This window comes from Lissotriton vulgaris, chromosome 3_1 (assembly GCF_964263255.1).
Source record: "Lissotriton vulgaris chromosome 3_1, aLisVul1.2, whole genome shotgun sequence".
NCBI lineage: Eukaryota > Metazoa > Chordata > Amphibia > Caudata > Salamandridae > Lissotriton > Lissotriton vulgaris.
In genome coordinates this window covers 1,443,225,580-1,443,297,668 of record NC_141689.1, presented here as the reverse complement: position 1 = coordinate 1,443,297,668, position 72,089 = coordinate 1,443,225,580, and positions in this window count along the sequence as shown.

Here is a 72,089-nt window from a genome sequence, read left to right as displayed (position 1 = left end):
TAGACCTCATAGCAGCTTTAATCATTCCTCGCCGGACACACTACTCAACTCTCCACTCTTACTACACCGACCTTCCCTCTGATTCCCTTTCATTATGTTCTGTGAGACTTATTGACTCCCCAAAAATCCCTGCCAAATGCCACCTCCCAACATCCTTCCACTAGGACCTCTCACTGGGGGTTCCCACATCCTCAAGTCAGAGCGTGAATCAGCCAAGGACCATTTCCTTAGTGCTCTCTGCTCCACCTTTCCTCTAAAAGAATCTGCTGTGGCTGGCAAAGGCGTACTCGATTGTATGGGCTTCGAAGGGTGACGGCATCCTCTCGCTGTTCCAACCCCTCCAGAACCAATATTTTTTCCCATTACCAATCGTACCATGCTCCTGTTTTTTGCTTCATCTGGATCGTATATTGACACTATGGGACCAATGGTGAGCGGCACTGTAAGAGCTTCAGGTAATCTCATAACGATATTACCCTTCGCTTCTGTTCCCCTCAGTGGTTGTGTCCCCATTCTCTCTGTTCCCGCTGAAATCCTTCCTTTCATTCCTGCACTAGAGTTTGTCTGTGGCTCCCCAATTTCCTCTGTAAGAGCTCTCATCCCCTCCCCGAACTTGGGTTATATGGACTTAGACGCTCTACCAGTAACATTTCCGATAAACTGTCATCTGTGTCACTATCATCTTCCTCTTCTTGTCTCATGTGGGCATCTTCCACATTTACTAATAAGGGAAACAATCTATCTCCCTCAATGGTGTCTACCCTTCATCTTTTCGCCAATGTGTCCCATCGTGCATCTTGAAACGCCCTGATTGACTTCTTCACCCTTTCCTCACTTCGATCCCTTTTTCTTGCAAGCGCTGCTCTCATCCATGCATCTAATGCTTCGAACTGGGTTGGTCTGGGTAGAGGTCGCAATGTAGTTATCACTGCCTTCAAGTGATACAACACATCAAATCTGAATGAACCATAACGTGGAAAAGCCAAATCTCCCTCCTTTTCAGTAATCTTTTGCCAATTTTGAAGCCGAATTATAGTATGGAGCCCTACGTTTGTAGCCATGTAATGAGCTGGAGTATCCTCGGGTAGTGCTTCTTCCCCCACTCGAGTTACCACTCCTCTATCTCCCCTACAGAGATCTCACAATAACTTAAAATGTTTCATGATGAAATCAACTCTTTTACCCACAATGTTGTTGTTCCACTTCCTGACATCAATCCACCAATACCAGCCCGTCTTTACAACAGCCTACCTATCACAGCGCAGCACACTTCAACGCCACTCTTCCTTATCACTCAGAAGTTCCCCTCCTTCACAATTCATCTCTCACTCTCACACGTCTCACTCATACAGCAGGTAACTGTCTGCCCACCATACGATTAGACAGACACTTAATCGACTGTCCACTAAATGACTGGACAGTTGCTCATAATTGTCTATCTCAATCTGACAATTGTCTGTCTACGAAACGTCCGGACAACTGCCCTGCCTTGACAATCTGCCCACGAGCAGGCAGATGATCACATAAATAATTGATAGGTTCCAATCACTCCATTTTACACACACACAGTAACTCACGACCTGCAATGGTCACTCAAACACACACTCACTCATTCCCTATCTCAGATGGGGTTGTCGATGACAACTCCCACAATCAATGGGCGACAATTATGGCTCTGGGTGTCTTCTACACCACACTCTATCTATCACGGGATCTTAGGCTACTCGTCGAGCCTGACATCAAGAAATCACATGGACCGCACGCACTCACAGTCCGAAACCAAAATCACTCAACTCTTGTTCCAACTCTGCAAGACATCACACAATCAATTCATCACCACAATCTAACAACATCCCTATTCATACTCACTCCTCTGCAAACTGCTGTTTCTGCCGCACTGTCACTCTCCTTCGGTCTCTACCAAGTGCCGTCGTCCTCCTCTCTAGATCCTCTGGATAACCATCTCTTGGGCTCTTTGGGTTTTTAACTAACCTTTGCCTAGCTTCTCCCCTTACTACAGAGGTAACCGTCCTAAACGCTACCAACTGATAAGGTCGGGTTCCACTAAAAAAAATTAACAAGGAACCCTAGGTTGATGTATCTTTCGTACCTGCTGAGAAGTGTAAAGGGGGGAAACAACTCATTTTAGTCAATTAAACAGTCAGCAGTAACTATGGCTCAAAAGATCACAAACTCTGAACTCCTGTTTAAGGGTTTATTACAAAGCCAAAAACAACTGAAAATACAAGCACCTCAAGACGAGGTTGTAAAAATACATGGGAACTAATACAAAACCATATCTATGAATGAGCCTAATCCGATGGATCATAAAGAGAATTAAAAGCTCCAAAAATAAGATGCAAACAAGGACAGCTCCAATATTTGAGTCAGACTTCATTTGTGGCTGAAAAGTAAAAATCATTAAGCTATCCCTACTCTATCCCTGAGGTGACATCCCTACTTAGCATTTCCCAGGCAAAGTCAGTTAAAGGTGTCAGCTCGTGAAGACTTCCTAAGAAGTACCTTCCCTTGTATGGATCAATTAACCAAAGCTAAAGAGCTTTAGTTAATTGATCCATACAAGGGAAGCCCTATTCAATATTTGGTCTATCATTATGTCATCACATTTATTTCCCATCCACTACAGCATGGGGCAATGGGTCAGGCCACTTCAGCCACTGGCTAACTTCACTGTGAGTGGCAGCAATATTCTCTTTCGTAAGGAACACATCCACATTCCACACACAAAGTAGTTTCCTTCCGTGTCAGGGTATACTATGTATGACAATGTGTGCTTTTTGAGACTAGAAAAATATGCTCTGCCTAATGCACATTTTTTTTTTTAGATTGAGGAGGGCCCTTAATCTTCCCCAACAATAATGTATTGCAAAGCAAATTACAAAACAAAACAAGCTTTGACGAAGCCAAAAGGCTGGCAGCCACCACAAGACCTATTGACTCTGCCAATGCTTGCTTTCTTAATGAATTCTTTGTTGTCCGCCTACAGGAGCCTATGCATCAGTTTTCGAGTCCATAGTGGATTTTCCACTGTGGGTTTTTGCTTGTGGATTATTTGCTATGTTTTTGTAGCTGCTGGCTGTTCGTGAACAAAAGGATTGTATGTATTAATTTGGTGGAATGATTCATGATACTGACAGTGTTTTGGTGGGCTGATAATGCATTGTAAGTTGTGTAGTTGAGAGTGTGGTTTATGTTCAGTGATTGCTTATTACAAAGCATGTAAAGTTTTTGGTTATGCAATGTTGATTCTTGGTTTATTTAGTGGTTTACTTACTGTGATTTTTGATGCACTTGTCATATTTGTGATTTGCGTTCAAGAAGATTTGGTTTATTATTGATTCATTAGGTAATCCGATTAATTGAAATCCAAGGTGAGAGGTGTAGTGCAGCGGCCAGAGCGGTTGACTCTGGAGCACAGGGCTCAAAGTTCGAACCCCGGCTCCTGCGCAGCTCAGCTCAGCATCATGTGGCTCTGGGCAATAGCTCACCTAATCTCCGCGACGGCCCCTAGTGCCTTGAAAGATTAAGGGGTGATATGCTTGTTCTTTACAAATATGGATTTTTTATTTATCTTGAGCTATTATTAGTAAACTTGTCTGCAAAAAGGTGTTGTTTGCATGGTGCCACATTTACACACACAGGGATTCCTTTCTGGAGTAACAAGTTTTCTTTCCAGGATTTTGTGCGTCTAACTTGGGTTGGTGTTATTTTACTCCTAGGAGTACAGGAGTAAATACACTGATCAGAGGTCGAGTGCCACAGGACAGGAGTCTACTTTATGGATTGCGTTTGATAAGTGGCTTGGAAGTACTGGCTTTGATTCTATTGATTGTGAGATTCTATTTGTTTAACTCGCTGATATGTTTCTTGTCTAGGTTGAGCAGACAAGATTTATTTTGTTTATTTATGTGCGATGCATTCAGTGAAAAAAGGCTTTGTATTTTTTCCCATTCACAGAAAAAAATTGTACTGTGATTGGTTAGTCAGCCAAGGAATCATTCTAGGGTTAATGAGATGTCACCAAAAAGTTGTGCTGTCTTTGGTTGGTTGCTGGTGAATTTACACTGGCAAAGACCTTGGCATAGGTGTGCTGTGATTGGTTGTTGTTTACTCACTCGTTTTGTCAGAAAACCAGGACCATGACAATCAATAGCAAACGAAATAAGAGCTACCCATGGCATCTGGGCGACAAGCACATTGAACCAGCGGAAGCTTTCAAGTATCTAGGAGTCTACCTAGACAAAGAAGGATTATTCACCCGACAACAAGAAGAGATCAAAAGGAAAGGGATGCTCCTTGCCTTAACCATGAAAGGTCTATCAGCTAAACAACTGGGCCCAACGCTGAGCCCTCTCTTAGCGGTAGCATGGGCCAAAATCCTACCCTCAATTTCCTATGGTAGCGAAGCACAGCGCGGGAGACATATCAATCTTCTGGACAAAACGCTCGTAAAAGCATATAGAATCATGTTCAATCTCCCGACTTATACTTCACTGGCGCAAATTCGACTGGAGTTTGGTCTAATAAAGAAAACCTAGGCCAGCTATGGAGCATACATTAATTGCTGGCATGATATCAATACATCAAACCCTAACACACTAAACCACCTCCTGTGGCAAAATCTACAACAGAGGGAGAATTCGCCTGCAAGACTGTACCTCCAGGAAGCATTGACAAACACAGGCCTGCTGCCCTTATGGGACACACATTGCCATCATTCAGTTTTCAAAAAAACAGTATGGAAGTCGATGAAAATACAGTCACTGGTGGAGGATAAAGCTGCTTTCTCCACCAGAGCGCATGCTTGGATGACTCTGAACTCGTATAAGACTCTAGGCCCCCAACAATATTTTAACTTGGGCTACTCAAAAGCACTGAAACTAAAATTCTTAAAGTTACGTCTCGGAGTGATACCATACATACAGCACTTTCCTCTCCATGGAAAAGGGTGCAGACTCTCACATTATGCAGTCTGTGCAAAAATGGCCAGGGGATATCATTCACACCATCTGCTCCTGCACGGAGATGCTCCAAGAAAGAAGGCACCTGCTAAAAATTCCCTTTAATCAAAGAGGGATTCGGACAAGGAGGCAGGCAGTTTTGTCCTGCTTCGACCCTGCATCACCACAACTGAACACTAGATTGGTCTGATTCCTCAAAGCAGCACGGGCAAACATTTAAAACTGACACTAAAACTGTTGGGCATTGCGGTATTCGGACTATTAATCTAAAAACGGGAGGCACTAAACCATACAGGTGATCGTGTTACTTTTTCATGATTGCCACCACATTGCTAAATCAGTATTTTAACACTGTAAAGGTAAAGAACCTTTTATACTTTTGATAATATGACATTTTTTATGATGGTGGACAAATATTTTATACATGGTTTTATCTTGCGCATAGTGCAATGGTTTTAAGTAACTCTGCAAATAAAGAAATTGTACCAATTGCACTTGTTTTGTCAGGTTTTGGAATATTTGATTGAAAATATTGGGTACTTTGTTGAAAAAGCCAAAAGTTCCTAGCGTCCCTGCTAGGAAGGGACAGAAATTTCCCCCAGAGAACTCACCTACATTTGAAATGTTGACAAATGTTTAGCTCTACACTTGTACATGGATGCATGAATGGCATTATCACACCTCTGGTAACTAGGACCAGGGTGCCGCTTGCTGCCGTCTTTGTTTACTTTGGACTTCTGCCATTTCAGGAAAGCTCCTTGACACTTGAGTTCCCCCAGGACCACCGGGGAGAGACCGAACTTTGGCCGGTTGTGGGTGCGGGACTGCGAGTCCCAGCAGGACCAGCGCTCGAGGCACCAGCGCACCTGCGACTCTTCCCTCCCCGTTCCTCCCCTCTATTTGATTCCACTCAAACGCGCGGACGTGGGACGCGCGCGGGACGGAGCCCGGGGCGAAGCCCGGGCAAAGGGCGGGCCGTTTGAGGCCGTTCGAGGAAGCGAGGGACCGGACGGGCCATCCCCCTAAATCATTAACTTTGAGACATCAATCTGAGTACTGTCCACTTATTGAGCCTGCATCCGTAACCTTTGTAAAAAGTCAGCCTTACTGACTGTTCCCTAGGTAAACAATCAACCTCCCTGTACTGGCCTACTAAGAACAATGGTACTAACTAGAGGAATTAAGAGTAAAGGTAAGGTCACATGGGGCGGGGGTACATTACTTGGAACCATGGATGACTTCATTTCCAAGGCTAACTTATTTATCGATCAGAGTATCACCTTGATAGAAGGCAGGGTGTCCTTGGACCTAGAACATGCTAAGAAATCCTCCATGGGTTACCTAGCGAATGCAAGATCCCCTGCAACAGACAGTAATCTCGGGGAAGGGATCCCCCACGAGGGTAGGCTCAGTCTACCAAATAATGTGGACCTGTTGGTCTCCCAGCTCTCAGACTTCCAGCTATCAGTCGCCCAGATTACTTCAGATTTAGAAAGAACCCCAGAGCTCCCTCCCCAAATCACATCGGATGAAGTAAGGCAAGCAAGAGGGAGGAGGGAGGGTGCAATAAGTAAAAGAAAAAATGACCGGAAAAGCTAAAATACCACCGAGATTAGAGATATGGCTACCACAATAGAGAACGTACCTTCTAGGCCAGAACAGATAGTAGTCACTGCAATCATAAACCATTCAGCACATGACCCTTCTAACCTTATTAGCCCAGAATCCCCCATCCCTCTTTCGTGTAGTAATGATACAACCGTTAGTAAAAATCTGCTGCTTCTAAATAACATCAAAGATATATTGAAATCACTATTTGAGCCAGTAGAAGCAAGATTGGTGCATATAGAAAATCAGTTAACTAATCTTGCAAAATACATAAAGCCGACGCAAGACCCAGGGAAACAAAAAAAGGGGGAAACAAGGCCAACAAACAGATTCTCCCCAATCTCTCAGTCACGCAAAATAATGTATCCATATTGTCAAATCCAACATCCAAACCAATAGCGCCTGAAACGACAAAAAACAGACCAGAAAAACTCCCCACTAACACTGTCATAACTCTCCCACAAAGTAATTCACCGGTAGTATTAGCAGCGACGCCCAAAACATCAGCGCCCAAGACAGCTCCGCCCAAAAAATCGGCGCTAAAGACTACGGCGCCTAAAACGCCGGTAGCCAAAACACCGGGCTGTAAACCCCAAGCACAAAAAAACCTGGCCCCCGTATCAAACAGAGGTGGTCCTAGAGAATCGCCCGAAGCTAGACTCCCTGTTGAGATGCCACCAGAAGCATCTCCCTTCGTGGTAGTAATGACAGGTGTCCCTGAATTGGTGGATCACAATACAGTACCTACATGGTCACTACAAAATAAGGCCCAGCACTGGTTAAATACCAATCGCCCTATCCCACCAACCTGGCCTTCAAGGATTTTGATGGTTCGTAGAACTATCTGGATGGGAAAAGGTAGAAAAACGATTCCGGGAGATTGTATTGTCATTACATTCGAGGACCCCAGAGTAGTAGACTATATTTGCTCTTGAGAGCACTTGAGTGTAAATGGAGGTATAAGTACGAAACCACTTTCCTTCTTTTATCCCGCAAGACAATGCAATGGTTTCTTTAATGACCATAACTTCCCCTCGGACTTTTGAATATGGTAGCATAAGACAAACGGTGGCCCCTCGCCGTCATGATTATGAAAACTCCTGGCATACAGTAGGACCACGCTATAGGAGGGGAGGATGGGATGATCAGGGCCCATATACGCAGAGAATGACCTATAGAGAGCCACCCCGTTGGGATACTTGGTTTAATATCCCGACGAGAAACAGATTCAGTGGCCTCGAAATGGTCGACTGACCACTAGCGGCGATTGAATCAACCAATTCTATTTCACCCCAACAAATAAACTTGCTGTCCCTAGCAAATGATGAAGTGGCGATTAATCCTATGCCGCCCCCTTTATCCATCTTCTTCTGGAATGTGGCGGGTCTCCGCCCTAAAATTGAGGATGGGACGGCTCTACACTTTCTGGAATAGGGGAAAATAATCTGTCTACAGGAGACATGGTCCACAGTGGAACTTCACCTCCTAGGATATAAAACTTACTTTATCCCAGCTCTGATCTACAACGAAGGCAACGAAGGGAGGGATGAACACGTATATTGCAAACACTGTGAACCACCTAAAAGTGACGATAGTTGGGTTTGACCCAAATTTCCAAATACTTTCCCTGGCATTTAAGTACGAGGAGCCCATTCTTCTAATTAACCTTTACAATAACTTAGAAGAGGGACAATTTTTGACCCTCCTCCTTAACATACAGGAGAAAGTAACCCAGTTCCGCCAATCTAGGACAGGAAAAGGGGCAATCCATCTTCTTTGGGGCGGAGACTTTAACTTACACCCATGCCCACATGTTGAGAAAAATCAATGTGGGATTGTGGATGAACAGGACACCCCGTTGATGCACTTTGTGCATACTAAAGTGGGGGCTGCCATGAATAACATGTTATCTGATTTAGGTCTCGAAATAGCCAATAGGTTAAGCATAGACACAAATTCTTTACAACCAACTTATGTCGGTAGGGGATCCCAGACGACAGTTGACTACATCATTCTCTCGATTGGATTGGCATGTAAAGTTAGATCTTTCGAGGTCAAGAATAATACTCTAAGTGATCATTCCGCCTTGAGAATGGATCTCCACTTAAACTAAAATAAATCCCCAATTACAACCATAGAGAAAACACTTGCCTAGAACAAACTGGAGATGGGAAAACAAAACGGATACACACTAAAATGGGAGAAGATAAACCCGGCTGAAATTACCGGAAAACTGGTAAAAGCGGCCTATCCAAACATAATTAAATGCTTGGACCTACAAGAAACGGATGAGGCTGTCCTAAATAATTTTGCCCAAATACTGGAGAAAATTAAGAGCTTTCTTACAGTCAATCCCAAAGGCTTGAACACATCCACTAAAGGATGGTTTAACCATAGCTGCACAGCGGCCCTAACCAATTTAAAGTTGGCTCTAAAAAATGCACCTAGAGATCCGGTCCAGATCCAATTCTGTAGACAACAATATAGTAAGGCACGCAAATTAAGAATACAAGAACTAAACAGAAGCTATGGGATGATCTCCACACTAGTGCCCTTTCCAAAAACAGCGAGGCATTTTGGCGAACAGTTAGATCCCCCTATCTAACAGATGATAACAGTCCCACGATAGAAGTGGATATAGGGGAAGACACATGGGTGTCCCACTTCTCAAATATCTTTAAAAACACAGTAACAACAGGAGGGACAGAAAACATACTCCCAGTGGTTGAGTACCCAATATCCCTGCAGTTTAACATCTCTGAGGTATTAGTTGCACTAGAATCAAGCAAAAATGGGAAAGCTCCGGGCCCAGATGGGGTCCCTGTGGATCTCTTCAAACACAATCTAGATCTCTGGGCCCCTATTCTTACTAGAGTGTGTAGTGCAGCAGCAAAAGTGGGACTGATAGAATCCTGGACCAAATCTATCATGGTCCCCATTTTTAAAAAAGGGATCGCCAGGATGTTTCATGCTATCGCCCCATCTCACTGCTGGACTCCTTGGGCAAAGTCGTAGGCAGGGTAGTCCTCAAGAGACTTCAGCAGTGGGCTGAGGCGAAAGGCATTATCTCCGACCTCCAGTTTGGATTTTGAGAGGGCTTTGGTACGGTTGAGCAGGCCCTCAATCTTAGTCTGTTAATAAGTAAATACACTCAAGCAAAGAAGGACATGGTCTATGTAGACCTGTCCGCTGCATTCGATTGTGTTTCGCATTTGAAACTCCGGACAATTTTGAGATTAATGGGAGTGGATCCTGTTCTTTTAGACTTCCTGAGAGAACTATATTCTAGAGCCTCTGCAAGGGTGCGTTTTGGCACAAGGGGAGAGCTGACGGCGTTGTTTGGTGTGGAGCATGGAGACAGGCAGGGATGTGTTTGGCCCCCTTCCTATTCTCCCTGTATACCAACGGCTTTGAGGAAGAGATGTTGAGGGGGCCCAGGACCTGCCACGGGTAAAAAAGCGCCTGGTTCCCACTCTGCTTTATGCAGACGACGCCGTCATCGTGGCATGCACTCCGCGTGAACTACAGAAGTCCCTGAACAGGTACACTGACTATATGGGCAAGCTGGACCTACATGTGAACATTAAAAAAACGTTCATCATGATAGCAGGCAACGGGAAAAAACAAACGAAGAGCATTTACCTCAAAGGTAAAAAAATTGAGGTAACTGCCCAGTACCCGTACCTAGGCAATATGATTGACAGAAAACTGAACTGGCGGCCTGCAGTTGAGGCAAGGTGTCATCTTTTTAAAAGAGCTACAGCGACCCTGATGAGTTTCTCTCAGAGACTGGGGAGAAGGGCACCAGTAGAGTTATTAAAAATTTGTAGCGCAAAGTGTCAAGCGATTACATTATACGGGGCGGGCCTCTGGGGTCATGTAGATGTAAGTACCCTTCAGGTCGCAGAAAATTCTTTCTTTAGATTCCTCCTAGCAACACCGAGATGCACTTCAATCTACGCATCTCATCTGGAACTTGGTGTCCCTTACCTAGAGGATCTTATAAAGATACAACCACTACTGCTTTGGAGGCGCATCTGGACTTCTGATAAAAACTTACTGACACAGACAATTGTAGCAGAAGCAATGACTCTTGATCAAACTAACAACATAACATGGCTTCGGTACATTAGAAATTTCCTTAAAGATTTAGGCAAGGAGAAGTATTATCTCCAACCCGAAGACATTATCGATCTACCAAAGAGAGCACTGAAACACTTAGCACTGAGTCACTTAGAGTCATTGAGGCTGACCTCAGAGTCCTCGAAACCCTCGGTTCTTCATGCCAATATGATCCAGGCCACATACTTTATTCAGCCTTATCTAACATTACAGATCAGTACCTATGAGAGGATGCTATTGACAAGATTCAGGCTAGACCTCTTCTTCAGACTAGTAGCATTTTATGACCGAAATAGGTGGGATCTAACTTTCCCTCTTTGTCCCTGCGATGAAAAATCAAAACAGACTAATCTACACACAATACTGTTTTGTAAATTCCACCTTCCGCATCGGAAAATATGGCTACTACCCCTGTTAAGGCACTGGGAACTCAGACAATGTCGCCCTGTAATGCTTCGTCTCCAATTGCTAGAATCTGAAACCGTCTGTTTTCATGTCCTGAATTTTTTTAAATATATCATGAAGCATAGGAAAAATCTGTAAAATGTTTTAGATGATGCAATGAAATAACATGCTCCATTATTCTAAATGTATTAGCTTGACCCTGTTTGCATTTTAGCCTGTAATATGCCTATTGTATTTTTAAAATGTTGCTTTTATGGTTTGCCATTGTGTAAAACCGAATAAAGAAATTATATATATATAACTAGGACTTGCAGTTTCAGTTAACAGATTCCTGTAACAGTAGTAAGCTAGATTGTCTGAGACAGAGAATGAACGAGAGGAATCTACTATCTAGACCTACACAGTTTGAGGCATTGAATACATGGTATTGAATGGCTACAGAGAAGGAGAGCAGGAGAATGAAGAAAATGTTTGAGGGTTCACTGAAGTGGTGACTAGAAAACAAGTGGGATAATCAGGAGAGGCTTTGGAGAGAGGATATGTAATAAGGTGTGAGAGCTTTTTCTGCAAAAATTAATGGAAAGCAGACAAAAAGAATTCTAATGAAGGTGACAGAGGAAAACAAAACAAAGAACAAGATTCAGATGAAGAGAATAACTTTGTTAATGATCTTTTGAATTCTAGTCCTCCTCCATACACACAGGACCAAGTAGTTTCTACCCTGGTACCTGCCATGGGTGCATTAGGTGAACCAAGTATGAGTTTGCAGAAATTAACTGCACTTGCAGTGACAAGTGCAAGTACAACACATCACACCAGTGCTTCAACTGAGAGTACATGGACAACTAGGCAAGAATATCCTAGTACTAGTACAGACACTCCTGCTGTCTTTACTGCTCTTAGTGCAGCTTCTATTGCTGTTCACTACTATCTCTATTGCGTGCCTATTATTGTTCGTACCACTCCTGAGCCTACTGTTCTACCTAGAGAGAGGCAGATTAACATTGGTCTCTTAAAGATTGGATTTTGAAATGTTGTACAGAGAAGCATTGATTTAAATAGACTAATGTCATATAACATAGAAAAATGAGATGAGCAGGATGTTTTAATGAAACACATGATAACCTTGAGGAATTGACTGATAAAAATAGAGTTCATATAAACACGACGAGGAATTTACAGTGAAATTATAAAATGGATCTGAGTGAAAGGGAGATAAAAGTTATTGGGTTAGCACCTTTGCAAGCTCACATTAAGGATTTCATTGAGAAAATGAAGGACTGGAGAGGCCTAAATAAGTACATACAAAGAGAATCTGAGAAATAAAGTTATTACTGTTAGTACCAAATCCTGTTGTAATACTGTGGAAGATTCCTGTGGATGCAGAATGATGTACAGCCATTGACTTATGCCAAGTGTTTGTTTCAATTCTCCTGCATGAGGATAGTCAATACTACATGTTGGTTTCAAAATAAAGTCCTTGTTTGGGCTTGAATTCCACTGCGGTTTTACTAAAAGTCCTTTGATTTTTAGTCAGATCTTAAACAAAGATTTGAAGAATTTGCAGTTACTATGTAACCTTAGTCTTGGTCTAATACATTGATGACCTTCTTGTGGCATCAAATACGGTAAACAGACAAAATATCGACTACAAAATATTGAATGGACATAATATCGAGTTCAAAATATAGGCTGGGCAGAATATCGAATGGACAGAACATAGACATCAAAAATATCGTTTTGAAGGTAAGTAATGTAATATCAAAATTTAAAATATAGGTAATCAAAATATCGAAGTACATAATATAGCTTATTAAAAATATCAAAAATGTAATAATATCGAATTTTTTATAGTGTATTTATGTGTTAAAAGTGTTTATTTATGTTATAATGTATTTTAAATAATACATTTAATGTTATTTAAATTTTACGTAATTTAATTCTGTAGCGGGTTGTGGGTTTATAGGGGAATAGGGTGGAAAGTAATTTAATTATAAATAATTAAATATGTAAATTTATTTATTGGTATTTGTTTATAATTAACTGTTAAATAATTTTATTTTGTAATTAATTACATTTTAATTGCCAATTAATTTTATTTAATTGATTACTTGATAATTATGTTAATTTCATTAATGTAATTTTTGTAGCGGGTATTGGGTTTATAGGGGAATAGGGTGGGAAGTAATTTAATTATCAGTAATTAAATATGTAAATGTATTTATCGGTATTTGTTTATAATTAATTGTTAATTAATTTTTATTTAGTGATAATTACATTTGAATTGCCAATTAGTTTTATGTAATTGATTAATTGATAATTATGTTAATTTAATTAATTTTATTTTTGTGGCGGTTTGTGAGTTTATAGGGGAGTAGGGTGGGAAGTAATTTATTTATAATTAATTAAATATGTGCATTTATTTATTGGTATTTGTTGCACTCTTTGGAGTGGGAATAGTAATTTTTTACACCTACGCTATCCAACGCTTTCCCTAATGTTGCACTCTTTGGAGTGGGAATAGTAATTTTAACCCTACGCTATCCAACGCTTTCCCTACTGTTGCACTCTCTGGAGTGGGAATAGTAATTTTTACCCATACGCTATCCAACGCTTTCTACTGTTGCACTATCTGGAGTGGGAATAGTAATTTTTACCCCTATGCTATCCAACCCTTTCCCTACTGTTGCACTCATTGGAGTGGGAATAGTAATTTTTACCCCTACGCTATCCAACGCTTTCCCTACTGTTGCACTCTCTGGAGTGGGAATAGTAATTTTTACCCCTACGCTATCCAACGCTTTCCCTACTGTTGCACTCTTTGGAGTGGGAATATTAATTTTTACCCCTACGCTATCCAACGCTTTCCCTACTGTTGCACTCTGGAGTGGGAATAGTAATTTTTACCCCTACGCTATCCAACGCTTTCCCTACTGTTGCACTCTCTGGAGTGGGAATAGTAATTTTTACCCCTACGCTATCCAATGCTTTCCCTACTGTTGCACTCTCTGGAGTGGGAATAGTAATTTTAACACCTACGCTATCCCAAGCTTTCTCTACTGTTGCACTCTCTGGAGTGAGAATAATAATTTTTACCCCTACGCTATCCAACGCTTTCCCTACTGTTGCACTCTTTGGAGTGGGAATAGTAATTTTTACCCCTACGCTATCCAACACTTTCCCTACTGTTGCACTCTCTGGAGTGGGAATAGTAATTTTTACCCCTACGCTATCCAACGCTTTCCCTACTGTTGCACTCTCTGGAGTGGGAATAGTAATTATTTATTTATTATTATTATTTTTTTAAACCTCTATTGTGCAGATGTAAGCATACACACACTGGCCCACAACCAATCAGGCCGGCCACGACACACCACGAAAGCACATGAGACAATAATAATATTTACCGGCAGTCGCCCAGCACTGCACAAGCAAGCGATCCAACACCAAAAGGCTGAATATGACCGCTGGAAGCAGGACCAAAGGAGGCCAATTCCACAATATAATAGGAAGTATAGCAGGATCAATTACAACCTTCAGCCATCTAAGTTCCCCTGGCGGGCCACATGTCCAACACCAAAACAGAAGGGCATCGACAAAAACGGGCAACAGCCGAGGCCAACAGGAATCAACCCATAGACACCCCAGCCCAGAACAGTCCACGCCGTGGCCCATCACGTACCCGTCGACCACCCACATATGCGCCAGTACACAACAGAGGAACCAGAGCAGCAGCCCAGCCACATTCATCCTCTACACTAACCCAAGGAAACAGAAAAAGAAGGGAAGGACGCGCCCCACAGCGATAAAAGCGCGCAAGACTGAGAGATCCGCCATCGGGGTCAGGGCGTGCAAGAAACGACACATGTGCAACCAATACCATAGAATCAAGCGAGTCATCCCCCATCCCCACCAGCCACCACACCACGGGAGACACGCACAAACACAGCGCCCCGACAAAGGGACACAAAAGAGCCATAGAACCAAAAGAAAAACGAACAATAAAGAAACCCCATCCCACCCGCCCCACCCGCACCCCCGCAGAAGGCCACGGCCTACCCCCCCAGCAGCGCGCCCGCTGCCCCAAACAGAAACCAAAAACATAGGAAATCAGAAAGTAAGAAAAGAAACAAAACAGAGAAAGGGGGAAGAAAGAACCAGTGGGAGAGGAGATCCGCAATCGAGCCACTCGGCCCCCGCCCCCACACACATGAAACCACATTAAAGCGAGATTGACACAGCCCCAAGCACCAGGAACACTCAAAAGAATCGGCCACACCGTCATGGCTGCGGGCAGTCCCCATCTCCATCCGCCAACCAGTAGTCCGCCGGGTCCAGTCCGGCTCACACCCGTTGCCCCCCCCGATGACAGCCACCAGGCACAATAGAATAGTGGGCAGCAAATAGTCCAAGGTGAGATGGGCACAGGATTGGAACAAATAAGGCCAAGGGTGCAGACCAGAGGACCCCAGCACCAAACGGCAGAGCAAGCAGTGGCTGCGGCAGTCTATACTTTCCAATAGCAACATCAGGAGCAGCAAACAGTATGGGTGCAGTCTCGCCGCCCAAGAAAGCGAGGTCTCCCCCGCAAGGCAACAGCGGGGCCGGACCAAAGCAGCACGAATCGGGCATCCACCCCTCTCCCCAGTCACTCGGGCACGACCGGGCCCCAACGTGGGCCCCATGCCCGCACCCGCCACCATCAAAACCACCTGGAGATTCGGGGCCGCAGGCGCACAGTCCTGCAAATGCATGGCGGCAGCACTCCTCGCGGCAGCAGAGGGGGGCGAAGCAGCACACACCCGAAGTCGAGCCGCGTCCATGAGGGACGGCCCAACAAACACGGCGACAGACCTACCATTCTGCACAACGGCGCCGAAGACCATGGCCCCACGCAAAGAACGCAGGGCACCAAGGACATCACCAACCGTAGGCCCACGCTCACAGGACCCCGCCCTCGTGCACCTCAGCGACCCAGGTTCGCCGCTCCGAGCCGACCCGTGACCCAGGGCACCGGCCGCCATCCTGTAAGTTCAGCCGTGACTCTCCGCACCTAAACCTCCGGAGTGGGCTCCCAAGCAAGGCCCACCGCTGGAGTCCCCCCGAGCCTCGGAAATGGCAACCCTGGTGCAGAAAGGAGGGCCACCAAAAACGGGGACCGCCGGCACCACCGTCCCACGGGCACCGCCCGCCGAGTCCGGGCGAAGGGCTTCAAGATGGCCGGACAGGGCAACAAAGGGGGGGCACGCCCCCTGCGCGGTCCACCCCCATCCGCGGTGGGCCGCGCCGAACCACAGGGCCCCCAGGTCACCAGACCGGGCCCGGTCAGTCGCCACCGGCACAACCGCACAACGGCCCCTCCAGCCGACCCCTCTCCTCCACCAGGAGCCGCCGCCGGCACCCCCACCCCGGCCGGCCACCACAGGCAAGTCCCCGGTCTCCACGCCGCGGAGGCCCCGGACCAAGCAAGGGCATAACTCCAGATCCGCAGCGCGCAGGAGCCCCGGGACAAACGGCGAGCGCGAGCACTGCTCCATCCCTCCACCTCTTGCCGAGTGTGTCGCCTCGGAGCAGGACGAAGACCAGGACACGCGGCCAGGCAGGAAGGCCGGCGGAGCCAAGCCAAAGCGCGGCCATCACGGTTGCGAGCTTGGCTCCTCCCCGCGGGAATAGTAATTTTTACCCCTATGCTATCCAACCCTTTCCCTACTGTTGCACTCTCTGGAGTTGGAATAGTAATTTTTACCCCTACGCTATCCAACACCTTATCTACTGTTGCACTCTTTGGAGTGGGAATAGTAATTTTACACTTCCGCTATCCGACGGTAATAATATTGGATATTTTTTTAATTATATTATGTTACTATATATATATGTTTTACCAAATAAGACTGTAAAAAAAATGTTTATAACTTTAATTAATTCTTTAATTATTATAAGTTACTTTTAGTATTTTTAAGTATATTTTAGTAAATAATTTTTAATATAAAATTAATTTAACATTGTTTTTACTAAAGTCGATATTTTTACAAACTTTATTTTAGTAAACGATATGTTTTACTCGATATTTTTGTACTTACCTGTTTGTAGATACAAAGTCGATATTCTGTCTGTCGATATTTTGTCACAGATATTTTAGGATGTCGATATTATGTCCCTCGATATTATGTCAGTGATCCATCAAATACACAAGAAGACTGCATGCTATATACACTGAACTTCTAAATCATTTTACTGGCAATGATCAGAAGGTTTTAACTACAAAAAGGTAGTACTGTAAAAGAGAGGTGATTTATCTTGGTCATCACATTGAAAAAGTGGCAAGGAAAGTCTCAAAAGAAAGCAATTCTGTAATCTTAAAGATGAATCCTCCAAACACTCAGAGGGAGGTGAGGATGTTCTTAGAAATAGTTGGCTACTGTTGGCAGTGGATTCCACTGCCCGAGAAGCATTTGAAAAGGCTAACTCACTGTGATATGAAGGATCTGGTGCAAAATGATGATGAATGCATGAAGGCCTTTAGAGAATTGAGAGAAAATGTGTGTAGAGCATCTTTTCTCCGAATGCCCGATTATTCTACCTTTAATACCATGAGAAGAGTTGTCCTTATCTTCAATCCTGATCCAAAAACATGGAGTAGTGATAAGACCTGCTGCTTATTTTTCGCTGTGTTAGATCTAGTAGATGTATTTCTTCCCGGTTATTTGCAGAGCAATTAGACAAAGTGAAGGGATTATCATGGGGCAGAACCTCATTGTGTTTGCTCCTCATTCAGTACAAATTTTATTGACTCGTTCCAGAACTCTGCACTAGACAAAGAGCCACCTCATGAAGAAGGCTGCCAGCTGAAAAGATTTTGTTCAGACGGTGTAATTCTCTGAACCCTGCAACACTGATACCTGATTCAGACAGCACTGAAGACAATGTTGATGATGTGCCAGAAAATGACTGTGTCAATGTACATAATTATGTAAAAAAATAAGAACAGATATCAAAGATGTTTCTCTTGTAATGGCTGATCTGGCTTTATTTGTAGATGATTCTTGTCTGAGAGACTATCTTGGAAAATTAAGAGCTGCTTATGCAGTTTGTTCCAGTTCTGAAATTATTTAAGCATCATTACTGCCTAACGTAACTTCAGCGCAGGTGGCAGAGTAGATTGCACTAACAAGACTTTTTGTCTTGTGGGGGACCTGAATGCGACAATCTCACAGACAGCCAGAAAGGGGTTGGAGTGGTACATGATTTTGGGACGTTGTCGTCAAAGCGGGGTTTTATGACATCCTCTGATACTCCTATCAGGTATGGTTGCTATATTCTTGGTATTTTGGAAGCAATATAACAACCAAAAGAGATTGCATTCGTCAAGTGCATGTCCAATAAGGCTATAATTGGAAACAGGTGTGCTGATCTATTGGTGAAGTATTGCTCACTTGAGAATGCAACTCTGAGATCAAGTGAGTAAATCCGCAGTGCACAATTCCTAGCAGAATGAATCTAGTGCAGATATTGTTGAAAATGTAAGTTATGTAAACTCTAGTCTGTTAAGGCCAATACTGGTTGCAAAAAAGAACTTTAGTGATGTTTGGATTGCTCCTGAATAAAAATATGTACTTCCTGACTCCATGCTACTTACCATGACGCATTGTTTGCATGGCCAAACACAGGTTGAGAGGGATGCAATGACCAGGACTTTTAAGAAGAACTGGTTCAATACAAACTTCAGATGTATTGTAGAAGACCTGTGCCAGAGATGTCATTTGTCAGAGAAATAATCAGGGAAAGAAAACCAATGTCAGAGGGACCTAATTAGTATACTTCAGCCATATTACATTGAGATGCCTGTTTACAATGGCCTTAATTATGTTCTTGTGATTATCTGCTTATTCTCTAAACAGGTTGAGGACTAGCCAAATTGGTGATGTGACAGAATGACAGTTGCCAAACATTTGCTTAGAGGAATTAATTCCACTTTTTTTCCTGCCACCTTGAATTCTTATAAATCCAGATGGTCATAACATTTGGAATCTAACTTTTTGGACTTTCCAAAACATTCAGTTGAAGAAAGAAAAATCTTGAGTTTATGAATTGAGCAAAGAAATAGAGACAAAAATCTTTGAAATTTTATTTTTGTTTTTGATTACTGTTTTTTAAATAAGAATGAAGAAAATAAAATAAATTATTATTGATTGAACAAAATAGTTTTCTTAAAGACTGATTTTTAATTCTTGAATTTCCAGAGAAATGCCACACAGCAGATGCTGTTAAATTGTTAGCATGATTTCACAAATAGTGATTCTAATAGCCCTGATTGCTCCATTTTGTATGCCTAATTTCTCCAGCTGTCTATGTTTCCACACAAGTTAAATAGACTACAGTACATGATGAAATTGAACATACAACATGACACATAGTGAAAGATTAGTCATTGCTTTTAAGGTTAATATTATCTATGGGAATATTTTGACATTATGGGGTCAAGAATTGATGGTGTGTAGCTTTTACCCCTCTTCTGCAGGTAAATGTGCAACGTATCTGCAGCTACCAATCTCCTGCAGTCTTTCGTGAAATGTTTTTGTAGTAGATTTAAGAAGCAGGAGTTTCTGTTGCCATACTTGTTGGATTTCAACACTTCATTGAAGGATTTTCCTGTTTCTGAAGATACTGGGAATAGGGTAACCTTTGGGAAATATTTTAATACTGTTGCACAAACTTACTAAATTACTAAGCAAACTAACAGGAATATGTGTGTCATTTGCGAATAGAAGACCATGGATTTGTTAACAAATATAATAAGAGGAGAGTGAAGATTCTAAGAGACTGGAAGGATGAATCAGAGAACAGATTAAGGGCCCAATTATGATTTGGTGGATTTGGTGGTCCATTTGACTGCCATAGCCACAGTGGTAGTGTGGGCACTGCTGCACCAATGGTCTGTCTACCCTATTACACATTGGGCGGTCAGACCGCTGTGGGACCACTGAAACTGCGAGGAATCAGAGATCCCTGGCAATGTTGCAGTGGTCTTGAGGCCAGGATATGCTTGGCGGTGCTGCTGTGTTGGAGAGGAAATAAAGGGGACCCTCCAGGGCCCTCTGTTGCCTCAGGCCCTTGGTTTGCATGCAGGGGGCATGTTGTGCCCCCTTGTGTGCATGCACAGCAGTTCCTGCATGACATGTACTGCACCAGTCCATGCAGGAACTGCCTTGGATGCTCCCATTGTGCTGCCTTTTTCATTGGCACCACCATGGGATCACCAAAGAATCACCCACCAGAGACTAAAAAATTTGGAATCTGGGGGGGCAGCCTCAGTACGGCTTTGGTGGTCTTGGAGCGGTGTGGAGGCATGCCAGCTGCACTCCAAGATGGCCAAAGTTGTATTTAGACCCTAAGACTGAATTTCTGTCTAAGATTGGGAATGGAGCATTATATAAAGGGTGAATTGTGTATAGTGTGTATTGAGCCCACAAGATTCAAGTCAATAGAGTTTGTGGGAAAGAGTGTGTAGGGATGAATTCATGTAGTCAGTTGTGATTTCCTGGTTAGTGAAGAAACAATTCTTAGAGGAATTTATTATGTGTGAGGTAAGATTGCTTATTTTCTCTCCCTTGTACTTGGATGGGTTCCTCCTATCAGACTATAGTATTCTCTAGAGTCTATCATGTGAATGACATGAGAAATGCTGTCTCAAACGTAACCAACATTTCTCATGAAGTCGTGGGCCAGTGAGATTGGAAAGGGTTTTGGTAAGGTTGGTGAGTGGATTGGTAGCCTGGTTGGGGGTACGGTTATGAATGTACGGCCTCCTATAAGTTATTATGTTGATTTGTGTAATTGTTATGTTTCTCTTGTTCTATTTTTCTGTATTATTAGGTCTAAATTTTGGGTGTAAAGGAAAAGGAGATTGTATGCGAGGGAAAGGAATAAGACAGAAGTGGTAGATGCCAGAGATCGGGTGTATAATGAACTGAAGCTGATGGAGAAATTAAATCGCAAGAATTAAAAAGTGATTCAGACTGTATTATAGCTAGTTGTGGAGTTTTAGTGATTATAGAACAATCAGAGGGTGGAGTTTGTTGGTAATTTGTACAGTTATAAAGTTGTGCATTGTTAAACAATGTGCAGAATACTGATTTGCATTTGAATTCATATCTGTACACTTATGTAAGGTTATTGACTTTGAAACGATTCTGCTATGGTCTGTTAACAGGCTTTCCTAGCTTATGCTAGCTAGGTCTCAGTTAGGCCTCAAGTCCATATTGTTCAATATGGATGGCTCCCCTTACATGTTCACTTTTATAATTTCTGCTGTACACAGTCAAGCAAAGTCATTTATTTCCAAATTAGCTGTTCTTAAAGACATTTTTGCAACAGAGACTCAGGAATGTTACAACATTGACAATTTCTTCCTCCTGGGCGCTATATTTCGCATTCATTCAACATAGTTCACTGTTGCTTTGTTACTATTTTCTTCTGACATCTCCTGATGACATTAGCTTTGAATGGATTGAATCAATATTCATTTAGTGGGATAGTGCTTAGGTAGTAAGGAAGTATGACACTCTAGTTTACTGCGCTCTGATATGCTGGAAATTGCATTATTTTGCTCATCCCATGATGAATCTGCACTTTCAATGTTAGTCTATGAAAGGATTCCCTCCATATAAAATTGGGGGTGAGTCAGATGACTTTTCAATGGTACTAAGGATACAGTTTGATTTCTTACTGTGTTTGCTGCTCTCACTGTTTTTTCACTCTCATGTCATTCGCGCAGTCACTCTTTGTCTCACTATCACGTAGTGCACAAAGCCCCCTTGGGTTGCCACCGCATTACTTGCCACAAGTGCTGTTCACTAAACTGCTTTTTTGATTGTTTTGCCAATATTGCCCTTCAAATATATGATGCTATATGCACCTTCAAAAACCAAAAATTCTGAGTCGCTCCCTCCTTTATGTCCAGATCCTTTGTAATGTTTTTTACACGCAAATATATCTGCTGTCCAAGTGAATCCGATTGAGATATTGTTGCCTTACACTTATGTACACCCAGATCTCAATCTGGTCTACAGGTATACTCCTGTTGCTTTTTCCCTTGGGCTATCATTAGAGCGCATTACCTCATTTGCATGTGGGCATGGCCCCATCTAAATGAGGGAATCTACCTCTGCACCTGCGACGTATTATGGATGCGACCGCAAAGGCAAAGAAGCTGTCAAAAAGTGCAATGAGAGTGTGCCACAAAATGGGGCGTACTGTCAGTGAACCCCGTGATGGCAGCCCTTTGGAGAAGGTCAAGGGGGCACTATGGACCCCCCAGACAACCCCTTGCAGCCAGGTGCAGTCAGTCACTGCCCTTGCCTGCAAGAGGACCCCTCTCACCTCTTTAAAGTGCAGGCGGGTTGCCCCCTGCATAGTAAAATACAGAGCAGCTATGAAGTAGATGCCCCTTATTTCCCTTTAATGCCCTGCCCCCAGGGCAGCATAAGTTTGAGGTTGCCCTGAGGGCACCGAATTCAAAATAATAGTATACCCTGTTCCTGTTTGCGCATGGTACAGCTGTTTAAATGTGTGCTGTGTCACAAACAGGGAAAGTGCACCATATATGTAATAGGACACCAGAGGTGTGCAATTTATTATTCCCACTCAACTCTTAGCAACAGTAAGGAAAGTTTTGGATTTTGGAGGGGTTAGATTTCCTATTTGCATTCCAGTCCAAGCAGCAGTAGGGTAAGTGTTTCACCTCAAAATGATCACTTATATGAATACAAGTTCTATTAATTTAGTGAAAAGTGCATAAATTAAATTACAGTATAAAGAAATGAATACATAGATTTTAACAAAATATTTAACATATAAATAAAAAAGTAAGGGAAAAAATAACATGTTATAACATCAACTTCCTTAACTACCAAAACATAACAATATTATGAAATCATTTCATGTTTATTCAATTTAATTATTGATATAAATAAATACAATTGAAGTAACAAATATCATTGCACAACATTTCACAAACACTTACCATTAAATAAATGCAACATTTTTAGAAAATAAAAATAAGAAATGTAAAAAAGTATACATGCATAATTAATTACTAATTCATAAAGTAAACATACATATAAATTAATATATAAAAAAATATTATATATTAATTTTCTTCCCCACCTACTCATGTAGAAATAATAACACAGCATTAAAACACTTGTGTACAGCCGTGTCCACTGCTGGTAAGAGTGGTGAGGTGGTGGGGCCAGGTGAGGGGGGATTTCGAGAGACGACTACGAGGGAATAATAATTATTTATTTAATTTTCCCCCATAGTCATCTTTTGGAATCCCCCCTCACCTGGTCACACCGCCTCACCACTCTTACCTGCTATGGCCGTGGCTGCATGTGTAATAACCATAAGAAAACTAAAATACATATAAAAGGAACAAACAGTACAACAATTACACAATAATTATTCAATTAAGTGATTTACATCATTAGTAATCAAATAATACTTAACCCGTTCGGTGGGCAATCCAACATCACATTGGGCATGTGTGGAGGACGACCGGGGGGGGGGGGGGGGCATCCGAAACACGCCCACTCATTAATTCACCCGCACTGTGGCGGAATTCGCCCCGAGGTCAATGGGTTAATTTTATTACAGCAGTCAATTAAGACACATTTCACTTTATTTAACTTCCCAACCTATTCCCCTACAACTAAAATATAACCTAAAAAGTCAGGATCAAATTATTGACATAATTACCTATCAATTAAATAATTAATTAGCAACTAAATACTAAATATCAACGTTTTTTAATTATTTATAACTAAATTAATTTCCCACCCTATGCCCTTACAAACCCAACAACATGCAACTAAACTATACCTTAATATTACTAACCATGAATAATAAAATGGAAATGGTAATATTACATTTAAAATTCTAAATTCAATATGACGTACAATATTTACATTATTAGTATTCAATTAAAAAATTAACAAGACAAAGCAAATTAACATTGAATTAAAAATGTTTCTAATTTAAATGATATTCCATCCTATCCCCCTAAAAACCCAACAACCCCCTACAAAAATATAAATTACCAACAGCATTTTAAAAAAACTACAGCACTTAAAATGATGAATTATATTTCATAAAATTAATAATAGGTATACCAACAATGCTAACACTTAAATTTAATGTATTAACTGAAACACATTAAAATGATTACAAAACAATATTTTTTGCAAGAATATTAATATAAACGATATGAAAAACAACAATATTCTTTAAAACAATATTTTTTACAAAAAACAAATGATGTTCTTGACAACGATCTTGTAAAGCACATTATTTTCGAATCACAGTATTTGTATATGATTTTTGTCATTTCCGACATTTTTTACTCTGGGGAAAATGTACAAGCTCCTTGTGCCTCCAGTGTCTCACTTGTATTTTGGGGGAAAATGACTTCTATGCGGCGCAAGGGGCTTGTAAATAAGCATGAGCGAATTTTGCGGATCTCGCGTTCGCGAATTTTGCGGATTTGCGGATTCGCAATCCGCAAAATCCGCGAATTTCCGCGAATTTGCGGATTTTTTTTTTTTTTGTGTTTGCGCGGGTTTCTGCCAGTTCGCGAGGGTTTTGTACAATGTCGCAAATTGCGAACTTACCTGTCGGGTCGCAAGTTTCGCGAACTTGTTGTTTCTACGTGTCCAGCCTGTTTGGGACACTCTTCTTCATCACTGCCACTCTCTGTCACCACTGCCACTCTCTGACTACTCATGCCACCCTCTGGCCCACCCATGCCACCCTCTGTTTCATCACAGCACCCTCTGGTTGTCCAGTCAGTGTACATTATTGTGGCAACAAGCACACCTTCCCTGCCTCAAGTGACCTGAATTAATTTGGGGCTGATTAATGTGTCACAGAATATTTTTTTAGCTGGCACCTGCTTCCTTAGTGCTTCCTGATTAGTGATCTTTTGAACTTGCTAAGTGCTTTCATTGTTGCAAAATTAGTTACAACACCTGCCCTGCCCCAACTGACAATAATGAATTAGGGGCTGAATAATGGATTTGAACCTCCAGCCTGGCTCCTGCTTGTCTCCCTTAGCTGTAATTCAGGACCTTTGTGGCATATATGTAACTATTCTGAGGTTCAGAGCAGGGTCACATAATAGTTGCAACCTGCAACTGAACTCTGGAGGGGCCCCTCAGGAAGCACTACAGAAAATGGCTACTAATGATGAGCCTGAACTTTTGAACCTGGTAAGTAGTTACTTTCAGTTTTGCTAAGAGCGTATTTCTGCAATTTTGCACTTATTCGCACTTATTCGCGGGGCGCGAACTCACGCGAACAGTGCGAGCAGTGCGAGCCAAATCCGCTGCTCGCGGATTTGCGGATTTTGCGGGAGATTCGCGAATCTCGCGGATTGCGGATTTCCCGAAAATCCGCAAAATCCGCGAGCGGAACGGATTTTCCGCCCACCCCTACTTGTAAATAAGTCACCTTGTATTTTGTCCAAACACTGTCATAGTTATTGTATAGCGTGGAATTAAGGTCTCTGTGCACAGCTTGAAAATTACCTTTTAACTCAGAAGGGGGATCTAGAGAGGAACACAAATGTTCACTCAGATTGGGATCTAGGAGTGCCAGCTTTACAATGTGGTCTTACACTTTTGGGCATGTCATGGAAGTCTCCAAGGAATCCTACATATGCGCTTGTCTCCTGTACCAGTGGACAATGACCACTTCATAAAACACATCTAGGCTGTGCATGTGCCAGCTCTGTTCAAATGCCTAACACTTTACAGATGGGCCACACAAGTTCTTGGTTTTGGTTCCCGCAATACTACCAAGACTAACCCTTAAAGTAAGTGAGTTTGAGTAATGAAGTGTACCAAAATGGCTGCCTGTTGGTGTGTTAATTGCCCGGAGACTACTTCTGCCCGCAATCTTGGATTTAGAGTGGAGGCGCAATCCCGTCTTTGGCGCTTTAGCTGTGGCCAGCGAAGGCTGTCAAAAGTCGGTTTCAAACTGTTCAGTCATCAGTCTGGTGCCTGTAAGGATCATTTCCAGCCATTAAAAAGTTGACCTTCCAATTAGCACTCAGTAGGAGTATATAAACTGCGATCCTTAAGCAAATTCTTGCATGGAAACCTGGGCGTAGTGGGGTGCAGGGAGGGGGGTTATAAGAACAAGTTGCACTTTTTGACGTCCCTGAAAAATCTGCATTCAGGTTTAGATATTCAAGACAATTTCAGAGTTGCATGTACAGACAGATCTGGTAATCATAAGCAGAGCAAATTTTGTTCTTTTTTTCCACCTATCCCCTGGTACAAAAGAGCATTAGAATTTCAGGACATTCGGCATTCCTGTTATCGTAAGTTCAAGTAAGGTGAAATTATCTGAAAAAGAGGTGAAACAGAGACAAATTACAGTACCCTGAACTGCGAGGATGATTAATTAGGCATGGGAAGAAAAATAAAAAGTGACACGCCATGCCAGGATGTGTAAATTAATAGAGACAAAGCTACTCATACTAATAAAAAATCCAATAATTCATTAAACACCTTAATGATGTGGCTGCATAGCAATATATCTCAGAATGGTACTCAATGGAGTCATCTCCTCTCAAAACGAATGTTTTTTTCTTCGGATTATAATTGATTTTTCGTGCGCAGCAACAACATTTGTATCCATTTTAACATGGATGTTTCAGGAATGCCGAGCCTGGAGGACAATCTGTGCAGACGGTTATATCGTTAGACGAGCTTTGTATGCATCGTGGTACACAAAAATGAAGTTGGGTTACTTCACCTACAGCGCCAGAGGACTGTGATGCTACAGTGGAGTGTGACGCGGTCTCCACGTAGTCTGATCACATCCCAAAAGCAGAGCATTGAGCTGTAGGTAGAACATCCGAGAACCTTGCGCCCTTCGCAACCAGTACAAATCCATCCAATTTGACCTTTCCGAATCTGGTGCCTAGAAGCCGAAGGCTGGGCACAGACAGGAGGTAGTGCACAAAGATGCTCCTCAAATGTGGAAGGCGCTTCCCAGAAGGCTCTACAGTATAGCACTGTTCATTCACTTCTATCTGTCTCAGGATATGGGGCAGCCAGTGATTTGTATTATGGCACAATGTGGTGCCCGCAGTCTGTACTGTGACGGCAGGCTCTGTTTATACTGACTAATGACATAGGATGCCAACCAAGCATACAAAGCATTAGCATATTCTGAAAATGAAAAGACCAAAATGCATATGCTTGAAATGGAAATATAGAAGGGCCGGTTACTCCTTGTGTCGGAGCACCTGTTTTGTTTGTTCCTGAGAAGTGCCAGTACTCGCTCATTAACCCCTTAGCTGCGGCAGCTATTCCGCCACAGCGCTAGTGGGGAGGGGGGCCCGCGCGGCGCTCCCATACTTGTGACAGAACCGCTCCGTCACGAGCCTCGAGTGGGCTGTGCTTGTGACGGAGCGGTTCCGTCACGGCCCCGCCCGCTTAATGAAACCCGCCGCGCAGGCGCGCCGAGCGGGCCGTGACGGAACCGCTCCGTCACCAGCACAGCCCACCCGAGGCTCTTGACGAAGTGGTTCCGTCACCAGCGTGGAACGGGTTAAAGAATTGGAGCAATGCTGAGCAGTGCCGGTACTATTCCTTCCAAATTAAAGAGGCAGAGTACTCGGAACCTGATATAACCTGCCCTTGTAAAGTACTGCGGGACAGATTTACAAGCCCCTTGCGCCACTTTTGTGTAATTTTTAACATGGGAAAAGTGACGCAAAAGTGGCGCACGGGCCTTGTAAATAAGCCCCTGCGAGTCTCCAGAAAAGAAGTCATGGGGCAGATTTACAATAGATGAAGCATCTCTGCATTTTAGCAGAGATGCTTCAATTTAATTGCATCATGCAAAAAAACCTTGCGCCACCATGAATGCGTTGCATTTACAATGAGGTGCACCGTGGCGCGAGGATTGACAGATGCGTCACGCATCTGTTGTCTTAAAGGTAACGCATTGCTCGAGTCGTGTTGCAAGCGCGAAGCAACTCCAGCAATGCTTAGGAATGCCTAATCCTATTGTGCTGTGTCACTCCTTAAGCCTGCTTCAAGCCTGCGTAAGGTTTCGAGGGATTGGCATCATAGAAATGAAGCAGTAAAATCTTTTAGATTTCACTGCTTCACTTTTACGAGGCTTTCGTGTGTCGGGACCTCCACCCTACATACATTATACCTGATGCAGGTATAATGTGACGCAGGGCTTTACAACGTGACGCTTCCCAAATATCATTGTTAGCCCTGAAGAAGTCATAGAGGACGAAACACGTTGGCTACGGTTTTATCTAATGTGAAGGAGAATTCACGAATAAAGAGACAGAAACACACTTGCTGAATTGATGTTGTGTTTTAATATTTGAAGGAAGTCTTACTCATGCAATTTAAATATAAACTCTTTAAAGTGATATAAAAGGAGTGCTGTATCAAATTGTTGCGCAATGTGCGTAGCATTTACCTATAATCTTCACTGTTGCTGTATTACTACTTTATGAACTTGTCCTCTTAATGTAATTAGGACAAATTAATTTTCTCCTATGATCGTTCGTTCATGATTTTAAATGTTTTTACATATATTAAGATATATGACACTATTTTATGGTTTAAAATATTTATCTTTTGTGACAATGCTTTTATGACATGTATTGTGCAATAAAGCTTGTTTGAATATGATTTGATTTGAGTTTGAAAATACTTGACCTCCTGCTCTTTGCACCTGGGGCATGTGACTCTGGAGCAGTCACATGCTCTATCACTGAGCTATATCCCGAAATTCACTCAGACTCAGATTCTCTAAAGCAGTGCTGGGGTTATAGCTGTTCAAAGTATAAAATGAAAGTGGAATAGAGAGACTTTGAATGGCTTTATGCCTCCCGTATAAGTGTGGGAGCTCCTTGCCATTTTTTTTTTCTACTTTTGTTTATTGCCATTTTCAAGACTTACAAAGTCAACAATTGAAGAACATCGACCGTTGCACAACAGCATCCATCCTCCAGCCTAAATTCATTACATCTTTGTTCCCGAGGACAGACATCCCATGAAACATTGAATATATGCATTTAATCAATATGGTGCGTATTTAAATATTCATTCAAATACACCAATAGTCCCTTGGTCGCGAGCTCGCTGGAAGTTCTTCCTCGTATGTCAGCAGGGTATCTTTGCAGTATGTTAGATCTACTATCTATTGTTTGATGTTAGGAGCACTTGACCCGTTCCAGCCAAGTGAGATACAACATTTTGCCATTAACAATGCTACTGCACAAAACTTACGCCTTGCAGCTCTCACTTTAGGTACCAGTCCCAGGAAACTTGATCGTATTGTACATTCAACGGGAACAGCAATCATATCACTTAACAACTTCGTTACCTTCTCCCAGTACTCTGCTACCCTGGGACACCACCATGCGAGATTAATGAAGTCAGCTTCCTCCGCTTGACATCGTTTACATTTCGAATCCATGCTTAACCCAACCTATGGAGTCGCTCTGGTGTATAATAGGTCTGGTGTAAATATTTATAGTGTGTTATTCGTAGGTTGCTGTTAGGTGTTATCAAACCCGTAAGCGTACATGCTGTTTTCCATTCCTCTGTCGTCAATGGAGTGTCTAGACTATCATTCCATTTGTCTAGTGCTTTCATTGTGTTACCCGCTATATCTTCTTGTAATTTAACATAGAGTTTAGAAACCATATGATGTGCTTTGGGTGTTGTGAGCAGTAGGAGGACAATTGCTGCGGTTCCGCAGGGTAAGATGGATATAATTCCCGTTTCACCCTTTGTAATCTATAATATGTAAATTTGAAAAGTGGCGTCGGGTTACTTATGAATGTCACTTATCAATGGTCCTAAATTGTCCATCTTGAAACAGATCACCCAACTTATCTATACCTACTTGTTTAAGTAGATTTATTCCCCCCTTTTCCTGAGTGAGCGAGAGTGCTTGTTGGTGATGCAATGGAAGTGCAGCTGCGTTCAGTGTTAATTTGTTCACTTTCTTACCCATTAAGTACCAAGCTTCATTAGTTGCATCTATCATGTTTATGTCCTGAGCGTGCAGCGGGGGTCGTCGGTGCAGCAAGATAGCCGTCAGCGCTATGGGGAATGCGTCCCCTTCTTCTATTGCGACGTGTGTGAGAAATGGGATTTTGTGATACCAGTAATGCGCATGTGCACATAAGTAATAATTCAGAAAAGGGGGTGGTGATGAACAGAGTGTCTGAATTAAGCAGACCACTCTTACCCTGTCCAAAGATCAGGGCTTGATCCATCACCGTTTTTTAGCTCACTGCACCATCCCAGCTCAGAACCTGGCTACATGCAAATTAGTCTGTTCCTGTCCCAGTGCATGATGGGAACAGGGCAAACCAAACTACCAAGCCAATTCTTATACTGGGAAGGAAACAAGCTTCCGGGGACCGGTTTCTGGCATTTCAGTCGTCGTTGGCCCGGCTTGCTTGAATCCTGATGGTGCAATGAGCAAGGGACTCACATCTGTGTATACCCTTCCACGCTTATGGTGGACAAAATGATTCAGAAAAGGGGGTGGTGATGAACAGAGTGTCTGAATTAAGCAGACCACTCTTACCCTGTCCAAAGATCAGGGCTTGATCCATCACCGTTTTTTAGCTCACTGCACCATCCCAGCTAAGAACCTGGCTACATGCAAATTAGTCTGTTCCTGTCCCAGTGCATGATGGGAACAGGGCAAACCAAACTACCAAGCCAATTCTTATACTGGGAAGGAAACAAGCTTCCGGGGACCGGTTTCTGGCATTTCAGCCGTCGTCGGCCCGGCTTGCTTGAATCCTGATGGTGCAATGAGCAAGGGACTCACATCTGAGTATACCCTTCCACGCTTATGGTGGACAAAATGATTCAGAAAAGGGGGAGGTGATGAACAGAGTGTTTGAATTAGGCAGACCACTCTTACCCTGTCCAAAGATCAGGGCTTGATCCATCACCGTTTTTTAGCTCACTGCACCATCCCAGCTCAGAACCTGGCTACATGCAAATTAGTCTGTTCCTGTCCCAGTGCATGATGGGAACAGGGCAAACCAAACTACCAAGCCAATTCTTATACTGGGAAGGAAACAAGCTTCCGGGGACCGGTTTCTGGCATTTCAGCCATCATCGGCCCGGCTTGCTTGAATCCTGATGGTGCAATGAACAAGGGACTCACATCTGAGTATACCCGTCCATGCTTATGGTGGACAAAATTATTCAGAAAAGGGGGTGGTGATGAACAGAGTGTCTGAATTAAGCAGACCACTCTTACCCTGTCCAAAGATCAGGGCTTGATCCATCACCGTTTTTTAGCTCACTGCACCATCCCAGCTCAGAACCTGGCTACATGCAAATTAGTCTGTTACTGTCCCAGTGCATGATGGGAACAGGGCAAACCAAACTACCAAGCCAATTCTTATACTGGGAAGGAAACAAGCTTCCGGGGACCGGTTTCTGGCATTTCAGCCGTCGTCGGCCCGGCTTGCTTGAATCCTGATGGTGCAATGAGCAAGGGACTCACATCTGAGTATACCCTTCCACGCTTATGGTGGACAAAATGATTCAGAAAAGGGGGTGGTGATGAACAGAGTGTCTGAATTAAGCAGACCACTCTTACCCTGTCCAAAGATCGGGGCTTGATCCATCACCGTTTTTTAGCTCACTGCACCATCCCAGCTCAGAACCTGGCTACATGCAAATCAGTCTGTTCCTGTCCCAGTGCATGATGGGAACAGGGCAAACCAAACTACCAAGCCAATTCTTATACTGGGAAGGAAACAAGCTTCCGGGGACCGGTTTCTGGCATTTCAGCCGTCGTCGGCCCGGCTTGCTTGAATCCTGATGGTGCAATGAGCAAGGGACTCACATCTGAGTATACCCTTCCACGCTTATGGTGGACAAAATGATTCAGAAAAGGGGGTGGTGATGAACAGAGTGTCTGAATTAGGCAGACCACTCTTACCCTGTCCAAAGATCAGGGCTTGATCCATCACCGTTTTTTAGCTCACTGCACCATCCCAGCTCAGAACCTGGCTACATGCAAATTAGTCTGTTCCTGTCCCAGTGCATGATGGGAACAGGGCAAACCAAACTACCAAGCCAATTCTTATACTGGGAAGGAAACAAGCTTCCGGGGACCGGTTTCTGGCATTTCAGCCGTCGTCGGCCCGGCTTGCTTGAATCCTGATGGTGCAATGAGCAAGGGACTCACATCTGAGTATACCCTTCCACGCTTATGGTGGACAAAATTATTCAGAAAAGGGGGTGGTGATGAACTGAGTGTCTGAATTAAACAGACCACTCTTACCCTGTCCAAAGATCAGGGCTTGATCCATCACCTTTTTTTAGCTCACCGCACCATCCCAGCTCAGAACCTGGCTACATGCAAATTAGTCTGTTCCTGTCCCAGTGCATGATGGGAACAGGGCAAACCAAACGACCAAGCCAATTCTTATACTGGGAAGGAAACAAGCTTCCGGGGACCAGTTTCTGGCATTTCAGCCGTCGTCGGCCCGGCTTGCTTGAATCCTGATGGTGCAATGAGCAAGGGACTCACATCTGAGTATACCCTTCCAGGCTTATGGTGGACAAAATTATTCAGAAAAGGAGGTGGTGATGAACAGAGTGTCTGAATTAAGCAGACCACTCTTACCCTGTCCAAAGATCAGGGCTTGATCCATCACGGTTTTTTAGCTCACTGCACCATCCCAGCTCAGAACCTGGCTACATGCAAATTAGTCTGTTCCTGTCCCAGTGCATGATGGGAACAGGGCAAACCAAACTACCAAGCCAATTCTTATACTGGGAAGGAAACAAGCTTCCGGGGACCGGTTTCTGGCATTTCAGCCGTCGTCGGCCCGGCTTGCTTGAATCCTGATGGTGCAATGAGCAAGGGACTCACATCTGAGTATACCCTTCCACGCTTATGGTGGACAAAATGATTCAGAAAAGGGGGTGGTGATGAACAGAGTGTCTGAATTAAGCAGACCACTCTTACCCTGTCCAAAGATCGGGGCTTGATCCATCACCGTTTTTTAGCTCACTGCACCATCCCAGCTCAGAACCTGGCTACATGCAAATCAGTCTGTTCCTGTCCCAGTGCATGATGGGAACAGGGCAAACCAAACTACCAAGCCAATTCTTATACTGGGAAGGAAACAAGCTTCCGGGGACCGGTTTCTGGCATTTCAGCCGTCGTCGGCCCGGCTTGCTTGAATCCTGATGGTGCAATGAGCAAGGGACTCACATCTGAGTATACCCTTCCACGCTTATGGTGGACAAAATGATTCAGAAAAGGGGGTGGTGATGAACAGAGTGTCTGAATTAGGCAGACCACTCTTACCCTGTCCAAAGATCAGGGCTTGATCCATCACCGTTTTTTAGCTCACTGCACCATCCCAGCTCAGAACCTGGCTACATGCAAATTAGTCTGTTCCTGTCCCAGTGCATGATGGGAACAGGGCAAACCAAACTACCAAGCCAATTCTTATACTGGGAAGGAAACAAGCTTCCGGGGACCGGTTTCTGGCATTTCAGCCGTCGTCGGCCCGGCTTGCTTGAATCCTGATGGTGCAATGAGCAAGGGACTCACATCTGAGTATACCCTTCCACGCTTATGGTGGACAAAATTATTCAGAAAAGGGGGTGGTGATGAACTGAGTGTCTGAATTAAACAGACCACTCTTACCCTGTCCAAAGATCAGGGCTTGATCCATCACCTTTTTTTAGCTCACCGCACCATCCCAGCTCAGAACCTGGCTACATGCAAATTAGTCTGTTCCTGTCCCAGTGCATGATGGGAACAGGGCAAACCAAACTACCAAGCCAATTCTTATACTGGGAAGGAAACAAGCTTCCGGGGACCGGTTTCTGGCATTTCAGCCGTCGTCGGCCCGGCTTGCTTGAATCCTGATGGTGCAATGAGCAAGGGACTCACATCTGAGTATACCCTTCCAGGCTTATGGTGGACAAAATTATTCAGAAAAGGAGGTGGTGATGAACAGAGTGTCTGAATTAAGCAGACCACTCTTACCCTGTCCAAAGATCAGGGCTTGATCCATCACGGTTTTTTAGCTCACTGCACCATCCCAGCTCAGAACCTGGCTACATGCAAATTAGTCTGTTCCTGTCCCAGTGCATGATGGGAACAGGGCAAACCAAACTACCAAGCCAATTCTTATACTGGGAAGGAAACAAGCTTCCGGGGACCGGTTTCTGGCATTTCAGCCATCGTCGGCCCGGCTTGCTTGAATCCTGATGGTGCAATGAGCAAGGGACTCACATCTGAGTACACCCTTCAACGCATATGGTGGACAAAATGATTCAGAGAAGGGGGTGGTGATGAACAGAGTGTCTGAATTAAGCAGACCACTCTTACCCTGTCCAAAGATCAGGGCTTGATCCGTCACCGTTTTTTAGCTCACTGCACCATCCCAGCTCAGAACCTGGCTACATGCAAATTAGTCTGTTCCTGTCCCAGTGCATGATGGGAACAGGGCAAACCAAACTACCAAGCCAATTCTTATACTGGGAAGGAAACAAGCTTCCGGGGACCGGTTTCTGGCATATCAGCCGTCGTCGGCCCGGCTTGCTTGAATCCTGATGGTGCAATGAGCAAGGGACTCACATCTGAGTATACCCTTCCACGCTTATAGTGGACAAAATGATTCAGAAAAGGGGGTGGTGATGAACAGAGTGTCTGAATTAAGCAGACCACTCTTACCCTGTCCAAAGATCAGGGCTTGACCCATCACCGTTTTTTAGCTCACTGCACCATCCCAGCTCAGAACCTGGCTACATGCAAATTAGTCTGTCCCCGGCCCAGTGCATCATGGGAACAGGGCAGACCAAACTACCAAGCCAATTCTTCACCAAAAAGGAGACAAGCTTCCGGGGACCGGTTTCTGGCATTTCAGCCGTCGTCGGCCCGGCTTGCTTGAATCCTGATGGTGCAGTGAGCAAGGGACTCATGTCTGAGTATACCCTGCCTGTCTGTCCCTGGCCCATCATGCACTGGGCCAGGGACAGACTAATTTGCATATAGCCAGGTTCTGATCTTTGGACTGGGTAAGAGTGGTCTGCTTAATTCAGACACTCTGTTCATCACCACCCCCTTTTCTGAATCGTGTTTGGCCACTATAGGTGTGGCAGGGTGTACTCATACATGAGTCCCTTGCTCACTGCACCATCAGGATTCAAGAAAGCCGGGCCGACGATGGCTGAAACGCCAGAAACCAGTCCCCGGGACCTTGTCTCCTTTCTGGTGAAGAATGGGCTTGGTAGTTTGGTCTGCCCTGATCCCATGATGCCCTGAGCCAGGGACAGACTAATTTGCATATAGCCAGGTTCTGAGCTGGGATGGTGCAGTGAGCTAAATAACGGTGATGGATCAAGCCCTGATCTTTGGACTGGGTAAGAGTGGTCTGCTTAATTCAGACACTCTGTTCATCACCACCCCCTTTTCTGAATCGTTTTTGGCCACTATAGGTGTGGCAGGGTATACTCAGACATGAGTCCCTTGCTCACTGCACCATCAGGATTCAAGCAAGCCGGGCCGACAACGGCTGAAATGCCAGAAACCGGTCCCCGGAAGCTTGTCTCCTTTCTGGTGAAGAATTGGCTTGGTAGTTTGGTCTGCCCTGTTCCCATGATGCACTGGGCCAGGGACAGATTAATTTGCATATAGCCAGGTTCTGAGCTGGGATGGTGCAGTGAGCTAAATAACGGTGATGGATCAAGCCCTGATCTTCGGACTGGGTAAGAGTGGTCTGCTTAATTCAGACACTCTGTTCATCACCACCCCCTTTTTTGAATCGTTTTTGGCCACAATAGGTTGGCAGGGTATACTCAGACATGAGTCCCTTGCTCACTGCACCATCAGGATTCAAGCAAGCCGGGCCGACGACGGCTGAAATGCCAGAAACCGGTCCCCGGAAGCTTGTCTCCTTTCTGGTGAAGAATTGGCTTGGTAGTTTGGTCTGCCCTGTTCCCATGATGCACTGGGCCAGGGACAGACTAATTTGCATATAGCCAGGTTCTGAGCTGGGATGGTGCAGTGAGCTAAATAACGGTGATGGATCAAGCCCTGATCTTTGGACTGGGTAAGAGTGGTCTGCTTAATTCAGACACTCTGTTCATCACCACCCCCTTTTCTGAATCGTTTTTGGCCACTATAGGTGTGGCGGGGTATACTCAGACATGAGTCCCTTGCTCACTGCACCATCATGATTCAAGCAAGCCGGGCCGACGACGGCTGAAATGCCAGAAACCGGTCCCCGGAAGCTTGTCTCCTTTCTGGTGAAGAATTGGCTTGGTAGTTTGATCTGCCCTGTTCCCATGATGCACTGGGCCAGGGACAGACTAATTTGCATATAGCCAGGTTCTGAGCTGGGATGGTGCAGTGAGCTAAATAACGGTAGTGGATCAAGCCTTGATCTTTGGACTGGGTAAGAGTGGTCTGCTTAATTCAGACACTCTGTTCATCACCACCCCCTTTTTTTAATCGTTTTTGGCCACTATAGGTGTGGCAGGGTATACTCAGACATGAGTCCCTTGCACACTGCACCATCATGATTCAAGCAAGCCGGGCCGACGATGGCTGAAATGCCAGAAACCGGTCCCCGGAAGCTTGTCTCCTTTCTGGTGAATAATTGACTTGGTAGTGTGGTTCAGCCACGTTCCCATGGTGCACTGGGCCAGGGACAGACTAATTTGCATATAGCCAGGTTCTGAGCTGGGATGGTGCAGTGAGCTAAATAACGGTGATGGATCAAGCCCTGATCTTTGGACTGGGTAAGAGTGGTCTGCTTAATTCAGACACTCTGTTCATCACCACCCCCTTTTCTGAATCGTTTTTGGCCACTATAGGTGTGGCAGGGTATACTCAGACATGAGTCCCTTGCTCACTGCACCATCAGGATTCAAGCAAGCCGGGCCGACGACGGCTGAAATGCCAGAAACCGGTCCCCGGAAGCTTGTCTCCTTCCTGGTGAAGAATTGGCTTGGTAGTTTGGTCTGCCCTGTTCCCATGATGCACTGGGCCAGGGACAGACTAATTTGCATATAGCCAGGTTCTAAGCTGAGATGGTGCAGTGAGCTAAATAACGGTGATGGATCAAGACAAGACCTGATCTTTGGACTGGGTAAGAGTGGTCTGCTTAATTCAGACACTCTGTTCATCACCACCCCCTTTTCTGAATCACATAAGTAATAAAGCAGAAAGTTTGGCACCTTAAACCCACCCTGCGAATATGGCAAAGTTAATGTTCGTAACTCGATTATCGCTTGTTTCCATGCCCAAATTAGGTTGAGTACCCTCGTTGGTATTCTGCAAAATACTGTCATTGGTGGTTTTATGGGGATGTTATTGAACAAATAAAGGAATTTGGGCAATATGACCATTTTCACTATGGCCGCCCGATCTGCTAGTGACAGGGGTAAACTGTTTCATCTCTTGATTTTGCCCTCCATAGCACTTATCACCCTGCCATAGTTTTTACGAATGACAAGTTCTGGGTCTCTATGGAACCAGGCTCCTAAATATATGATTTGTTCTGTTTGCCATTCTAAAGGGTAATCCATAGGGAATGGGCAAGTGGTGTCAATCAATGGGACGATTTGCGATTTGGGCCAGTTTATTTTGAGTCCGGAATGCTGTCCGAATTTTATATATTCCTGCAATAAGGGATTTAAGTTATGTTCCGGGTCTCGGATGTAAAGCAACATATCGTCTGCATATAATGAAATGTGTAATGGGCGCTGCAGGAATTGAAGTGCAGAATAATGGTGTCCTAGTCGGATTTTGCAGGCTAATGGCTCCAGTAGAACGGCAAACAATAGAGACATGGGACAGCCTTGCCTCGTACCCCTGGAGATTTTGATTGGGTCAGATATGTATTTGTTAATTTTAATGCGTGCATATGGTCTAGTGCATAACATTGACACCTATTGTAAGAATACAGGTGGAAAGCCCATGCGTCGCAGAACCCCGTGCAAATAGGGCCATTCAACAGTGTCAAAGGCTTTAGCCGCATCTAGTAGTACTGCCGCAGCTTTAGTTTTGGGGATCAAGTAATGTGATAGTGCAAAGAGCGTTCATGTGTTATGTGCCGTTGATCTAGCCGAAATAAACCCCGATTGGTCTGGTAGGACCAGCAGCGGTGTCAACGGTGGCAAACAACTTAGCAATAATCTTAGTATCCACATTAATTAGTGACAGGGGCCTGTACGAGTCACAGGATTCTGGATCCTTATATGGTTTAAGTAATGCAATCAACATTGCTTCACGCAAAGTGGGTGGGAGCATTTGTTTGTCGTGGGTGTCCCCATACATTTGCTCCAGGTGCGGAGCAAGTAAGTCTACAAATGATTTATAAAATTCACACGTAAAGCCATCAGGACCTGGCGCCTTTCCATTCGGTAGTGACTTAATAATGTCAGTTACTTCCTCAACAGTAACCGGCAGGGATAGGTATTCTCTATGCGTGTCTAACAGCCATGCAATTGATATATCGGAAAGGTAGGTCATGATTTCTTCGTCAGTAGCAGTTGGGGGTGAATTGTATAGGTCCCCATATGTGTCCATAAATTCACGTAATATAGTATATGTCTCACGCATAGGAGTCCCCTTGGAGTTTTTAATCACCTGAACTAATTTTGGGGTATGCCTTGTGCACATTTTATTCGCTAAGGTTTTACCTGGCCTACCGACTTCACTATATGTACCTGCTGTCTGTCGTCTCATGACATCATTTAGCTCATCATCCTCAAAAGACTGGTATTCGGCCAGAGTTTTCTTTATGTCGCTTAATAGTGTGGCATCTTGTGTTCGTTCATATTGCTGTTCTAGGGGACGCAGTGCATTTTCACGTATAGTTAGTTGCTGTCTAATATCTTTGAGGATACCTGTGGTGTTCCTGATACAAATTCCCCTAATTGTCGCTTTAAAAGCTTCCCATAACAGCCCTGGGTCCTCAGTCGTTGGGGCATTTATCTCAAAGTACTCAACTATAGCATTGTGAATAGTGTTGGTGTACACTGAATCTAATAGAGCATTAGCATTAAACCTCCAGATAAAAGGCGGCGGGGAGTAGTGTGGTATTGTTAATGACAACAGAACTGGGTTATGATCAGATAGTGTTCTGGGCAAGTGTTTGACCGAATTCGCCCAAATTGATAATTCCCCAGTACCTAACCAATAATCAATGCGTGACCAGCTATTGTAAGTAGCAGTGATGTGAGTGGCCTCTACATGGGCTGGGTGTCGTGCCCTCCATATGTCTGTAAGATGCAGATCTGACATAGAATCTTTTAGCATGGCCAGTGCACGTTTGTGAGGCTCAGTTCCACGTCCTGCAATGCAATATTATAGTCACCACCCCATAGTAAAGGGATATCCCGGAGGTCCGACAGGACACAACATACCTTGTGGTAGAACCCAGGATCATCTACATTTGGGCCATAAGTATTTATTATTGCTAGTTGTTGACCACGTGTGACCCCCACCGCTATCACGTAACGACCCACATCATTCTTAATGACCTCCCTGACGGTGAAGTGTATTTCCTTTCTGATGAGAATAAGAACCCCTCTGGAGCATCTGGATTAGTTTGAGCTGTGCACTGACTCCGCCCACCTCAGGCCAATCGATTTGCTTGTATTTGCTGTGACATGTGTCTCCTGAAAAAGAGCAATATCTACGTTCTGCCTTTTTAAATATGCAAACACTTGTCAGATTTGTTTTCAGGTTATTCAACCCTCTGACATTCCAGGTCAATAGATTTATATGTTTTGGTTGTAGTGTATCAGCGAACCTTAGTGTAGCAACACATCATACTGGGCAGAAATACATTTTTTAGCAGACATATCCATAGAATGCCATCGTGGGGTCACGGTGACGCTACATGCTACATTAAATAGCCAGAAGTCTGCGATCTCTCTCAAGTGCTTTGGTCTATTAACAACAACCCAACCCCCCCCCCCTCCACCCACTTTAGCATCCCAAATATGTCAAAGACAGACCCATATACTAAACAAACTTAAATCCAAATAGTGGTTGGGGAGCACCCATGTGGGTGGTCCACCCGGTGCACACATCTGCATCCACATACTAGATGTTGCCAGGTGCTCATTAACTATACGAATGTGGGACAATCTAGTCGTGTACATAGAGCAGTTCAAGCCCAGGTGGAGCACAGCTAAGATAGTTCACAACCAGCAACCCAGCATCCACCCAGATTCGTGATAGATCTCCACATAGGATACACCAGATAATGCTAGGACAGGGGTGAGTATATTATCACTGTGTAGGGTAGAAGTCACACAAAGTCTACACATTATAATGTCTCCCAAGACATTTCCGCGTCTTCTCCACCTCATGCACAGAGTATCGTATGATTACATGATTACATACTGACACAAACAGTTAAGCAGCCAGCACCAGTTTCTTCACAGTAATTGTTGGCGGACAGAAACCTACACCAATCCCAGCAATCTGCATTAGTCTGTCATAGTCAGTCATCTGGAGCGGAAGTTCCTGCAGCAAGTTCCAAAAATGCTGAGTTTCCCTATGTGCAGAACAATAGCAGGTCAGCCATGCTGTCCCCCACTAGCGATAGACCAACAATCAAATAAAGGTGCACATTTGCGTCTTACCAGAAGTATGGCCCTCTGTCAGGAAACACACCATCGCATCCATTGAACAAATTAGTACACTCCAGTTAAGAAGAAAAAGACGAGTGATCATCAAACCAAGATTAGTGAATCATTGGTATACTGTAAGATAGTTGGTTCACACCTTAAGATGGCCGCCGCTGTGGCCGTCGTTCATTCAACATTACCGTTACAAGCACAGTCTAGTCATTGTACAGAACGCGCGCGTTCTAAACTGCGCACTTCAACTGAGTTGTTCGTCAGAGAGGATTGTTTCTCAGTATCTCCGAAGTAATTTTACTCAGAGATAGATCACAGTTTCAGAGCAGTTGCGGAATTTCCTTCCGCTACTTCTTTAGTTTGCTTCCTCCTTTTCAGAGACATTATTTAGAAGGAGTCAAGTATATTCTTTAGTTGTAATTCTCGTCAGCCATTCGACAGTAGAGTACAGAGCAGTGCAGCGCTGACAAGAGGAATTCTGAAGCAGGTGTCCAAGAGCGCTGCTGGAGTTACCATCGAAAACTTTCCTAAGGTACAAGAAGAAAGCAAGCAGTGTTGGACGTCCGACTGTAAGACCTTTCAGAACGGTTTTCAAAGCCTTCCCTAACGCAGTAACTGTCTTCGCTGCCTCTCGCGCTTTCCCTTACCTTCCCTCCCTTTCCTCTCCTTCCCCTGTACCTTTTTGCGCGCTTCTCGAGCGGATGTATATATGATGTAAATAACTGGCAAAGGCTGCAGAACCAGACAGAAATCTCTTGAACAAGGAAAGAACCACTGTCAGCATATTCGCAAAGATTACAGTTCTCAAGGAAGTAAATTCAACAGTGTTTGAGAAGAGTGCAGGTATTGGATTAGCCTTACACCACTTCAATGAGAAAAGACAGTTAGAGGATCTTGTTAACCTTGTTATTATTTTCACAGATACCACAACTTCTCAACACTTCACCTACAACACTCAAATAACGAAGAGAGGCATATACTCTGTAGACAGCTGGTAGGAAGACTCTATCATTTAAGTGTTTGAGTAAGACAACTTGTGGTGGTCGTATGTACATGATTTCTCCCTCTGTGCATTAGATATCGATGGTAAAGTGAGGAGCTGAAATAGAAGAATCCTATACACCGAGAGGGTAGGAGCTGTTGACGAAGTCTCTCTTCTTAAATCCAATTCCCCTTTCCCCCCTGCTGGTGATGTTGCTTGAAATCTTTTGCAGCTTGCGGCATCTGAAGTATAGTGGAGCGCCTATCCTGCGTTACTTTAAGCCGTGCCGGATAAAGCATGGCATACTCCACGCCCAAGTCTCTCAGTTTTTTCTTCGCCGAATTGTATTCCTTTCTTGCCAGATGGACTGCCATTGTGTAGTCCGGATAGACCTCCAATTTGTTTCCCTGATAGTTGATTTCGCCTTTTTCGCGGGCCAGCCTCAGAATGGCGTCTCTATCCCTGTAATTGAGAACACGGGTGTCAATTGGACGCGAAGGGGTACCTGGCTTAGGTCGCGGGGTGAGAGAGGGATGCGCACGCTCCACCAGCAAGACTGACGAAAAAGATTCTGCGCCAAAAATGTTACCGATCATTTCTTCCACATAATTCTCCATTTTACCAGTGTTTGTGGATTCCGGCACACCTGTTATTCGGACATTATTGCGGCATGATCTCGCTTCTAAGTCCTCCGTCTTATTACGGATAACTTCGGGGAACCTCTCCATCGTAGCGCAGGATTTTGTTGTGAATCGGGATTCATCTTCAACCGCAGAGATTCTGGTCTCTGCTTCAACCAGACGTTCCCCATATTTGTCCAACTTGGCCGCCATGTTATCCACTCTCTGTGTTATAGTGTCTAATTTGCCGTTATTGTCTTGAAGGCTTTGTTGGATGGCCTGCAGAGCTTGTTCCTTCCCACCTGTTCCAGCCATGTCATTTTCCAGCTCAGTGTCCAATTGGACATTGGCGCCCTTGGTTTGTCGTTTCGCCTCAAACTGTAGCTTGGTTTGTTGTTTTTCAGGTTATACCCATCTTCGCACGTCTGTGTGCCTCTCGATTGGGAGGCCAATAGCTGCAATCTGCACCAACCAGAATAGTCTACAGTGCAGTATTTACAACACTGTGCACTTCTGCACTGTCGCCTCCTATGCACGAATGTGCCCCAAACAGTATTTGACCATATGCATTGCTGGAAGCAAAGCGCAATAACACCAGGGCTCCAACGCACCAGTGTGGTTCCGGCTAGTACAAACCTTGGAGACACGCTGCGCTACGTTGTTGAAGTAAAGACACACAGCAACCAGCCGTCACTTCAATACACTGAGACACAACAATTACTGCATCGCATCAGCCACCATTTATATTTGAGCAGAAACGATGGGCAGCAGACTCGCCAGTGGATCTCTAGGTCAGACCATCAGTTCATAAGAGTCGTTATCATGAGCAGCATGCATTCCCTTGCCCGTGTATAAGATCACACAAACACGTGGCACCACAGCAAGATGCAGAGACATAAAACCGTTAGTATGACAAAAGGACAGGATGTACACGGAATCCACAGCACAACATCCATTACATGCGGCTCTTGTGCGTTCATTTTACGTTATTGGGGCTTAGAGCACCTCCCTCCATCCGCTGGGTCGCATTATGGTGCCATTATCTAGACCTCGCGCCATATCCAGCAACCAAAAGCAGTGGGTCTCGCTGTTGTGTTTCGATCGCACATGCAGACTGCTGCTCTGCACAGTATGTGTGTCTCGATATTGCCTTTGAGGGAGCAATGGTGTGCACAATATCCCATCAGTGCCGCTTTCCGTGCACTCCCCGTTTAGCGCTCAGTACTCTTCGCTGACATGGCCACCCGCCATTTTAGTTTTAAAGCGATCCGTTTCAAGTTGTTGCACAGCCCTTTTGTTTCCCCAATTATCTTAACATTTATCCGCTAGTTAGGCGCTATGTCCGCCAACTTCTATATATAATTATCTCACAGCCTTCTTACTGTTAGGAGCCTGTTGCTCAGCTGTAGCTCCGATGTCTCCCGGGCATTTCTGGTCCATCAGGGCGCCGCCATCCTAGAGTCGTCAGTAAGAGGTCTGTGTGCAGCAGTTTACATCGTTTATTCACCTGCTGATGCCTTTCCACACAGGATTGTTGCTTTCTTCCTATGCTCAACACTCTCTGATTGCCAATTCCATGATTTTCGGTTGTTTACATGTCCGCTGAACGATTATAATCACACATTTAGCACCTGTCCTGTCCGGCGGAGGTGTCTCAAGAGGCAGCCATCCCGCAGTGTGCCCTCTAGCACCCCCGCTCCTTGCCATTGTTTATCTGCACTCCGATTCCTATTGTGCTCTTGTTCTGAGAGATTGTTTACATGTATCATCTCTTATTGTGATATAGAACCTAGTGATACAGCCATGCCCCTGATCTGCTCTGATCAGCAGTCCTAATGTAGTTGACTCTCTTTGCATGTCCTGGTACAGCCCCACAATTGTTACGTGGTTCTACATATAGCATGATGGTGAAGGAACTGACCCGTAGCTATCTGGGAAACCTCCACTGTCCATCTTATGTACCCAGAACAATTGCTTCAGAGCATTGCACGGCCTCCCACTTCCATTTAGACATGTCTTGCCTCTTATTTAGTTGGTCAGATTCTGGTGTCAATCAAAGTGGCAAATCCATGTATGTGGCATCTGTTGGCCCCTACATAAAAAATAACATTTTCCAAACCAGGACCATGTCTCTGACTGTCAGAAGACATCCAGCGACATCTTACTTGTCACAAAGGAGTAAGTTATTAGGTCCTCCCTTGACGCCAGCCCCCACAACCTTTCCTTATCTGTGCTCTGTGCTTGTGTAAACCAAATAGCAATACGATGTAATGTACCCTAGATCTGTACATACTCGTATGTGTAAGGGAAGTACGCAGGTGAGTGATCGGACAAAGTTTTGCTTATGTGTTGTATCTTTGGATGATGTTGTTCATGGTCTCTGTCCATCAGTACAAAATCTATCCTAGAGTACGTATCATGTGCACAGGTATAGTGAGTGAATTTACTTGCTAACTAGTATGTACCCTCGATATATCACTCTTATTAAGGCCCTCCATATTTTGGAGCAAGGAGCAGCACATTCTTTTTTTTATATGGGCCACTATGGCTTCCAATTCAACCAATTGTAGGTTAGAATTAGCCTAAAATAAACATGATTCTTGTGTGCAAGTTGGGCCTTTTTATGTTTTGGTCACAGACCACCTTCTCAGACTAGAAGACCTGACGTCTTCAGAAATTACAATAGAAACAAGTAAAAAGAGACTGTTGACTTACACATGTTTTCATGATGTGCCTTTGCTTTGCTGAGATATCCATCAAATCTATGTATCTTATACATGGTTAAAGTGTCCCATTTGTGCTCCCATTGTTTTGATGATGAGCAATAACGCTGTTCTTGCAGTTGTTTCAGGTTGACTACAGCCTTATAGCTGACTGGGGTTGGTTGCACTGGGCATTAAAGGCCCACTTCGGCTGGGACCTTTAACAAGGGAGCTGGTCTTTAATATCTGTATAGCCCAGCTATGGAGGGCAATTAGGCTATTAGAACATTCTGCCACCAGAGGGCAGAATGTTCAAACAAATAAAACAAAGGCTTAACGGAGCCCAAGAGGATTGAAATCTCCTCAGGCTCCATGAGGCCTTTGTTCACAGCAAAAGCTGTGAACGACAACATTGGAAAATTGGAGTTCCGGGCTTCTACCGGCCATCAGAAGCCCGTAGCACTCCATTGTTTTCAATGGAGCTCCCAAAATTCCAATGTTTTAATAAAGATTAAAAAGTTTTGGCTCCCTTTTGTCATGCTGCTCCACCACTGCCTCCCAATTATCTAAGCCTCCAAAACCACCTTCTGCATTTTATGTTGCTGTCACTGCACACTCCTTTCCATGCTGAGTGCCCAGTTTGAGTAACATGATATGCCTTTTAGAGACTCCAAAGTATCATTCCCATAATAGTGGTTAATTTCGATTAGCGGAGTTACCCTTTGGCATCCCTAGTAATATCATCATTATATGATAGCTACATTTAGCGCAACAAGGGTGGCTGCTTATCCAGTATATTATTAACATGATCCATCCATGATTGATGCTAAAACCTCTTGTTGTTAATTGTTCTTCTTAAGGGTGTTTTTTGTTCAAGATTTTCAGGGTGTAGATTGTAGCTGTGGCATATGTGTGCTCATAGCCAATCAATTGTCTTGAATTTAATTCTGTTAGCTTTGGGAGACATATGTGGATGTCTAGAGCTGCCTCTGTTTCCCACAAATCCCCGACTACTGCACTTTTCCTAGCGCTGACTGAACCTGAAGGTTGTCAATGTGGTCACGGGATGGCACATTCTCCTGTTCTAAATTTGTGTGACCTACGTTTTGTATGTCAGCTTTGCGAAGTGTTATGTGGGCCAGATTACTTGAGCAGGGCACGCAGGCCAAGAGTCCTTAATAGTGCTTTTGAATGAGAAGCCACGTCTGAGACATAGGCTGAGGTGAGTTGTCAGGGGTGGGAGTGCTTATGAGAGGGAGGCAAAGCTCATGGCAATTGATAGCAACTGGGCTGCTCATCAACTAGCTTTGCCACTTTTATCAGAGAAAGATTCTGAACATATAAACACAATGTAAGATTTTGGATGGACGATAACATCATGCATAAAATAGTTTCTATAAAATCCTCTGTATTCCTTTATAAGATTGCTGTCTGGTCTATTTTTGCTTTACAAACCTTAGGAATAATTTATTTTATTTTACAATCTTTTTGATGAGCTTTTGTCTTGTATGTTTGGGTACAACTTTATATTTGAAAGGGGGAAAATATCAGATTTTACGCATTTTCTTGAAGTGTTTACCTGTGTTGCTATGATAATATTAACAAGGCCTGTAAATACTGGTCCGGTTGCAACCCTTCTTGAATGATCCGCTTTCAAAGCTGGCCCCCCAGGGAACAGCTAGTCAAAGACTAGTTGTTCCCTGGGGGATTTTGTGCTGGGGGAAACAGAACATGGGTAGGGATAGGTGGGTAGGGGGGAATGGGCGGATCATGCAGGAAGGGTATAAAGGTCCGGAGGGGCGTGACCTGCCTCTACCAGACCCTGTGCATCACAGGGAAGGGAGTTAGGGGGTTTTCTGGGTAAAGAAAAGTTTTGGTGGAAGAGTTGTGCCTACCGTGCAGCATGGCCTGTGGCATTCATGGCAGGGAGGCAATGGGAACTCCTTCTGCCAACGAGATTCGTAACGAGCTCCAGATTATGGACACGGCAGGCCAGCACAACCTCCTGCGGCTCGGCATTCTGGAAGAGGCATAGGTGGGACTGGCCCAGCCCTCGCGTGTCACTGCCGGTCACGTGGCTGCCGCTATCGCTGCCTGCCTCCCTGAGGGTGGGGGAGAAAAGCTGAAGGGGAGTCCACTTTGGCAGGGGAGGGGCACACATTTTGGCAGGAGAGGGGCACACATTTTGAACTGAGTCTTGCCTCATCGCAGACTGCATCCCCTTCAAGCTCTGGTCCCCCTGAGTGTGTGCCCTGAAATTCATGGTTGTTCTGTTTGTACATCCGTGGCGTCTGGGCCCATGGGCTGGAGGTTGTCTTCCTCTACATGTAGCTGATACTGCCAAGGTGGAAAAGTGGAGTCTGTAGCATTCAACTCCCCCATTTGCCTGTTCCTGCTTGCTTCTGCCCTCTGCATCATGCCCTGGAGGGACACCTTCCACTGTCCTCCGCAACCCTCCACAACATTCCCCTTGGACATTGACGAGTACACGCTCAGCTCACCTGGCCCTACCTCAGTGCACCGCAAGTCACCCTCCCATGGCGGTGTGCCTGTGCTGGCCGTTGTGGATCCAGCACCACAAACTATGTGCTGCTCAAGTCAGGGGCACATGATATCCGTACCTTGTACTGCTGATTGTCTGCTCATTGTTGTGGTTGTTGCCAGCACCACCCAACCCCTGAGTGGTGGCTTACACTACCCAACACCTATCCAGCACATGCATCACTGGAGATGCAACGATGGCAATAAAAGGGGCCGGGCGCATGTGCCCGTAGCAAGTCTGACAAAGTCACTAAGTGTGTCTGTGTGATCATTATGTATGCACGAGGGACCGGGGCAATTCCACATTACATTGTGCTGTGTACAGCGTGCGCAACCATGTCACCGCAGGCAGTGGTGTAGACCTGGGACATGTAACCGTGTCGTATTATCATGTGTGCGTAAGCGGGGTGGACAGGTGTATGATAGTACTGCGTAGGGGTGTGGTTCCTCCACACATGGATCTGGTATGGTTCAGCATGGGCCTTGCCAAGGATGTGGCTGATGCGTGTGCCTCTGTTGTAGTGTCTGCGCCACCCTTCTCGGAATGGATAAAGTTGCTATGTGGCATGTCCTTGGTCTGCGTGGTCGGCCGAAGGGGTAGATGAGGGAGGGTATGCCCGCTCAGGGTCAGGGATCACACATGCCAGCTGTTGTGTTTCGCTATTAGCACAGCATGTGCCAAAGATGTACCCTGAACTGCATGTCAAGTGCAGCCAGGCAGGTGCTCTACATCTGTGGCAGCCCTGTCCTTGCAATGGGCCTACACACACGTGGGCAGCCACATTCTGCGCAGCATCATCACTGTGTCATACTCAGGCTTGTATATATGTGCAGACAAGCATGTCAACGGTGTGTCCTAGGGCTGCATGTGATGTAATTGCACTGCGCAAACTAGTGAATGTCCTGGGGGGAGGTGCAGCAGTGAGGCTACATAGTACACAGTGATGCAGCTCATGTGCAACATGCAGTACATGTCAATCAGGAATAACTAGGTCACACATATCACACACCAATGAACCAGTGAGCCTGCCAACACATCATGCAGTACGTAGTTGTGACTCATGTCTCTCTGCACAGTCACAGGTGACCAAGGATATGCACTCTGCGCTTGGATGATGACACCCCTCCGAGCCCCGAACACACAGGCCCACAGGCAGTACAATGTGGCCCGCAAATGCACCAGGGGCATTGTGGAGCTCACATTTGGTGTGTTGAAGCAACATTTCAGGAGCCTGAACGTCACAGGTGGTAAGCACCTGTACAAACCAGACCTCATATGAAAGATGATCGTTGCATGTTGTGCGTTGCACAACAGATGTGGACGCAGCAAGGCCCCATGGATACGAGTGCCAAATGCACCGGACGATGATGATGAAGATGAGGCAGGTAGAACACACCCCACTGCTGCAGGAATAGCCTGTAGGCACTACATCATTGACAATTTCTTCTTTGGTTGACGTCACATTGTGTGGGTCCTTAGCAGTCATGGCACAGTATGTTGACTGACCACAAGCACTGCATGTGATAATAAAAGCATTCCGATACACATTCCCTGTGTGCATGTCACTCATCTGTACAGGCACTTCACTCAGACAAGTGTGGGTGCGACATGTGCTGTCAATTGAGGGATTTTTAGTGGATAGTGGGTGTGTCACCTCTATGCAGTGAGGCTGCTTATGGAGTCACGTATTCGAACTGCCAGTTCTATGTGTCATAGTTGTTAAGGGATACCACTCTTTGACATTTCACATGTGTCCCAAATCATTCCATTTTGGCTGTCATATGTGTCCTACAAGTGACAACAGGGATTCTTTTGTGCTCTGATATGTGCCACCATGATACAGGGATGCACCCTGTGTCTCAAGTCCCTTGGCATGGGCAACATGTACGTAAGGGGGAGTCACTGCCCCTATATTAGTCTGTGCTTTCATTCTTGTTTGAGCATGCAGGGGGTGTTGTTTGTCCCTCTGCAATGTGAGGGGGAGATGCGGTTTCATGGTGTGTACCATGTTTGTTTCGGTGCTTTTTGTATCGCGATTGGCCTCATCGCAAGATTTTTTGCGTTCGCGTTTCACATTTTTGCGGCGAGGCATTGATTTTAACATGGATATTTGATGTGTTATCTGTAGGCCATTGCATGGTACTGTCGTGTTGAGAATGCTTAGTTAACACGAAGTAATTTTCCTGCGATAGGCTGCGATGTTGGAAGTTGCGTTAAGTTACTTTTGCAATGGTTATCACACGTTCTTGAGAATATGCCCCATTGTGCTCCAAGTTCCATGTACATGGCCCAAGCTAACTGTGTTACAAGTTCTGCATTGAGTTCCACACAGAAATGTCACTTCCCTCTCGACCTAACTACCTTCTTCTAAAGAAAGATTAATTACAGAGAACTTTTAGAGGCATATTCTCAAGGAACGATCGCCGAGTTATCAGCACTTTATCGCAGCCAAAGTGGCGATACAACTATCTCCCCATTCACAAGCTGGTGCTAACAATCCATAACACCAGTTTACTTGCAATAGTAGCTGCAAAAAACATCGCCACAGATGACCCCGGCAACTATCGCTAATGAGATGGAGAGAAGGCCTTCCAGTGCCAAAAGCTGCGATAACACAAGTCTGCAACATTCTCAATGACCAGCCAGATCGGCCATAAGATCACAAAACATGCGATAAGGCACGTTAGCAGCAGGAAATTAACACCTGCTCTGACCTGGTGTAAAGTCGGACGACAGCCTGCACCTGAAAAGGGAGCCCAGACCGGAGTTACATCTGAAGGCCAACAGATGCCATGGAGCCACTGACCATGCAGCTGGGAGCCCCAATAGATCTAAAACACACACCTCCACCACCCTCAGGACGCCCCCCCCAGACCCCACCACCCCTGGGCAAAGACCTGTCACATCAACTTCACGTAATCATATACAAAATAATTTGCCTGATGTCGCACAACCACAAAAGGCAACATGCATGTGTGGTCATAAAAATGATCATCACACATTCACCTTTGAATTACCAAACTAAACATTTTATTCAACAAAACTCAAAACAACAATTTTGAAGACTCATGGAGGGTCTCCTCAGGACATTCTGTAGGTCACTGCCTGCAAGACAAAATTCCAGATAAGAAGGTGTGTCATGCGCACATCAGAGGACGGAGAGAGAGTGAAAGAGAGAGAGAGATACAGGGAGAGAGAAAGAGAGGTAGAGCAAGAGAGAAAGTGAGGGAGGGAGAGAGAGAGAAAGAGAGGGGGAGGGAGATAGAAAGAGAGGGAGAGAGAGAGAGAAACAGAGGGAAAGAGAAAGAGAGAGAGAGAGAGAAAGACAGGGTGAAAGAGAGAGAGAGAAAGAGAGGGAAAGACACACAGTGAAAAGAAGAGAGGGATAGGGAGAGAGATTGCCGACACTGTGCACCCAGGCCTCACTGCTCAACTGCGGGCACCGGTGTGACTCCAACCATGTGACGGTAGGCACTGCAGTCCACCAGGTCCCTCATCGGAAACAGATCCCTCATCTAAAACAGAGTCCAGATACATGAATGGCAGACTACATATTATTGCACACGCAGTCATCACCTGTCCACCCCAGCGCACCCAAGCAGCTGCACCCCAGCCCCTCCCACTGCCCAGCCCTTCATGCCCACCCCTGCGCACCCAGGCAGCTGCACCCCAAGCCCTCCCGCTGTCCAGTGGTGCATGCCCGCCCCTGCGCACTCAGGCCACACTGCTCACCTTCTGCCACCAGCATGTCGCAAAGAGTGTCGCCACGTGCCGGTGGAAGCCCCAACCCAGGGCCCGCAAACATGTCACCCTCCACATCATGCAGCCCTGTTCCACAGGCCACCAGGTCGCACTCTTGATTCTGGGTCTCAATTTCGCTGTGGCAGAGGACATATCACTGCACAGGGCATCAACGCAGACTGCACACCCGCTCAGCCCTTTAGGTGCCACCAACTCTGTGATTCGTAGGCAAGGCCACGTGGTGGTAGGCCCACGCTGCCCATTGGCTCTGGCCTACAAAGTGGTCCAGCAGGGCACACAAATCCTGAGCAGTCTGGACCGCCAGGATGGGGCATCATCGCAGGCTGCACACCCACTCAGCACTTAAGGTGCCCCTACCTCAGTGCACCGAAAGTCACTGTCCCGTGGCGGTGTGCCTGTGCTGGCCACAGTGTATCCTGTGCCACCAAGTCTGTGCCCCGCAAATCATGGACCCTCTCTGATTGAGTATCGTGGTGCGGATGACATCATGTCACCTCTGACCCTGGGGAATGCGATGCTGCAGGGCCTGAGACCCTCATGCCTACATTAACACCACATGGATACACCCAGATAGAGAGTGGAAATGGCGTTGAGCATGTGTGCCTGGCCCTTTTTATTGGCAGGGTCACATATCCTGTGACTTGTCTGTTGGATGGGTGTGGTGTGAGTGTAAACCAGCAGTGAGGGAGTGACTGTGGCATGCTGACAACTAGACCTGTGATCTGCAGATCACTACAGGAAATACCTGGCACATGTAGCGTTGTCGTCTCCCTGTGTGAGCGGAGTGGGCAGGCCTGGCATATGCCATTCCAGCATAAGGGTTTGCACAATGACCCCGGGCTCTGTGCGTGGTTCTGTGCTGGGCTGGACAAGGAAGTAGCTAATGTCTGTGCCCCTGTTGTTGTGTCTGCGCCACCCGGACCGCATTCGGCAATGTGGCACCCTGTGACCCAAGTCCAACGACATGAGCAACATGAATGTAAGGGGGAATCACAGACCCTACATTCATCCATGCTTCCACACTTGAAAGATTCTACAGATGACACATCTGTGTGATTATGAATGTTTAATGCACATTCAGTGGAGTGCTGCAGCTGGGGCAGTACAGGGCAATGCAAACCCCACTTTCCAATGTTGTCCCGTGGATGGCCAGCCAGAGTTCTGCAGGGAATGACAAGTCCAAAGGAAGAGGAAGAGTTCAGACCACCGTCTGATTGCTGTCTCATTAGTGATCAAACAGAATATGGCAGTCCATGTCGAGGTCCAAGGTGAGTGTCACAGAGTGTATCGGGGGACAGTGGGAGTTAAGGATGCAGAGGGCAGAACCAAGCAGAAACCGGCCATACGGTGGAGGAGAATGCTACTGCGTCCATCATACAACAGAGGGAGATTCATCCGCATCTTCGTCCTCTCTGTTTCATATGCCTCACGTGTGGGTGGTGATGTTCTGTCTCCAGCCCTGTGTGGCAGTGATACCTAAGGGGCAAGAGGTGGAATGTCTGCCGCACTGTGTGGCACTGACACTTTAGGGGGCAGAGATGTGGATGTAGTGATAGCAACAGCATGCATCAGCGCCAGGCCTTGTGGCAGCAATTCCATGAGGATGGTCCTGAGGTCATTAAGAAACCCAGCTACCTTTCGCAGGTGTGAAGCCGTGGCAACCACTCTTTCCACCTGCATCCACTTAATGGTCTCCATTGACCTTGGCATGTGTCCCAACTCCCGTGTGACATTGCTAGAGTCACTCTGACTGGACAGTTCTATTCTTTGAGTTAGGGTTACTGGGATGTCAGACATGGTCCATTGGAAGGCATGGAGTGGACTGTGGGAGACGGTTAGGACCATGAGTGGTCCCTGATGGGACTTAGACACCCACATTTGGCATCTAGTTTGGCCTCCATGCGGTCGAAGCCCACCCGCACCTGTTCAGCCAGATTCTCCTAGCACCCCAATAAACGGCGTTGGAAGGCCATGTGTTCTTCGTGAGGGTCCTAGGAGGCAGCTGTGGTGGTGGGTGCTACCTTCTGTGTGGTCTGTGCAGGGTATGGTGTCTCCTCATACCAGCTGGGCTGTCCTGCTCCTGGAGGTGGGCTGCAGAGGCTCTCCACGATTACTGGAGGGCGTCGAAGTCGAAGCTGTGGTGATCCTCTTCGTCATCAGAGAAGAGAGGTTGGGCTGCTCTGCAGGAGGTGTTGATTCTCCCTCTGCAATGTGAAGGGGAGATGCACTTTAACATTGTGTTCACATGTATGTTGTCGCATTGTACATGCTTTCATTCAGACTGCATGACTGTGTACATTGTGGCTGTTTGGGAGGAGTTTGCTATTTGATGGGGAACAGTGGACATTTCGACAACATAACGAATGTGTGTTTGTACTTGTACATTATCAACTCACATTTCCCTGCAATGCCACATGTGATTGGCAAGTTACTACGCACAAGGGGCACCAATTGTGTCCTGTGTTCTATTTTGGAAGTGTTGCAGTTTGTACCACATTGTTGTCAATGTTCAGGTGCTCTGCGTGTTATGCTTGTGTGTGCTGCATTTTGGGGGAGTCGCCCCTGCAGCTCTGGTTTTGCTGCCCCTTCTCCCTTTTATGCAGTGTGCCTTTGACTTCTGTGCTTAAACAGTGCTGAGATGTTGCATCTTGGGTACATTGGTCTCTTGGTGGGAGTTGGAGGATGGTTCATGGTTTGTCGGCAGATGTACTCTACTTAATTGTACATGTGTGCCATTGTGCCCATCTCTCCCAGTCCCTCCAGTCCCTGGTCGTTACTCACCCTGGTGCTGTTCTATCCGGTCATGTTGAGCAGTGTCCTGGTCCCACAACTCCTGCCACCGTCTCCCCACTGATGACTATGGACACCATTTCCTCCATCTCGTCCAGCTCATCCTGTGGTGCAGGACTCCCACCTCCAGTCTGCATCGCTGCCTTCTGGTTGTTGGCGAGTTTCAGATGGTTTTGCGCTTGCCATCAATCCAGCGACCCTTGACCTCTTCCATTGTCCTCTTCAGCACTCCGACTGCATTCACCTTGTCCACAATGGACTGCCATAGTCCATTTTTTGTTGACAATGACACAGTGGAGGTGAGAACAGTTGTTGATGGTGTTCTACCACCTCCGTTATCAGGATCCTATTTTCCTGAGGACTGATCTGCTTCTTCCTACTCTTCTTCTCCATGGCCTTCCCTGACCCCAAGGTCCCGGGCTGGTCCTCCGCGGGGCTTGTGGGGTTGTGGTTGTCCTCCGTACTTGCTCCGGCAACATCCATTGTGCTTCGCTGTTGTTTGGCATTTGTTTGTCTGGTTTTATTCTACTTTTAGGGTGATTTTTCCCACCTGGCGTGTAAATTGCAGGCCTGTCGCTGGTTTTCACAGATTTTTGTATTGTGATTGGCCTCTTCGCAACATTTTTTGCGCTCGTATCTCGCATTTTTGCGACATCGCCTTGAGTTTATCGCGGACATTCGATGCGTTCTCGTGGGCCTATCGCATGGTACTGCTGTGTTGTGAATGCTACGTTAAGATGGCGTTATTTTCCCACAATAGACTGCGATAAGGAGAATTGGATAAGCTCATTTTGCGATGGTTATCACATATTCTTGAGAATATCCCCCTTCGAATTTCTGGTATGGGATTTTATTTTTGCCCAACACAACTCCTTCTGAATGGAAATAGGTAGTCACTCGCTATGCATGTGATTACATGTGTTTATTATTGTACATGTTTATGTTTGCGTGAGATGTTATGGTGTGGTAATCTGAGTATGTGGAATGCATTTTTTGAAGGGTGTTTTAATTTTCCTACCTAGTATGACCTGGTTACTTGCAAGGGACTGGGTCCTCAGCTCTCGTTGTGTGTTCTCCTAGTATATTTATTCTGGAATCACAGATAACGCCAGAGAAGAAATTTAAAGCTTGCTGAATAAATTAGGCTTCGCTGGGAATTTGGGAACCAACCAAGGAGAAGCACAGAGCCAGTGGACCTTTAATATGCATGGGTTTAATATTTTGGGACAGAACTGACTGACACACATACACAGACCCACGCACATACACACACATGCACGCAGGCATGCATGCACACACGCAAACGCACACGCGCACACAAACACACACATACACATACATACACTCTCTCTCTCTCTCTCTCTCTCTCTCTCTCTCTCTCTCTCTCTCTCTCTCTCTCTCTCTCTCTCTCTCTCTCTCTCTCTCTCTCTCTCTCTCTCTCTCTCTCTCTCTCTCTCTCTCTATTTGCTGTAGAATGCCCCAATCATAACACATTTCATGGGTTATTTAATCAGTGGTATCTCTGCCTCTAAACCAATGGTCACTTTCTCAATGCCACTTTTCATAATTAGTTTATACTGCTGTTCCTCTTTTATTCACATTTAAACTTCATTGGAAAATTTTAAAACTTCTGTGAGTCAATTTTTTAAATCCGTTGGACCAACTCATTCCCTTTAATTATTGCCGTGATTACTCATTGTACTTCGGGACTCACCTGTCTTTAGAGGTTTCCTAGAACGCTCACATCAATTTTCACTGAAACACTGGAGATTAAAAATCTGTACATTTAAATTGGATCGTTCGTTCACCTTCAGACTGCAAAATCATGATGCAAAAGGCTGTGTCTCAACTGGAATAATCCTAAATTTGGTAACCCTTGCCAGTTTATGGATGTGTGACGTTTTCTGTTTTTTTAAATCTGATTACATTTTCACAATTTACAAAATATAAACACCGGAGGCAGATTTACAAGCCCCCTGCACCACCAGTACGCCACTTTCTGTGACGTACTCGTGGCATATTTTACTGCTCCATATTTACACTCAGCACTTTGCATGAAAGGGGAGTTCCATGGGTGTTGCTGTGGGTGTTCCCACGTAACGTGAATCTGGAAATGGGGAGGCGTAAGGAGGCGCAACTAGGAGAAATGTTGTCCTTTTTCCTCGTAATGATTGTTTTTGTGCAAGAATGTGCCCCTTCCTGTGCACAAATATTCTCCCCATGACAGCGAGGGGAGGGCACAGGGATGCAACATATTATTGTAAATATGTTGCATTCCTGGGCTTTGGTAGTGCGTCAGTGTGGCGCAGCCAAAGAGCAAATGGTGCCGCGCTGCGGGACTTCCTCATAAATCTGAAAATAACATGTTAATTCTTCTGCTCCAACTAATTTGTTTTTAACCCGTTCCGTGCGCGTGATGGAACCACTCCGTCACGAGCCACGAGCGCGCTGTGCTAGTGACAGAGTGGTTCCATCACACCGCGGCCGCTCCGCCCGCGCTGCATCAATTCCGCGCCTGCGCGGCTGAATTGATGAGCGGGCAGGGCCATGACGGAACCACTCCGTCACTAGCACAGCATGCCTGTGGCTCGTGAAGGAGTGGTTCCATCACGAGCATGGAGGCGCCGCGCGACCCCCACTCGCCCCCAGCACCGCGGCACAATTACCGCCACGGCCAAGGGGTTAATGTTGAACCATGTTTTGTGCACAAAGTGATGGTTTGATCAAATATTTTATAACATCTTCATCTATTATACACAATGTAAAAAAATGTTTGCAGTCTATATTTCTCATTTTCGAGCTTTGGAATTGAATGCTTCAAGGAGTGCACAAATCTGTAGTGTCGTGCTGGACACGATCTAGTGTCTCAGCAGACACTTAGTTGGTTAGCCGCTCCCTTTTGGGAGTTGACACATATGCACCCCACACCCATCCACCACAAGCATCACAAGTGATGTGACCCTGCTAATAAAAGGGCCTGGGTGCATGTGCTCGTAGCCAGTTTATTAAGTATACTGCCTGTAACTGCATCAATACTTTTAGCAGCATGTGGGCCTAGGGCCCACAACAGTACAATGGTGATGAGGCGGGTCTGACCCAGATTGCTTGCTGAAAGAGACTCCAACCTTCCTCATGCAGCGAAGATGAGCCGGAGTAAGCGGCACCCTCGTACCCACTGCCACTGCCAGCCTGCAGAAGTAGGCCCATGTAGCGCTGGGGGCAAAACAGCGATGGCAGAAGCGTCTGAGCCCTCAAGGAGAGGCATGTACCACAGCCCAACTACCAGTGAGATCTTCTTCAGGAAAAGTCATGGGACAAGAAGAAGAGGCCCCGCAGAGCTCTCTGCAAACACCTGCCAGCAGGTGTTTGCAGAGAGCACCCTCACCTCTCCTGCAGGTGCGAAGGCCATCACCTGCATGAGCCTCACCACTGCACAAGCCTGAAGTGGTCACTGCCGCTAATAACGAGTGGCACCACCACCCTTACAGGGAGCGGCAAAAGAGCCAGCAGCCCGGGTCACAGAATCAAGAGGAGCCAGCAGTGCCCCCATGACCACAGCCAAGCAGTGGCACCAGGAAAAAGCGCAGCACTCACCTTCCCTCCTAAAGCTCACACTGCACGAAATGCCCCCACACTTGTTTCCACAACGCCCGTGCTACAGTACGGATTGCAGCATGAAGAAGGCTGCTGCTGCAGTGTGAAGTGCTTCTGCACATCTAGCTGTCAAATGCAGTGCCGCACCACAAGCTGTAATCAACCAACTGTTGGCTGCAGTGTCACCTAGTGGTTGCCTGTTGCACCACACCCTGCTTCCTCTTGACCACACCCTGCTTCCTCTTGTGAGGCTGCACCTGCAGGAAATAACCGTCCCTGCATCCCCTTGCATAAGCAAAATGACCCTACGGCATCAGGAGAGCTTCCGTAGCATGGAAGAGGGGGCTGCAGCAACACCTAGTGGTGAAGTATTGTACTGCGATAAGGCACTAACGTCAATCTAGCAAGCTGCCATGACCTGCATCTACACATGGGAAAGAGTAAGTCAATACCCTACCGCCCCCCAGGACCTAACAAATTCAAAAGGAGAGTTACAGTGTGAGACACAGCTAGGACCGATGCCGAGTGCCCCCAGAGGGCTGCCTCTTCTCTGGAAGGAGAAATATGTCACACCCCACTAAGAGCCCCAAGAAGCGGAAAGCTGTACCAGCCCAGACAAGCAACAAATAGACAAGCGCAGCAAAGCCCAAGAACACAGCAACCCCCACCTGCAGTACGTGAAGAATGTGCACAGTGCGTGCAACCCCCAGTCGCTGTCAGGCACCACTGCAAGTAAGGAAACAGCACCACTTGCCCTCAATGGTGAGGGGCATGCCAAGCGCCAGAAGAGGGTGACCATGAAGAAGTTAGAGGTGCGTAGAGACCTGCATTCGAAAACCTAACAGTACATGCAGGCGCCCAGGAAAGAGGGACTTCCCCACAGAGAAGAAGCAAGGTGAAGGCAGCAGGGAGAGCCTCTACATCTCCAGTGCACCTTCAGAGGCCCGCAGTGGACCAAAGACAACACAGTGGGTAATCACTCACACTGCCTCAAGACAGAGTTGCCAGTGGTCCAAGACAGGCAAGAGGAGAGTAACACACTCCTGGCAAGCTGCCACCGCAATATGTGCTCCAAAGACATGCGACACATGCTCGGATACCACATCTTACTGGGAACAAAGAGCACATCACATGAAGGGACCGACCCCGCCAAGCATGCCTGAATGGAGGCAGGAGCATGAGCCACGATGGCGCAGGTTCAAGGCACAAGCTCGATGCCCTAGATTGAAGAATGTGACCTGCCATCCTAACAGGAGTACTGTGTAGACCCCCAAGGAGGGGATTAGACTGGCAAACCTTACCCTGCACTAGTCAGAAGTTTCATAGATTTAGTAGAACAGGACAGGTATTGTGCTTCCCTGCAGGTGCTCATTGAAATCAGGGGTGAGAGGGAAGAGAGAGGGATAGTAAATTCCTTAATGCACCACAATCTCTTGGTGAGTTTGCCCTCATTACAATCAGACATATAAGACAACAGTGGAACTATTCGTAAAACAAGCACCTTGAAATTGATTGTTAGCACTATCAAAATATTAACTAATAACAATTTTACTCTGAAAATATTTAAACTCTGTAAAAAATACCATAAATGAAGCATTATTAAGATATGTGGGAAGTGAAGTGGTCTTCTGTTTTTTTTTATTTATTTTTTATTTTTATTGGAACACAACAAAATACAATAGTCAAATAATTCATAACGACATATATCACAAAATACATTTGATGATAAACAAGGGCGTTGACAAAAAGAGAAAATAAACACTTTGGGCGAAGGAACACATAAGTTTAAACATAGAATTGTAAGCCTCATAAAAATCTGAAAAAGTCCCCCATATTTTCCATCCCAATTTCTTTCTCCGCCTTGATGCGGATAACGAAAAAAGACTCCACTCTAACTTATAAAGTTTATACAACCGTGCTTGCCACTGTTGAAATAGTGGTGTTTTTTCTTGAAGCCACTCTGTGGCGATACATAGCCGTGCTACGGTCATTGTGAAGAAAAGAAAATATCGAAAACGATAAAATTCATTATTTCGACTGTCATTTGGGATCTTCCCTAAGATCAGCATAGAGGGAGTTATCTTTAAACTGACATTAAGGATTGAGGACAAAAATTTTTCAATATATTGGATAAATCTTCCTAATATAGGACAAGAGAAGAAGATATGTAAGCTGTCTGCATTATCAGCTTTACAGCGAAAGCATTTACCATCAGAACCTCTTCTCCATTTTAACATTCGAGCAGGTGTATAATATAAATCAAATAAACTTTAAAAAAATTGAGCTTTTAGATTAGCAGACATCAAAACCTCTTTAGAAAGCAAAATCAAATTTTCAACAACAATCTCATTATCTCCCAATAAATCCCCCCACTTTGCCTGTATTTTATCCAAATCATCAGACTTCTCTTCCATAAGCATACGATAGAGGATACCAATCTTGACTTGTTGTGCGATTCCCTCTACAATTTTATGCTTTTTTAGACATAATTTATGTCTTATGAGATAGTCCCTTATTTGTAAAAATTTTAAAAAATAGCTTCTGGATAAACCAAACTCTTCACACATTTCAATAAACGATTTACATTCACCTTCGCTCGAAAAAAAGTCCCCCAAACAAGTCACCCCTTTTTTTGGCCAATTCCTAGCTGTCCCATCCGGAAATATCATAGGTAATGATCTAGCGGAAAAAATAGGGGGTATAATATGACAGTTTCCTTATATCAATGGTGCGGGCCAGCCATTTCCAGGTTTTATGGGCACTAATGAGGAACTTAAATCGGGTCCTTTTGTAATAGTTACCATCGATTTCATTAAAAAAGAATTGTCTTGCATGTGTTCCTATCAAAATCTCAAATATGGAAGGATGATTATGTATATACTCTGAAGAACCTCTTATTAACAGAATTCTCATTTTTAACAAAAAGCATACTATATAATATAAAAAAAAAATCAGGTACCCCTAGCCCTCCCCTTTCAATGGGTAAAGTAAGATACTTCATCGCCCGCCTAGGTTTACCAGGACTCCAGATAAATTTACCACAAAGTGATTGTAAAGCCTGCAGCTTAGATTTTGGAAATTCCAAGGGAATGGACCGAAATAAGTAAAGAATTTTAGGGAGGACATTCATTTTTATAACATTGGTCCTGCCTATAATGGTCAAGTATAACCGATCCCATTTCTCCAGAGAAGTCTTAATTTTCTGATAAGCATTGCTCCAATTTGCATTGACCAATTCAACCATATCTATTTTAATCAGTATCCCTAAATAGGTAACCTCTCCAACCACCCTCTCATCCTCCCAAGTTATGGCATCTGAACAAAGAATCTGAGTTTTGGATGCGTTAAGTTTGTACCCAGTTGTCATACCAAATTCTTTAGCCATCCTCTCAATCTCCAGACTAGCAGTTTCAGGTGTATCTGTTACTACTGCTATATCATCCGCATATGCAAATACTGAAAAAGGAAAATCAGAAACAATAAAGGGAGGAATTAAAGGGTTCCGACTTAGTAATTCAATAAAAGGGTTAATGTATAATGAAAATAATAACGGGGAGCAGGGGCAACCTTGACGAGTCCCTCTAGTGATGTACACCAGCTCAGAGAGTCCTCCCAAGGCAGATATTTTTGCGGTGGGATTAAGATAAAGTGTTTTTATGGCTTTAATGTATTTCTGACCAAAACCCATTTTATCCATTAAAGTCCAAAGATACTCCCAAGACACTCGGTCAAACGCTTTTTCCGTGTCTAGTAAAAAAAGCGCTAATTTCCGTTTGTTCACAGCTGCCAAATCAAACAGCGTAATGACTTTATTAATATGGTCAACGGTACTTCTTTTAGGGATAAACCCGTGTTGATATCTTGATACTAACAATGCTACTACCCCGGATAGCCGATTGGCTAATATCGTTGAGTATATCTTGTTGTCCACATTTAACAACGATATGGGTCTGTAAGATCCTACACTGTCAGTGGGCTTATCTTTTTTGCAAAACACAACTATTGTTGCTTCAGACCATGTTGCGGGGGGATTACCATCTTGAGTGGCCAAGATTACCTGATAGATCTCATCTTTTAGAATATAAAAAAAACGTTTATAAACTTTAGCTGGCAATCTATCTGGCCCCGCGGCTTTACCTACTGTGAGGCTATTCACTGCGGTCTCCACTTCAATCATAGTTATGGGTAGATCTAATTCATCAGCTAATTCAGGATCGAAAATCTTCAAATCTATCAACATTCTATCATACCATTGGTCGTCTGAATCCAAACTATCCTCCCTGGCATAAAGATTTGCGTAAAAACTTTTGAATATTCCTAAGATGCGTTCTGGATCGGAATGTGAGTCACCTTGGGAGTCTTTCATTGAACTTATATTCTGAGCTGTCTGTTTCATTCGAAGCCTTGTTGCCAAGGTCCTGCCTATTCTCTCACCAAATTCATAACTCGTCAATTTAGAAGATAAAAATTTCCTGGCAATCTCCTTATCCCAGAAACCCAAAATATTAGTCCTAGCCTTAATAACCTCATTTTCCTCTTCAGATAACCCCGTATTACCCAGTGCAACTTTTCTAGTTAAGCGAATCTCAGCTTTAATCAAAAGTTCATATAGATTATCCAATTCTTTCCTTAGCTTCTTTCGTTGCCCGGTTACAAAACTAATGCATTCTCCCCTAAACCCTGCTTTAAATGTATCCCATACTACCGGGATATTGGCTGTGCCTCGATTTTCATCAAAGAAGATTTGAATCCAGCCCTGCATGTGTGCGATAAATTCTGCGTTTAAACCAAGCTTTCGATCATATGAAAAGCTGGATTGTATCTTCCTTTTGGCTAAGCGATGAATATCTACCACTATAGGAGAATGATCCGAAGATATCCTGGGATAGATTCTGATATTAGTTCCTTCTAATAAATTTCGAGGTATAAAAAAATAATCTAATCTCACTAACTTTTTATGAGGATGAGAATAAAAAGTAAATCCACTATCCCTCTCTCTCAGCATACCCCAAGTATCGACCAGTCCATGATCTTGTAATAAATTCACAAGTGCTCTATACACCCTAGGCTTGCGTCCTTTATAAATTGCCTGCGAGTCTCCTAAAGCACTATTGGTCAGATTTATATTAATATCGCTGCAAATCCCTATTGGCTGTTGAAAGTTGACTAACTCCATATTGATCTCTATTAATGGTTCGGGGTCGTCCAAATTAGCCCCATATACCGATACTAGTGTAAATTGTCTATTTCCAGTTTTTAGTTCCACAATGGTCCACCGGCCCTTTTTATCTTCTACCTTCCGACCAACTGTTATTGAGCTATCTTTAATTAATATGGCCACCCCCGTATCGTACTGGATTGTTTAGAAGCAGATACCAACATAAATCCAAAGTCTTTTAGGACCTCCCTCTTAACCCATGGGATATGCGTTTCTTGTATACAAACAACATCAGGTTGTATATATTTTAACTCCGCAGCAACTTTGTGTCTTTTTATTAAATTATTTAGACCTGCTACATTCAGAGAACATATTCTTAAACTATTTCCCGCCATTTTAACTCATGATCATAATCATAATCCCCAATTTAGCCATTACTAACTCATAAACATAAACATAACATCCACAGTTCATCCTTTCATAGAGAAAAATATACTTTTCAATTGTAACGCCCTATTTTCTTTTTATCATATCCTTCCCCTGTATTTTTACCATGTATTTGTCGTGATCCGTTTTTTCCCCCTTTTTTTCACCCCGTGCCCCCATACCTCCCCAAAAAGCATTCCCCCCTCTCTCCCCCCTCCACCCCCCTGTCCCCTACCCTTCATGGAGGCTTTAGGACTTATGGTCCTGTGATGGAAGTTTGCCGCACCCCCCTACCGCCCCCCAACAGAGTTTCTAGACATCATCTTTAACGAACACAAAAATCCTTCACTTTAAGTGAGAAATTCTCATCTAATCCGTCAGTTTAAGCATTTAAATCCTTTAACCGGATTTATAATGACAGCAAAAATTCTTTAGCAGCAGCTTCGGTTGTATAGAACCTGGTGCGCTCCTTGTGAATAACTTTGAGCTTTGCAGGAAACATTAAATATGCCTGCGCACCTTTCCCTTGAAACTGCGTGATGAGCTGTCGAAACTGCCATCTTAACTCTACAGACTGCTTACATAGATCCGGTCTGACAAAAAATTCGCATCCAAGACCCTTGCATTTTTTATCAGGGCGAGCCTTTAAAAATAACTCCTCCCTTGCTTGGAAGCTATTGAAAGCCACTAATATAGCTCGTGGCTTTTTGTCTCTAGTATTAGCCCTGAAAGGAAATCGGTGGGCCCTCTCCACCTCCCGGTCCCAATCCCATCTCCCTTTCTCTGGCATAACAGCTTTCAAAAGAGAAACTATAAAGCCTTGTGCAGCAGACCCTTCTTTCCCTTCCTCAATTTGCAAGAACCTCAAATTATTCCTACGAGATCTATTCTCAATGTCTATGAGCTTCCAATTAACATCTTCCTTAGTCGCCATATGTAATTCCATAGTCTTTCGCTGCTGAGCCATCTCATCTTCTAATGAGGATATACGTGCTTCTGCCTCCGTTGCCTTTGCCACAAATTCGGTATGGGACTTGACCAATCTTCTCACCGAATTTTGTAACTTCTTGCAGGAATTCTTTACTTTAATACTGTCCACGCGATTCTCTTCCCTGTGCTGCATCATAGTCTGAGAAATCAAATCTAGTGAGATGTCCTCTGAGCCCTCTGTGACCAAGCCCGTATTAGTATTGTCCATATTGCTATTCACGGCACCATCTTGTTCTTGCTCTTTTCCACTCATGTCCAGTCTGAGTCTACGAACGGTGCTAGGGTCAGGACAATCTCTGTCCATATTTTCTTCTAAACTAATATGAGCGCTATAGCCACTTTCTTCTTCTAATCCACCATCTTCCATGCTCATTCGTGTGGCATATAGCTCGACCAAACTTTCCGAAGAGGACATTGAGTGCTCTGACATTGAAAAAAAATCCGCTGAATCAGTATCTCCCGCAACTGATGTAACTATATCTGAGTTTGCCGCTTTTTCATAGTGCATCTCAGAGATTGCAGGAAGAGAACTCGTGCCAAAACAGACTTTATCCGTTTGCGTGGTCAAGTCTTCTAAAACCCCAACAGCGTCCCCATTAGCGCTTGTATTCGGCTCTTTCTCCTTATCCATTAAAGCTGTTTCAGAGATGGAAGTTAGACTTGGTATCTGCGCGGTTTCCAAAACGGACTCAGAAGCGTTCCCTTGAAAGTTAACAGCGCCCTGCACATCTGCCGCTTCCCCCACTGGTTGCCTTTTCTTTAAGGTTAATTTATCCACTTCTTTATTTTTCAAAGCAGTGAACATACCAGGAATCTTTTTCCTAACACTGACCTCCCCCTCTCTCCCTGCTGGATTCTCTTGCAGTATACTGTCTGTACTCACTGTGGGAGGAGGGGGGGTCGAAGCCACGGCAGCCACGGCAGATAGCTCTGGTCCTTTACCCGACGCTGTCTCAGCTCCGTTATGCATCTCTGTAGCGGCTCCCTGTCCTCGCGCTCTCCTTCCTTTCAGCCGCATATCTTTTCGCAATGCGCCTGGAGCAGCACTTTGACTCCACTCGCTGTTCTCCACGCCGTTCTCCACGCTGCCTTCCTCCGCTCTGCCTTGCTTCGAGTGGAGGGAGGGCTTCCACCAGGTGCGCTGTGTTAGCTGCGCAATCAGAAACTGCCGAAGCAACGTGTAGCGCGTCCGAGGCCAAAACCGCCGCCAAACGCAAATCCAAGCCGTTTCTTTCGAAATCATGGAAGTCATGGATAATTTTCAATTTTAATTGTAGGGAAGCACGTATTCTTCACGCATATTAGAAAGGATCTCAGCTTCGCTTTCTCTCCGCATCCTCACCGCTTATGCTTCCACTCTGTGGGGTCCGGCAGGAGCCACAAACTTATGCGTCCGACACGGACGCCATCTTGCCTCCGTTTCCTCAAAATACCATAAATGAAGCATTATTAAGATATGTGGAAGGTGAAGTGGTCTTCTGAGTGTCTCGGTCATTACCATTCTCCCTGGAACACCTCTTTTCTCTACAATCTCTCACTTTATTAGACACATGTGCTCTTTTTCTCCTCACATCTTTTTGAAAGCATTTATCTCCATTTCTAACTCTTTATCTCTTTCCTTTTCAGCAGTGTATTTTCCCTCACTCCTGCTGTGGGTACTTACTTTCATCTCTTCCACTTCTCCATGCATACAACTAACCTGTTGGTACAGCATTTTCTTTTTCTTTGGCATTGTCCATATTTCTAATCTTGTGTACCTCCTGCACCTTACCTTTTCCACAATTACAATTAGCTCATATGTGACCATTACTCTGTGCCTACTGCAGAGAGGTCCACAAATGGATGTGCAAGTAGCCTGGACATCTCATAATCCAATGACAGCCAAAGGGACAATCTGAGGAGCCGCTTGCCACCAGTTGCTGCACTTCATCAGGGGACTCCAAGCCGCAGCAAGCCCTGCTAACACGCCAGGAGACACCAACGCCTGTGTCTTGTGCCCGGAGGGATTTAAAATCAATTGCGGCCTCTGCACTGCGGGACCTGCATGGGCATGATCGGGTGATGCCTGGGCCAAGGGCGGACCCAGTTTAGCCCGTCAGAGACTGGGGAAGGCAGGGCTGGGTCACACCTCTGAACTTTGCTTTAGGTTATTTCTGCTTTTCATCAAAGGTACTGTTATCCATCTTTCAATTGTTCCCCATAGAAACTCTGTATCAACTGACCTCTGAACCTGTCCCCTGAATTACCTGGAGCAGTACTGATCCATCAGACTTCGACTGTGCTATACCGTGCGTTATTCAGTTCAGTATTTAGCTTGTGTCATCTTTTAACACCAGTATAGCCTTTAAATAGTTTGGGTAAAAGAAAGACTGTGTACGATGTGGGGAGGGTAGGGGCAGGAAAGGTTAATTAGCCTAAGAAGTTGATTAAAGGGGTTGTGCCTAAAAGGAATATTTGTGTCATGAATCGTATAGATAATATAATATGTGAGTATGAAGAGATTTTGATAGCTCCTATGGGCTCTGCTATAGGTACACCAATAGCACCAGCCACTAATCATGCCTTTTCCCCACGTATTGTGAAATCCATACCCCATATGATTAAAAAGTCACAACAGCGAACACCTATAGGATCCAACACAAGGGTTGCTGTAAGTGTAGGCTCGCCCTTTCAAGTTCCCTCTCAACCTATTTTAGGCAGTTAATCCCAGTCCGAGTTTGCCTTAGTATGTACAAATAGATTCACCCCCTTGATGAGTATAAATGAGGACAATCGAACACAAGCATTGTGCCAACAGACGAATTGGTTGACGTAACGACTCAAGTGACATGTACATGTAGGTGCTTGGGTCTTCTAAACAACCAGTCAGTAGACCTAGTTGCTCAGACAGGAAGGTTTATGGAGTAAGTGGGCACCTGAAGGGTTTGATAGAACAACTATCTGATATCATAAAAAATATTCTACACCAAGATTCTCCCCTTTTAGCTAATATTAACAATGTAGCTAACTTAACCACTTCCCTCCAGACTATAAACTCAATTGATAGTATTTCCAGTAGCGCTTATGAAGGCAGATTTAGTAAGGACTTAACAAACACCCAGCTAACTCCCTGCCCATTAAATAACACTAGTCAACAACCAAGGCAGGTTACACGGTATGTTTTTGCAGGTGTAAGCCAAGTCAGTCGCAACGGGCACCATGATCAGAATAAGGGTCCCGCTGGCCAAGCAAAGTCTTATTTGTCCATTCTTAGGAGCTCAAGTTTAATGCCGCAGGAGACTATCAGAAGGTGAATAGACCCTATTACTGGTTACTCAAAACATCATGTCTTTTTGATTAAAATTCTGAAAGCATCATTGAGTTTATTCAAAGAAGATGAGCAGTCTTTAATCAACAAAAAAATTCAGTGGCTCCGACATATGAGGAATTGTCGTTCAATAATTAGAGATGATATCATATCTGCCAAAAGGATCGAGTCTCAGAAACTTCGTACTGACTGTGATAGTCTACTACTTAGGTCTGAAGATCTTTCCTAGAATCTATTGGCATTTGATCTAAGAACTTTCCATATGTGCACATCCAGTATTAGGATTTAAATCAACCCTCCCATAGATAACACTAGTAATTGCTGTAGTAAATCAGATGTATGTGGCAATGAAGGGTCCTCTTTAGATCGGGTTGATTGAAGGTTAAGGAATGTCTACCCATCTTCCCATAATAATGATGCAATAAAATAAGGGGTCAAACTTGCTTGCAGTAATAGTGCTTTAGAGGGTGATTGCCTAAGTGGGAAAGGTCCCATAAAAATCACTTCAGCAAGTTTGCCGATGCCTACCTGTGTCTCTACTTCGAAGTCTTGGTTAATGTTCGTGTACCTAACACCCAGGTGACTTTTAATACTATGGCACAAGGGCACCCAAAGTCAAGCTCATCAATAGTTTCCTGCATATAGCTGGATTATCTTTAAAAACTGCCTTAATAGAATGGTCAACATTTATCGAAGATCATGACATTTGCGCATTCCAGGAAACACGGTCAGTGGAACAAAATCATTATCCTGGGTTTTTAAACTTTTCAAAAGTAGCACTGGGGGAAGATAGAGGCAGACCTTCAGATGGACTTACTCTCTGGTTAAGATAGCAAGCAGGCTCCAAAGTTGAGGAAGTATCTATCGATAGTCCGGCTATTATGGCTATACGGCTTTGCCTGACAAATGTACCTCACATACTGATCATTAATGTATATGCAAGAGGTTTGCCGGGTGGTAAAGGAACCAACATAGTTACCCTTTTTGATAGCTTTTTAGAAAACAATAGGGGATGCAGCAATTTGATAATTGCAGGAGATTTTAACTGTTCTTTTGAGGCTGTAGAACAAGACAATGGTAATCTTAGTGCAGAGGAGGATGCTCAGTGGAATATTCCATCGTTAGATTTATGTCCAATTAAAACATGGACTGAGGATGCTCTACATCTAAAAGGTCTGTGTTTGGAGCGGGGAGTTAGGGTAGTGAATGGTAGGTCCCATTCGACCAGAACAGTCTCTCTTACTTTTAGCAATGGCTTGAGAAGTAGTTGTGTAGACTATATATTTCTTAATATAGAATTTTGGTACAATCTTTTAGACATGGTAGCACAGGAGCGGAAGGAAAGCAACCACAACCCACTGATACTATCATTGCAGGTTTTGGGTCAATCTAACCCTAAGCACCAGATAGCTGAGAAGGTAACAGCAGATGCCATGCTCACTAATGATATCAGTAGAGTTAGATGGACCATGATTATTGACAATGATAGGACTATTGAACAGAAGAAGGCTGTGGTTGCCAGTACTCTAGCTACCCTTCAAAACTGTGATGCACAGGAATTCTAATATTTTGCAGGTTCATAATGACATGTTTATTGAACTCATAAACATTTTCATAAAAACCCCAAAACCAAATTGGAAACCTCATTCCAAGGTAGCCTCCTGGTCCAATACATCTTGTAGAGAGGCCTGCAAGCCATTATCTACAGCCATTAGATCAAAAGTAATGGGAGAAATCAAAGAATCAAGGGCAAGGTACAAATAAACTCAACAACAAGCAAAGAAGGATTGGGATGAGAAACGCTGGCAAGACCTTCTTCTAGCCAGTAAAGTGAAAGATATGGTAAAATGTTGGCAGTTTGTTAAATGAGGTAGTGGTGATACAATTCAAACATCTGTTAACCACATAGACCCTAAGATGTGGGCTTCATATTATGAGAGCCAGTTTGTTGCTATTAGCAATAGTAAAGATCAATTCCAACTGCCAATCCCAGGCACCATCCTGCATTTTGTTAGCACAAAGGTTGAATCTGTACTAAAATTGATCCCGACAGGTAGGGCCCCAGGTCTTGATTGTATACCGGCAGACCTGTTCTTGCATGACAAAAAAAATTGGATAACCTACATTCAGATACTTTCTAATGCAATAGCCAGCAATGCATCCATACCTGATATATGGAGTGGTGCTGAAATTCTCCCGATTTATAAAAAAGGAGTTCATTCCCTACAAGTCAACTGTAGGCCGATAAGCCTTATAAACTCTATTCAAAAGATTGTTACCAGGTTAGTGTTGTGCAGTATCCGGACCTCGATAGTAGAGCATGACATTTTGACTTCACTTCATGCAGTGTCCCTCCCACACACTGGTACCAAAGACCAGGTCTTCAGGTTTATGTTAATTTACTGACGGGCTGTTATCATCAGACGAGGACAATTTATGCCGCTTTTATTGACCTCAAATCTGCATTTGATCTGTCCCTCTCAATAAAATGTGGAAAGCTTTTACGGATATGGGGATGCCATTGGAACTACTGGCAACTTTAGTTAAACTCCATCACTCTAACTACGCACAGGTTTGTTAGGGCACGCAGGGGAATGTCACAGACAGGTTCCCTGTTTCTAAGGGGGTACGTCAACGGTACGTCTTGGCACCTACTCCGTTTTCTTTATTTATTAAGAGGGTTGTTCATTATTTTTCTACTCACCCTACAGATGCCCATATATTAGCTGGCATGAAGATACCCTTGCTCATGTTCGCAGACAATACCTTGATAATCTCAAAGACCCAAAAAGGGTTGCAGTCTGCCCTGTCTAGATTCGAGGAATTTTGCTGTGATCATGAGCTAATGGTTAATGTGGAGAAAACCAAGTTTATTGTTCTCCATACACATAAAGCTACAGATTGACATACTGGCCCTTAAACATGCCCAACTAGCCGGAGTACTCCTAAAAGAACAGAGGCTTTAACAGACTAAGACAATAGGCCCCGCCCTAAAGATTTATAATGTTAAGATCAGTGCCTCAATACTGTATGGTGCAGAGCTCTGGAGCTTTGATGACGTATCACCGTTGGCCACAGCACAAAACAAATTTAATTGGCCTCCCGAAATCAACGCCGCTCATGCACCTTCATTTAGATCTTGGCTGCCATACCATAGAGGACACAGCATTTTATAGACCCATAGCATTCTGGAGAAGGCTTTGGCCCACCCCTGAGCTGTCCACGTATGCTAAAACACTTTCTGATATTTTGGGGGCAGATTGTTCATATAAGATCTCCAGGTTAAATAAGATAAAAAAGTACACTGATTAATATGGGGATGAGCAACTTGTGGGAGGACCCAGCAAGCAGCCTATTCCTGCTGAAAAAAAGAGTTTAAGGCAGCTTATTGGAATATGGTTAAGACCAGTAAGTTTTCATCTATTATGAGGAATACCTTGTCTGGGTATTTTTGGAGCTCAAAAATACACCAAGTTTGAAGTTTATTGGAACCTCATTACTAAACTAAGTGATAGGAAGCTGTACCACCAGTTTAGGGTGGGGTGGGTTCCCTCCCAATAAAATAATTTACAAGTAGATGGCATTCTCCGACGGATGATAAATAATACACATGTCCAGCTCAGATTGAAACATTAGCACATATCTTATTTATATGTCCAACTTACAAGTTTCCAAGAAACAAATGGTTGACACCAATTTGTTCGAATCTGGGCACAAGATCTGGAATTGAGGCGCTAAGGATTCTGAAGACCAACACACATGAGACCATAGTGATTGCTGTTGCAAAATGTTTGAGTTGGATGTGGGGCATTCGAGCCACTATGATGAGGGCACATTAACCCTATTTTTAATATAAGTTTCAGTGGTGCAGTATTGTGGTCCCACCTTTAGCTCGGGCAGGCGCTACTGTTATCTAAACAACGCATTTGTTTGTTTTTTGCTCCAATGAAGGGTCAAATAGTAACTGTCAATAGTTGTGCAATTATCTGTTTGTGGTATACCCTTGCCTATGTATTTAATATACATTTTTCTTAAATTTTTAATCATATTTTTTATCATAATGTGTTTTTATCATAATGTGCTTTTATATATTAATGTGTATTTATTTCTCTAAATGTTTTTATTGGTTTTGAGATCGTAAGATAATTTTTTATATTATGAATCTTTTTATGTCATTTATTCTAAATATAGATGTATTGTGTCTTTAATGATTATGACAATCAAAATAAAGACTAAATTGACTTGACAATCTTGTATTGCATTCTTCCAACTCCACATCTCTCACCCAAACATCTGGAGAGGATTGAATTAAAAATATGCACCATCAAAAGGCATATATTGCATGAAAGAAAAATAATGACATCCAGCGCCTAGAAAAAGCTAATACTTTT